This window comes from Theobroma cacao, chromosome 2 (assembly GCF_000208745.1).
Source record: "Theobroma cacao cultivar B97-61/B2 chromosome 2, Criollo_cocoa_genome_V2, whole genome shotgun sequence".
NCBI lineage: Eukaryota > Viridiplantae > Streptophyta > Magnoliopsida > Malvales > Malvaceae > Theobroma > Theobroma cacao.
The window spans coordinates 32961759-33033847 of NC_030851.1; the positions used below are offsets into that span (position 1 = coordinate 32961759).

The window sequence follows — 72089 nt, forward strand, 5'->3', positions numbered from 1 at the left end:
TTTGACAAAGCCCTTCAGTGATAAGCTTTTTAGTGCAATATGGTCCTTTCATTAAATATCTCGGATATGTCATAAAGCATGGCTTGGTGTCTACTTATAACATTTTATATTAGTTCTCATAATTCATAACTAACCTTATGAATTTAGGAAACTAGCTTTCCTTAAATTGATCATGCTTTGGCCAAAGACTTTATACAAGTTAATCAAGAATTGAGAACAAGTGAGATACATCCTATCATATCACTTGGGGTGATGAATCCGCTATTGACCATTCATTCACCATTGCATGCTTCATGGCATACTCAAAAACACCCTATTTAGGTATCTGGTCGCCTCCAGACCCATAGAGATGAAATCAAAGTATGTCATTTCTCATACAAGATGACTTGGTGTCTCAAGTCTGAGGACTAGTTGCATGACTATCACATGAGAACATATTTCATAGACACTTGAGTGAAATACCAAATAGAGTTCTCATAGCGGGTCATGTTTACTGAACTTGTTCTTTAGCAAGCACCTACATGTTATCCTCAAGTATCCCATATACTTCAATTTATGAGATCGATTACTTATTTCTCAAATAAGGAGGCTTAACATGTACCAGTCTTTGAGCATTGTCAATGCTCTGTCTTGACAATACAATGACCAAGAACAATTTTAAGAACATGACTTTAATGCATAGTGATCTCATAATTGTAACAACTTTACAATTCACTTACGAGGCCTTTATGTTTCGTGGGCTTCATCCAATTAGTACTTAATAACTCCTTATTATTGCACTAACATAAAGGAAAACTTTTATCACATATAGTTATGCGACTAAGTATGCATTAAATAACAATATATATTCCTTGACGAATCCAATTGGCTCAAGGGCATATACCAACAATCTTCCACTTGCACTTGAGTCAATTGCTAACGTATCCATTATCAAACTCTTTCGGTTAGCAATTATGTCTTTGCTAGGACAACTCAAATTGCAATATTTGAGAATATGTTAATTTATATATTTGACAATCTCCATTGTCATTATTGAAATACTAATTTAGATCACAACGAGACCTTGATTCTATTATTATGGTTCTTGTTGTTACTTTAACAACTCTGAATCATTCATTGGTTCATTAAACCAATGATCCTAACATCTCTTATTTTGTAGCCTAAACCAAAGGTTTGTATCCGATTATAGATATAATCATGCAGTTATCTCTTGTTTTGGAATCAGTCCAATACAACTGCTCAATCATGCCTCTTGTCACTTTTAACATTTAGGATTCTCTCTATGTTAAACTCCTTTAACATGTCATCCTAAAGTCTTTTGTTGAGTCCCCTTTTAGGCTTTGACTCTTTAGTTCCATTTTGTTTTTCTTAGACTGAAAAATGTATCTTATACACTTTTAATGAATACTTATCTTACTCCAACTAACCTTATCACGTGCATAAAATATGTTTATCTTATTCAATGTATTCAACTATTTTGAATTTATTACATTGACTAAAGATTATTATCCAATCATCCATGTTGGATTATTTAGGAGACTCATCTTATATGAGTAGTGCATCAATATGCATCCCACTAATGGTTTGTATTTAATGGATTCATCTCATGAATTATGCATCCTTATGCATCCCATTAAATCATTCTTTGTGCATAGATCTTTGTTATTAGATTTCATAATTTTATGACCTTTGACCTTTAAAGTATCATTAGCTCCCACTATTTCTATCACGTATAGAAATCTTATCAAGTAAACTTACTTACTTTCTTTTGGAATGTTAAATCCATAGTATAGATACATATTATAAGTTGTTCATCATTGATTATGGGATGAAATCCTATCAAAGGTTAGTTCATGCAATTAACTAGGGTTAGAATGCTTTGTGATTCATCTCTTATAAATTCAATATGATAATCAATTGTTATTTAGTTCTAAGCAATCTTAATTTAGATATTTTATCTCAATAAGAATGCTCCTTAACTAAATGTGTTCATAATCTTATTTGAATTCATTGAGTTATGACTCAATTTTATCTAAGCCAACTCATTTATTTCCTTTTTGATTCATAATTAAAAGAAAAATAATCTCACAATGATCTTATCATCATGACTTAGTATTGATTATCATATATGCAAGGTTATACTTAAGGATAAATAATTTAGAACAATTTCAAAATAAACTGAGATGCAATGTAAATTTATAAATATATACATAAGCTAAGCATCTCATGCTAGCAAAATATAAATCTATGTTTCCTAAACATAAAAGAAAATATTTAGCCATAGGCCCAAAACCAAAACATCTCATCTTGGCAATCATGTCATGAAAACATTCAATGTTCTAAATTTATTTATTGTTTCACAATCTAATCTAGGTCGATGAGCTTGATCACCATCAATTAAGGTTGTCCCCTTCATGATCATTGCTCCTTGCCATTAGTTCCTTCAATATGTCATACATAGTAAAACCATTAAAAAGAGTAAGGTATTATACACCAAATAGTAAAAAATAAATCATCATATGATTCATACTTGATGTGGAAGCTTTTTTTTGTTTCTTCCCTTTGATGGATTCAAGATAATCCTTGCAATTGTGCTTCCAATGCCCTAGTTTGTTGCAAAAATGTCATTTGTCATTGTCCTTGTCCTTCTTCACTCATCGAGTAGGTTTCATACCTTTCGAAGTTGATGCCTTTTCATCCTTGTCTTTCTTAAAGAATTTTCTTTTCTTATTTTAATTTTTCTTAGAAGAGACAAGATGAACTGAAGGCTTCTCCTTCGCAATGGTGTTCTCAACCTGTGTGAGCATATTCATTAAGCCTGAAAAGGTTACCTCAATCTTGTTCATGTTGAAGTTCAACACAAACTATGAATAGCTCTTTGGTAATGAAGAAAGTACAAGGCCTATGCTCAAATCATGATCCATAACCCAACTCAACTACTCAAGTCGAGTGATATATCATATCATCTTAACCACATAAGGCTTTCTTGGGCTTCCCTCAGACATTTTACACCTAAACAATTCCCTTGAAATGTCGAATCTCTCTGTGTGACTTTCCTTATCAAACATTTCTCTAAGGTTTAGGATAATATCTAGAGCCTTTATAGCTTCATGTTGCTTTTTAAGATCTAGAGCAATACTAGCCAACATCACACATGTGGCTTGATCGAGATCATCCACATAAACTGTATAAGCCTCATTTTCCTCATTTGTAGCATCATCGCTAGGTTTCTCGAGAACAGGACCATTTAAGACATAAGCCTTTTTCTCTTGTTTCAAGAGAATCTTGATATTGCGAAACCTGTCAATGAAATTTGGGCTTGTCAACTTGTTTACATCAAGTATGCTTCTAAGTGACAAACTATTCACCATGATAGATTTATATCCTATATAAACCACCATATATGATTATTAGTCATTAATGCAAATTATATAATCATAAAGACAAGGTTTTAAAATCTTATATGATTATTCTCAACATTTTATCAAAATAATAGCCCTATTTTACTATTTAGAGAAATTTAACCTTTAAATTTCTTATTGAGCTAGGTTTCATCCCACCATGACCTTGAGCGACTCAACAAGCCATATTGAAACTAATTAGGTAGGTAACTTAGCTTACCAATTGTATCTTCTACAAATCCTAGATCAATTAGGTAACAACTCCTTGTCTAAATGTATCGTATAAATTTTCTCTAACTATTCTTATAATATTATGCGGTCATGTGTGTCACATCTGAACAACATGGTACTAGTTGAGTAAGACCCACCAATGACTCAAACGTATTCGTGTAAAAGTTTGGCCTTGAGTGACTCAACAAGCCTCCAATTAAAAGAGCAACCTGGTTATCTTGTTATATGGTGGAAGAAAACTTTTTGACTCAATATTTTAATGAGGGATTTTATTTATTAATTCATTAATTAAGGTCTCATTGATTTGGCATTGTTAGCATGCATAGAATTTATTGCATTTCACATATATCATATATATATATATACTGAAAAATAAATCTATCCCATGTCAACTACTAAGATGATTATGAACTTTACTAATTTTAATTTCCTCGAGCAAAAAAGGAAATTAGTTGGTCAAATTCTTAGGGGATTTACACAAACATCTTCTTTAAGCTTTGCTTGTAATCTCCTTGAACCTCCATGGCGCATTTGGATTTCCATTTTCAAGTTATAATAATTTTTTCTATCTAATCCTAGTTTTACACTTTGATGTAACTAATTACATTCCATAATCAAGACACCTCGAATTACATTCGAGGGGAGTTAGGTGAGAAAAGAATTTTACAACCAAGAGAAAATAGAGATAAGGCAAGGTGCGTATACCCTATTTTAAAATAAATATAACGAGAAATAAATTTAACCATCCATGACTTAATCTTCTAAGGTCTAAGTCCATAATTATCCCATACTTTATAATCATAATCAAAAGCATAGAAATAAATGCAAGCTCAACATCACTTGGTGATCTTATGTGTTATTTGAGAAAAACATCAATTAATTCACTTAAAGGGATAAACTCAAATTACTTGGTATTTTTTTATTTCAATTTAGTGTTTAAGAAATTCCCATTTTCAAAACACTTAAAATAAACCTTTTACTTTTTTATTTCTTATTAGAAATTTACTAAACTAAAATTTTCCTTTTTAAGATTTTCCATTTTAATTCTTTCCATAATTAAAACTCCTTTTAATCTTGGAAACCTCTTTATTTTAAGTAAACTTCCTAAATATATCTAAGATAACATTTTAATTTCTAACATTTAGAACATGGATTACTTTCCTAAACTGTATGTTGTTCAAGTTACCTAAATGGTGACTTAACAAATTTTGAAAATGTTTAGTCAAACCAAAATTTGAAGGAAAGTTCAATGCTATCACATAACTTTAGGAATTTTTTTTAAAGTAGGAAACAATTTCCAATTCTTTATGAATCACCTAAAATTAAAATTCTATCATTAATTTTAGGAATTACTTTTAAAGTAGGAAATAATTTCCTATTTTTTATGAATCACCCAAAATTAAAATATATGGAATTTAAGTGCTCTTAAAACTCCATAAATCATGAGTCAAACACATGAAAAAGCTGCTAGAAATTTTTAGCAAGTGTTTTTAACAATTAAATACAAAATTCATAAAGAATTAAGCCACCAAAACCGATCATAGCTGCCCAAAATTTTCTGCATTGAATCTTTGTTGTTTTGGAACTCGAAAACATGATTTTTATAAACCTTTTTCATATTAAATCAAGTTTGGCCAAAACAAGCAGTAATTTAATTTGATAAAACTAATTTTTAACAATTAAAAACTGCTCATAATACTCACCTAATGTTAGTAAAAAAATAATCAATACATTAGTTCTCTAAACACCTCAAAACTATTCGGTTTTAACTTGACTTCACAAGCCTTTTAATCCATTTATTAATTCTTCAACTAAACATGATTTTAAACGTTTTAAAATATGTTTTACTGGATTGATTACATGTTTTCCAGATTTGAATTAAAACATAAAAGCAAATTTTAAAAAAAGCTTTCAAAACTGATATATACCAAATCAACACATAAATCAATCCTATTGATTATCACCAAGAATCAAACATGCAAATTACATGAAAACATCAAACAAAGGCTCTGATACCACCGCTGAGATTCGACCACCTGCTAAACATGAAAATAATCAAGAAATTTAAAATATAACGCAACAAAATAATAAACTAGCATTTAATCAGAGAAACAGCTGAATCCTATAGGATCAATGGTTTTGTTTTTCATGCAATTTTTTAATTTGATTATGAACATTCATAAGTGTAAGAGTTACATACCTTGCTCTAGATATTGTAATTAAGAGCCAATTAAATCAAAATCTTTGCTTCTTCACCTTTAAGATTTGTCAAATCTTTAGCCACCGAAGTGTTTGGCCTCTAACAATAATCCACACAGTGACCAAATAAGACCTTCTTAAAGGTAGGATTTTTTTACTTGTGCTAGCAAGTTTTGTTTTTGAAATAAAAAGACAAAAAATTCTTGCCGAATCTTATTTTTGTCAAACAAAGAAAACTATTTTTCTTTTCTTATCTTAAAAACGACTGAGAAGTGGTTGGAAGCTTAGAGTTTTAATTTGCTAACATAACATATTTATATAGCCAAACTAAGTTGTAACCCTAAATACAATGGTTCTATTTTAATTTAATTAAGTCTTTGTGAACTTAATTAATTTCCCACTTTAATTTGGTCTATTCTAATTAAGTCCAATTTAATTGATTATTCTTATTTAATCTCAATCACGTCACTTAATGTGTGTGACCCATTAGGCTTTTAACATATTAGCAATAAATATAAATCCTAATCAAATATCAATTTGATAATTGATTTATATTCATATATCATGAACGGTATTTAGCAATACATTATGACCACTCAAATGTTAGAGAGTCAATTAAAGAATTTGACAAAACCCTTCAGTGATAAGCTTCTCATTTCTCAGTGCAATATGGTCCTTTCATCAAATATCTTGGATATGTTATAAAGCATGGCTCGGTGTGTACTTATAACATTCCATATTAGTTCTCATAATTCATAACTAACCTTATAAATTTAGGAAACTAACTTTCCTCAAATTCATCATGCTTTGGCCAAAGACTTTATACAAGTTAATCAATAATTGAAAACAAGTGAGATACATCCCCTCATATCATTTGGGGTGATGAATCTGCTCTTGACCACTCATCCACCTTCGCATGCTTCATGGCATACCCAAAAACATCTTGTTTAGGCATCTGGTCGCCTCCAGACCCGTAAAGATGAAATCAAAGTATGTCATTCCCCATATAAGATGATTTGGTGTTTCAAGTCTAAGGACTAGTTGCATAACTATCACATGAGAACATATTTCGTAGACACTTGAGTGAAATACAAAATGGAGTTCTCATAGCAGGTCATATTCAGTGAACTTGTTCTTTAACAAGCACCTACATGTTATCTTCAAGTATCTCATATATTTCAATCTATGAGACAAATTGTTTACTTCTCAAATAAGGAGGCTTAACATGTACAAGTCTTTGAGCATTATCAATTCCCTATCTTGACAACACAATGACTAGGAACAATATTAGGAACATGGCTTTAATGCATAGTGATCTAATAGTTGTAACAAATTTACAATTCTCTTATAAGGCTTTTATGTTCCATGGGCTTCATCTAATTAGAACTTAATAACTCCTTATTATTGCACTAACATGAAGGAAAACCTCTATCACATATAGTTATGTAATTAAGTATGCATTAAATGACAATATATATTCCTTAACCAATCCAATTGGCTCAAGGCCATATACCAATAGATCCTTGGAATGTGCTCTTTACAATAGCACTTGTTGATCTTTGGAGGTGCTATTTATAATAGCACACAATTTGTTGATCTTTGAAGGGTGCTCGTTACAATAACACTTATTGATCTTTAGGGGTGCTTTTTATAATAGTACATAATTTGTTGATTCTTGGAAGGTACTCTTTATAATAGCACTTGTTGATCCTTAGGGTTGCCCTTTATAATAGCACACAATTTGTTGATCTTAGGAGGGTACTCTTTACAGCAACACTTATTGATCCTTAAGTGTGCTTTTTATAATAACACACAATTTAGAATCACCATGGCGTACTTCAAGGACTACAAAAATCAACTTGTCATTCTTTCCAAGAATGAAGATATGAAGAATGGGCTATCTCTTCCCACAATGAAACTGTTGATTCACCCTCGTTGAAGAACTAGTTCAAGAATATTTTGGACAAGTTTACAAATTTATTGACCTTGAATCATCCTTCAGTAGTACATCAAAAAATCAGACTAAGAAGCTTTAAGAACTTGCAATTTGTTTAAAAAATGAAGAGTCATTTAAGATCAAATTTGTTGGGGATACTAATGATTTCCAAACTGAGTTGACAAATCTTGGAAAGGAATGGAATGCTTTATGTCACAAGAAGGACGAGACTAATCTTCTCTTAAAATAAATAAGGAATAGGTGCAAAAGAGGGAAGCTAATATTTCCAAAATTAATGAAGAAATAGCTTTCATCAAGTTTTCTCTTATTTTTAGTGAAAACAAAATTAATTCCTTAAGATTGCTGCAGAGCATGTTGGAATCTTCTCGAGAAGAGCTAAAGAATTTCAAGTAGACGCCTCGATTTTATTACATCCTTTTTCATATAGCTATTGCTTTTCACTTTTTTTATGTTTTAGGATTTAAACATTAAAAATTTTCTTTCACATTGTAATCCATTTCAAATTAGCAATAAAAATATATCATTCTTATTGCTTTTCTTTACTTGTGAAGAAATTTAAAAGATTATCCTATGAAACCTTTAAGATAGTTTGTGTTTCAAACAAAAAATTTCTTGGTCACCAATTGGTCTTCAAAACAATTCAACTTGGGATTGCAATTTATTTCACTTGCAATTTAATCAATTGAATCACAAAACTTAGAGAGAAGTACAAACTTGATTTATTTTCGATCTTCTATCTTAGTAGCTTTATCTTTGTAAAGAATTGAGCCATGCATAATGCAAGATACTTTTTTTTTTGGTATGATTGAGCTCGGTAATTAGGCCAAACTACCTACGTATCTCTTAATATTAAAAAAGATCAAGTGATAACATAGTTAATTTTTTTTTACTTTAACTTTTGCTTAAGTCATCCTGTTACCTAAGTAATCTTTTTAAAGATTTTCAACTTAGCAGGCATTTTTTTTCCTTAACTTTTACATAAGTCGTTTTGTTAAGGATTTTCAACTTAGCAAGTTTTTTTTTTAGGCAGTTTAACCTTTTGTCGATGAGCATCTAACCTTCAAGCATAGTAGTGTTACGAGAATTTCCCATTGATTGGGCCAACTCTTACTTCGTCTTGATCAACAATCTTGTATGTGCCATTAGTGTAGACTACTTAAACAACATCTAGTCCATCTCATTTTGAGAGGAACTTATTACCCATATGATGTGTAGTGTTTGTGGGTCTTCTTAGTGCAAGAATTAAGTCCTACACTTGGAATGATCGTGGTTTAACTTTCTTGTTGAAAGCTTTGGATAATTAAGCTTGATAACATTTTAAGCATTGTTGTGCTTCCAACCTTTTCTCATCCAATGCTTTAAGTTTTCAAGAGGTAGGCGGGCATTATCTTCATTTGAAAGACCTTTTTGAATGGCAATTCTCAATGATGGAATTTAATGTTTTAGTGGGAGAACAACTCCTACACCATTAACAAGCGAGTATAGAGTAGCTTGAGTAGGTGTATGAAATGTTGTATGACAATTCCATAGAGCTTCCTCTATTTTCTTTGGCTAATCTTTCTTTGCACAATTAGCAATTTTTTTGAGAAAATGGCGTAAAATTTTGTTGATAACTTCTGCTAAACCATTTGCTGGTGTATGATACATGGAAGAATTATGTTGCTTGAAGTTAAACTGTGCACGTAACTTCACAATCGTAAATTGTTTACCATTATTCGTTATGATGTATCATGGCACACCATAACGATAAATGATGTTTGTTCTAATAAAGGTAGCAACAATTTCTTTCTTCATTTCTCAATAAGATGTTGCCTCTACCACCTTGAAAAGTAATATATGGCGACAAGTATGTACATATGCCTTGTTGAACTTTTAGGTAATGGTTTAACCAAGTTGAGTCCCCAAGCATCAAATAGCCACGATGTAATAGCTGGGTGAAGTGGTTCAAGGGGCTGATGAATGAAATTAGCATAAAATTGACATGCTTGACATCTTTCAGCATAGTCCATGTTATCCTTCACCATTGTTGGCCAATAGTACCTTATTCTTTTGATCTAGATGTGTAACTTGGCGTCAAATTTATGTGCCCCATAAATTCTTGAGTGAGCTTTTGGCAAGGCTTTATATGTTTCTTCATCTCCTAAACAACGAAAAAAGATTCCTTCAAAAGAACGTCGATAAAGTGTGCGCTTGAAATAAATAAATTGATCTCAATGTTCTATTTTTGTTGTATGCCTTAGATCATTAGGAAGCTTTCCATGCTTTAAGTAGTCAATTAATGGTTGTTTCCAATTTTCTTTTCCCACTTCAAGGACTGGTATGACATTAGATGCTACCTCGACTTTTTCACCTAAAGAGATTAGTGGCAAAACCCATCACTTGCAAAGAGGAACTTTTAATTCTGTACTTGGCAATGCAATTGTGGACATCAAATTAGCCAAAGAATCCACTTGCCTATTTTTTTTCTAGGCACATGTTCTGGGCTAGGTTTGTCAAACCATTTCAAAAACTTCTTAACATAGTTGACATATGGCAAGAGCTTAGGCTTTTTAACTTCATAAAGTGGAAGGAGTTAGTTTACAACCAACTTAGAATCCTCAAACACTTTAAGTTGGTGATTTGCATGTCCACCGCCATCTCTAATCCTATGATCAAGGCTTGGTTTTTTACCACATTATTGAAGCAATTTTTAATGAGAAGGAACACATAAGGCAATACCCCTCATTCTGGGGTGATAAAGATGTCTCCTACACCTACCCCATCTTGTCGAGCTACTCCATCAAAGTATAACTTCCAAGGCTTGGGAATTTGGATGAAAAGAACATCTTCTTCAAAGAGACTTTCAGAGAATTCCCAATCATTTGGAATTGGATGATCTGCAAGAAAAACTGCTAGTGTTTGTCCTTTGATGGCCTTTTGAGGGATATATATGATATCGAATCTTGTAACAAAAAAGCCCATTTTTCCAATCTCTCACTAAGCATCGATTTTGACATGAGATATTTGAGAGGATTTGCACGTGAAATTAAGTGAATAGATTGAGCTTGCAAATAATGTTTTAATTTCTTAATTGCAAACATCAATGCCAAACATGTCTTCTCAATGGGAGACTAATTTAATTCTGCACCATTAAGAGTTCTACTAAGGTGGCAAAGCTCATTTTCCTTTCCTTCATCATTTTGTTGTGCCAAAAGTTCTCCTAGAAAGTGTTATTGTGTCATAATATAAAGGATCAATGGGCGTCTTGGTGTGAGAGCCTTTAAAATTGGAAGCCTTACTATACAAGACTTTATGTTTTGAAAAGCATTACTACATGATTCATCCTAAATAAAAAGCGTATCTTTCTTCATCAAATGACTAAATGGTTGACATCTACTAGCCAAATTGGATATGAAGCGTCAAATATAAGCTAATATTCCTTGTAAACTTTTACGTTCTTGGAGATTGCTTGGTTCAGGGATCTTCATGATTGCATCTATTTTTGATTGATCAATTTCAATCTCACGATGTTTCATTATGAATTCCAAAAATTTACCAAAAAATACTTCAAAGGCATAGTAAAGGATTCATCTTTAGTTGATATTGATGTGATCTCTCAAATACTTGGTGAAGATTTTCAAGATGATTAACTCTCCTTTTCGATTTAACCACCAAATCATTGATATAACATTCGACATTCTTGTGGAATATATCGTCAATTATCTTCTGCATCGCTCTTTGATAAGTGGTGCATGTATTCTTTAACCCAAAAGGCATAACTATGTAACAATATATTCTTTTAGGAGTTCGAAATGCAGTGAGCTCTTCGTCCTTTGGCTCCATACAAATTCGATTATAACTAAAGGAGCCATCCATAAAATATAAAGCCTCATGGCCAGTTGTTGTATCCACCATTATTTTTGTCAAAGGGAGAGAAAAATCATCCTTTGGGCAAGCATTGTTCAAATCTCGAAAATCCACGTAAACTCAAATTTGGCCATTTTTCTTTCTAACCGGAACAATATTTGAGATCCAAGTAAGGTACATGAGTTCTTGTATAAAGCCAACCTCAATGAGTTTATTGACCTCAGCCTTAATTTGAGTGATCAAGTTAGGATGAAGATATCGTTGAGCTTGTTTAGTGAGTCGAACACCTTTCTTTACTACTAGAAAATGTACAACAACTTTAGGGTCCAATCTTGGCATTTTTTTGTAAATCTATGCAAAGACGTCTTGATAACTTGTTCAAAGGTCAAAATAAGAATTTTCTTCTTTAAAAGTTAACCTAGCACTTATGAAGGTTGTACGAGGATCTTTAGTAGTGCTTATGTTAACTTCTTTTAGTTCTTCAATTATAAGTCAATTCCATTCCTGTAATGATAGGGGAGCTTCTTAGACATCTTTGTCTTCAGATTTTTCGTAACTTTCTATTATAGACAAGTGATTGCATGTGAAAATTTTCGTTTCTTCGTGCTCTTCCTCTTTGAATATAAGGCTTGTTTAGTCACAACCATAGTGTGCCTTTTAGCCTTTAATGTTTCATCATTTGTTACAATCCATTATCTTTTTTTTTTTCATTAGTGAAAGGATGATGCTATGAAAATTCTTTAATTGTTGTGTCATGAAGCTCCTTTTGTTCTTCATTTGTGAAGGTTTTCTTCCTACCCTTGAACGCGTAGGCTTTCTTGATGTCACTTTTGTGTGATCTTTCTTGATATGATTAAACACTGAACATCAATTTGAAGGCATGCTCAATTGATCAAAAATTGAAGTTTGAGTTATGGTTGTGCCCAAGCAATTGAAAATTGAAAGTCTAGATGACTCAATTGGAGTTTCTTCCTCATTGTCAACTTCAACAGCTATTATATATCTTGGAGCTTTTTTATGGATTTTGAACTTTAAGGGTGTGTAAATCATAACCTTGATTTTATAGCTTTGACAACATTTGTCTTTTTATACCAAATCTATAACTTTTGAACGGATCTTTTGGAGTTTTTTTAGTTGGTTCATTAGGCTCATGTACCAATTTGGAAATGTCTTCGTGCTTGTAGTCAGCATTTATTAGAAGCTTATAGGCATTAAGGTCAAAACCATTAGCTCTTTGAGATGGAAGATCATCATGCTCAACCAATGGTCTTTTCGTTGCCCTTACAAATCCCTTTAATGGAGATTTAGTAATTTTTGACTCTTCCAAGCTAGTAAGTGGTGAAGTCAAATTTTTTAAGGCTCCAATAATATCGTCATCTTTTTTTGTAGAGGAAAACGATTTCTTTCCTTTCTCATTTGACGATTTTCCTTCATCCTTTCACTGATCGTTTTTAGGTTATATCTCTTCAACGAAGGTACTTTCCAAGTAGAACTTAACATTAGCCAAATGTGCCTCTATTGTAATAAATGGTTTAATATCTGTGGTGTCTGTCTTCACTTGACTATTTTTACAATATTTGAAGCATTGATGAAGTGGTGACGAAAATACACCATTTTGATGTATCCAAGAGCACCCTTAACAACATGTTGTATGTTGTGTTAGCATCAATCACATGAAACAATGGATTGGATTCCATTTCATTAATGAAAAGTTAAAGTTTAACTTTTCCTACAATTCTTTGCCTTTCAAAATTGAAACCTTGGATCATCAAACGACTCTTCGATAATTCATCCAAAGGTATTCCAAGCTCTTTCATTATTTTTAGTGGGAGTAAGTTAACGGCAGATCTATCATCTATTTGGATTCGATTAGTTTTCTATTCATGACTATATCTTTGAACAAAAAGAAGTTGATTGTGAGGGGTAGACCCCAACAATAAGTCTTCATCAGAAAATGTAATTTCGACACCATAAAAGGAATTAGAATCAAATGTAAATTTTTCTTCATTCTCAACATTTTCATCAATTTGGAAACATGATGTGGGAATTGAATTGTCATTCTTGAATTGAACTGGCATGAACTTAGTCAACATGATTAGTTGTCTAAGCTTTCACATAATTAGTTTCTAACACTTGTTTACTTTCCTTGAGATTGTCTTTTGCATCACTTTCTTGGATGGTTGTTTCACCATTTGGAACTTCTTGGTGTTTGCTTGTTCTTAGGAGGATTCTTTCCTTTTCCTCTTCCATAAGTAACTAAAATCCATCTTTTATTGTCTGGATTCTCAACTGTAGAGCCATAAATGTTGCGCCCATTATATTGAGGATTTGGTGCATCGTCCATGTTTGGAGTTGACATTATGTAGTCGAAAGATCCAAATTTTATATTTGTGTTCTACATTAAGTGAAGAAAACATGCTAGTTGCTGATGCCACATTTGCTACCATTGTTTTTTCTTCAAACTTGATTTTTCCATCCTTGTATAACCCCATGATTTTATGTTTTAGGACAAAATGTTTTTCTATAGGGTGACTAATCAAGCGATGGTACTTGCAGTAGTTAGGGTCATTTACTCGATCAGCTTCTTCAAGTCGTTCATCTCTAGCAACTGAATGAGCTTAGCTTTTAGAAGTTCTTCCAACATTTTTGCTATATCTGAGTCATGGAAAGGATACTTCTTCTCATGCCTTTCTTTTAAAGACACTTTCCTTTAACCTTGTGGTTGACCAAGCTTCATTTCTTAGGTCTTCTTTGACTTGGTGGTCACCTTGATGGTTTGGTATTCACAGTAATAGACTGTTTTCCTTCTCCCTTATTTGTCAAAGTTTTGCCCTTTTTACTGACATCTTGTTTGTCCTTCCTTGGTTCTTGCACTGTAGGTTCTTGATTTCCAATTTGTGACATGCTTAATTTTATGTCATGGGCACGCGTAGTTAATTCTTCAAAAATTTTAAGCTTAATGCCTTGAAAAATGCAGCATAATCCCCAATTCATCCTCTAGATGCACATGTCAAGGGTTGAAGACTCGGACAATCGCTATTTGCATTTAAGATTGAGATTTCTCCACTTGTGGATATAATCAATAACATGCTTATCTTTCCATTAGCGTGAACTTGTGAGTTCAATCATGCTCACAACACATTGAGTGCTATAGAAGCAATTAAGGAACTCACGTTCTAGTTGCTCCTAATTGTCAATCATCCTAGGTTCTAAGTTCGTGTACCAATAAAAGGTGTTGCCTTTTAGACAGTGAACAAACTGTTTCACCATAAGATAGCCATAGGTGCCAACTTTGTTGCAAGTTTCCACAAAATGTGCCATATGCTGATGAGGATTTTCTTTACCATCAAATTGATTTTGGTGGTTGGTAATTAAGTGGCATCCTCATGCAATCAATCTTCTGAGAGTATGGCTTGGCATAAGTGTATGACAGTTGGGAGACACTTTCCACTTGTTCCTTGATGGCTTCCTTGATGAATTTCTTTAATTAGTTGGTGGTGACTACTTCATTGGATTTTTATTGGAGATTATTTTCCACTTCCGCAATGGATTTCTCCTTATTATCTTGAAGATTTTGGCATTGATTTTGGCCAAGATCAACTAGTGCCTTTCTAGAAACGTTGCTAATTTTTGTCATCATTGAGGCAATTTGTTTACCTTTTTCTCTGATACTTGTCATCAGAGATTCCAAATTCTTTGCAAAAAATGCAACTTGTTATTCTAGAGATGTTGTTCCAATTGTCATGACAACCGTTGCTCCAGAATTCGCTTTTGATGAAGAACTTTGGCAAGGGGATGATGGAACAAAGCTACTGCTGGAATAGCCATCATGTTTGTTGAATGGGAGTTGATTTGTACTTGATCCCTTATAGGAAACAAGTTGCATATGAAGGACTTGTTCAAAACTTGGGGAAAAAGTATCATATAGAGGATTTTGGTTGATGATTGGGAAAGTGTGCTCGTACAATTTAGTAAGAGCTTCCATTTTTCTCCGAGTACCATATGGATGCGTTGGAACATCTGTGCTTGATGATGAAGTTGGAAAGACTATAGGATTAGCTCGAGTAGGCTTGACAGAGGGTTTGCTAGCGAGATTCTTCTTGAGACCTATTTGTGACTTGAAAATTCGTTTGAAGAAAGTAGATGAGAGGTAGAGATGGTCCTACCAAGCATGTCAGAAATTTGTACATAGAAATTTCTCCTCAAAATTTCTTGACTTGAAAATTTTGAGATAAATATTACATATTTGATGTGAGTTATAATCTCTAGAACTCTATTGATTAGTTTTTTCACTTTATCTTTAAGAGTCACAAACTTGGACTTGTTTTTGATCTCGAACTTTGCTTGATATCTTCGCTTCAAGTGTCTTGACAACTTGATTTTGATCACGAACTATACTTGATATCTTGATCACAAACTTTGCTTGATATCTTAATCGCAAATTTCACTTGATATCTTGATCACGAACTTCACTTAATAACTTGATCACAAACTTTGCTTGATATCTTGATCACAAACTTCACTTTATATCTTCACTTTAGAAATCTTCTACTCTTCTTGATCTCTAAAATGCTTTAAATCTTTGAATGCCTCTAAATGATGCAGATGGCTTGGGGGAGCCCCCTATTTATAGTGTTAGATGACAGACCTTGATAAGAATATGGTTTCTTTGAAGTATTTCTAAATTATTTTAATTTAATTAGAGATAAATCATGATGAAACATTGAAAGTTTTTTGACTAGTTGGACTTTGAGTTTTTGAATTTTGATTGGCCAAATTTAAGTTTTATCTCTAAATTTATTTTGAGAAAAATTAAACAATCAAATTTGATTTTTATCTCTAAATTATCATAATTATTAGAGATAAATTAAATGACCAATAATTAAATTTTGATTGGTCAAAAATATGAATATTATCTCTAAATCACCTTGATTTATTTAAAGATAAATTGAATGACCAATAATTAAATTTTAATTGGTCCAATTTAAATATTAACTTCAAATTATTTCAAGAGATAAATATATATGACACATAAGTGAATTGGTTCAACTATGTGTCTTTGAATAATTCAACCAATAAATATTTATAATTAATTACATGGTTATTATGTCATCAAGTTCATGTAGCGGCACGTAATTGGATGATAATTTTTTTTATTTTATAAGGTAAAATAATGAAATCATTATATGCTATACCGTTTTTTACCAAATAATGTGACAATAATTCATCAATTAATCCATCATTTAATGTTTGACACTTTAAACTAACCATTAATATTTTTTTTCCCATAACTTTTTCAACAAATGATAATGGAGACTATAGATTTATTAAAACATAATAGTATTATGTTTTTTTTTTTCTTTTCATTGATAGGATTTTAGATTTTAATATATAATTTTAGCATTAATATAATTTGTTATATTTAGACTCGCAGCAACGTGCGAACAAAATATCCTTGTGTTTATAATGATGACATCAATTCTCTTCAAGAATTAAAGGTCAACTGATAAGCTCAATTTCCTACAGTTTTTTCTTCAAAATGAAACAAAAAATTAAACATCATTTAATACTTTCTTCTCCACAAGATGAATTTCCAATGATATTATTTATCTATTCTAATTATTTATTTTATTATTTCATAAGACTGAAAAAAAGAGAAAAATTTTTAAAAAAAGTTTTACTTATGATGTATAATTGTAAAAGCTGAATTTAATTATAATAACAGGAAAAATTTATTTTTTAATTTTTTAATCATAATTAATAAGGATAATTTTCAAATTATATAAAAAGTGCAAGAGTAAATAAAAGATATTTTAAAACATAATTTAAAATTATTAATGATAAATAGTCTAATAGTTTATGTTATATTTATAGTATTTTCATTAAATTAATAATTTAAAAAGAAAATTCTATTCAATTTATTTTTAGGTCAATTTGAGTTGTTTGAGTTTCACGTCAAGTGTAAGTCATTTCTGATTTGAATTGTTTCGAATTTGAATTGTTAATTTTTTTTTTTCAAATTGAGTTAGATCCTGTTAAGATGAGTCAAACAATTATTTGGATTCGAATTAACTTTGTCACTTCTAAATTGTTTGATTCTTTAAAAAAAAAGAAAATAACAAAGAAAATGTTTATCTATGAGGTGAGTTTGTACTCACTTGGGCCGGCCATGTTCCAAACCTGAGGGCTGAGTTATTTCTTTTGTAGCAGGCTTTAGTCAAGTAAAGAATAGAGCTATAACATACTAACAGTTAATGGCAAATTTTTTTTTTCTTGTTTATAGGGAAACAATGGAAGACATGGATGGAACTAATCAATTTTTACTAAGAGAACAAAATCAAAGAATAAAGGTTAAAAATTTTTAAAACTAATATTTTGAATTTAATTAATAATTAAATATTTATAATAGATAATAATTTTATATGACATGTAAATCAAAAGAAAGAAAAAAAGAAAAAACTGCACTTGAACATTTAGTTCATTGGTTGGTGCATTATCTCCTGTCTAAAGAGCAGAATTCGAATCTCCCATCTTCCAATTATAAAAAAAAAAGAAAAATCTATAATAGTCTTTGAAAAAATTGTACTTAATAAATGTTTCTTATATTTAAATTCATCAATTATTAACTCTGTAATGAAAAGACTAGTAATATCTTTTTCAATATAAACAACTAAATTATCTAAAAAAAACTCATCATCTATTTTATTTTGAAATCTTCTTTTCACAATTTTCATTGTTAAAAAGGTTATTTCTATAGTTGATATAGAAATCAGAAGAGTTAAAATAACACAAATTAATATATCAATCAAGATTAATAAAAAAATGATAAATTAATGAAATTTTAAGCAACAGTTAACAGTACAACACTATAGGTATATTTGATAATTATATAATAATTTTTTAATTTTTAAAAACTAAAATCATATAAAATAAAATCTATATAACAAAATAAGAAAGAACATGACAAGTAGAAGAAGAACTTGGTTGATGGTTCGAAGAAATTTAAAAAAAAATATAAAAATGTAGAACATATGAATAAATAGAATATAAATATAAAAACAAATAATAATAATAAGATTAAAAAAATTTTACTTTATTTTTAATTTCACATAATTTTGATAAATGGTTCTTGTCTTTTTTTATTCAAGTTAATCAGTTCATAAATATTTATTAAAAAATAAAGTGTATTTTGATAGTGGGTTATAGAGAGAGAGTAAAATAAAAAAAAAGTACAAAAGAGAAGAGAAGCATCAAAAGAAAGAGAGAGAAAAAGGTGTGGACAAAATTAAAAGTGGGAATAAAGTTGAGTGTGATTTATGTAGTTATTTTATTATTTTTATTTATATTAATTATTAAATAAAAAAATATTTTGAAAAGATATTAAAAATATATAATAAATAATTTTAAAACTTTTGAGATTCACATCCCCCCGTAATTAAGCTATCATCCGCCCCAGCGGGAGGAAGACAAGTAATTACAGTAGCAGTATTGCTTTTTTGTTTTTTTGAGTAACATTGTACATAGGATATTTATTTAGTACTATTCTCCTGTCATTATCAGCTTAAGAAGACAGACTGAAATGAGTTTGCCTATATGTCTATCTCTATACAGCTTTCAACGTCCTTTTTCATTGCTGACGCAGTTGTCTGTTTCGATCCTTTAAGGCTTTGAAGTGAATTGACCATGGATCCCCTCACTCAATAATCTTTGTTAACAACCATTCTACACTACCAGTGAAGACAACTGATATATTGGGTTTGACTGGTAGCTATTACGACATCATGAGTTTGACCTTTGACAAGTAAATTGACTACAGAACCAATAAGCTCAAAACCATCTAATCGCCGACATCAATATTATTTTTCACCATACATATACAAGACGACAGACAAAGGTAATGCTTCCTCCTAAAGCCATAGATCTTGTATATCAGTTCCGTTTTAGTAACGGGCATTCATGTAAGTAATATAACGTTTGGAAGCTACGGCTGCTGCCTTCTCCTCCAGCCAAATGTTAATTATTGCAAGGGATTTGGATGCGCACAGACGAATGAATGTAGTAATATACATGATAACCAAACAAGAATAAATAAGTTTGGAAGCTACATATTCTTTAGTAGTGTAGGTCGTGATTGCGTATTTAAAAAAAAAAAAAGAAATGGTGGCATAAAATTGGTTTTGATGACAAAATTTAGAAGTTTCAAAAACCTTTGACCATGAAAATCCACTTGTGTTATATTTATATATATAAAGGCAGAAAAAGAAAGAAAAAAGTTTCGAAATAAGATCTTTGCTACAATGTTTCAAAATAAAATCTTTACTACTTCACTCGAATCTGTGTTCTATATTTTCTTTAATTGAGGTTATTTATGTTTATATACAACATTTAGCCTTTAATTAATTACCAAACATATTTAAAAAAATAACATGCTCATCGTCCCGTTTCTTTTCCTTACCTTCCCGAGGCTGATGTTGTGTTGAGGTTTAGCTAGGGTTACTGCCTCCGAAGTCAGAACTGCAGCTATTATATATATTAACTTAATTTTTTTGTTGAATGAACTTCCCTTTCAAACAGTTGACTGTGAGCGGAACTCCCTGTAAAGGAAGGTTACCGTTGAGAAATATGGGATTAGAAATTTTTTTTATATTATTTATTTTACTTGTATTTTAAGTAAGTCATGTATATACATATGTATATATATATGTATATATGTATATATATACATATATATATATATATACATATATATATACATATATACATATATATATACATATGTATATATATATATGTATGTCTTCATCTTATTAATGAAGAGTAAAGGTTTTTCTGACTTTATTCTTTTGAGTCATTTTGTTTTTCATGATACCAGAGCAAGTTACGAAATCTTTTTTTTTTTAAATGGTAGGTGATGATGCAAATAATGACAAAGGCAAGAGTATTGAAAATTGGTGGTGACTATGAGCGTTAATCAAAGCAAAGTCATCAATGCTACTTCTCCATACTACTTGCATTCGTCTGATAATCCAGACTTGATTTTTATGACACACCTTATTAGTGAAAGTGGAGATAATTGTTTCACGTGGAGGCGTAGCTTTATAAATGAGATCTATTACAAAAACAAAGCAAGTTTTGTGGATGGAACGATACAAAAACCAGATGTTGATTCTCTGGATTTACAGTCATGGATACAATGCAATGCAGTGGTTCTTTCATGGCTTACAAATGCACTTGCTAAGGAGCTTCAAGGTAGTGCTGCTCATGTGAAACTACATGAGAAATATGGATATATTTGGAAGAAAGATTTTACTCAAGGAATTGTGTCGAGAGTCTACAAGTTGAAGCTCACCATAGCTCTTTTACAACAAGAGAAATCCTCAATCTCGTGTTATTGCGGTAAATTAAAAACCATTTGGGGAGAGTTACAGGGTTTCAATTTGGTCCCGTCATGCAAATGTGGATGTACCTATGGTGCTACAAAAAGGATGCAATTTATGCGTGAGGGAGAAAAGGTTTTTGATTTTTTGATGGGACTTGATGAAGTATATTCAACTGTGCGGTCACAAATATTAAGTGTTGACCTATTGCCAAATCTTGGAAGAGCTTACGCCATTGCAGCACAAGAAGAGAAGCAACGTTTGGTCGTTGTAACTTGTGCACCCATCATTGAAGTTACTACCCTGTTGACTAAAAAAATTAATTTGCGACAAAAAAAAAATGATGATGGGAGTCGTAGCCAATTTCCATCTTGGATCCATTGTAGGAAGACAAACCATAGCAAAGAATATTGTTTCAAGGTGATTGGTTATCCAAATTGGCACAAATCTAGAAAGAGGAGTCGCAAACAAACTAATAGTGATCAATCGCATTCACGAGAAAATTAATGGGACGACAACATAGCGACAAGCATGTCTTCAAGAACTGCATGTGGTGCCATTATGGATGGAGTTGGATCGCCTATCCCATGTTTGACTTCTGCACATCATCAACAGCTATTAGCTTTACTAGATAGTCATGGATCATCAACAAGGAACCTATCTGCAAGCATGGTAGCCTTCAATTTTTTCGGTAAGAGAATTAATGAATGGGTTGTAGATACAGGAGCCACAAATCATATAACTCACAATATAGACTCTTTATCAAATGTGGTATCTTGACCTGATATACCACTAGCACAAATTCTTAATGGTGAAATAATAGAGGTTCATGCTTTGGGCCAAGTTGCTTCTAGAGAAAGATTAATCCTTGAGCGAGTTCTTGAGGTTTCTAATTCTTGTTTCAATTTATTGTCTGTTAGTAAATTGACACATGATTTACATTGTACGGTAACTTTTTCACTATTTTTTTGTGATTTAGGACTTATCCTCAAGGAAGCTGATTGGAGTGGGTAGAGAGTGGAATGGTCTTTATTACTTGGAGACGATGAGAGGGGAGAGGGCATTGATAGCTAGCGATTCGGTTAATGCAAGTTTATGGCATTGACGCTTAGGGCATTTATCAGTAAATCGCATTCCTTTGGTTCCTAATTTATCCATTTCTTTTGATTGCAAGAAGACTTTATTTTGTGATGCTTGTTGTAAGGCAAAACAAACATGATTATCTTTTCCCATCAATACAAATATGACTATGCATGGCTTCAACTTAGTACACTGTTATATTTGAGGCCCATACAAAACAAAATCATTTTCTTGATCTCACTATTTTCTAACCATAGTGGATGATTTCAATCAAGCAACATGGGTCTTCCTAATGAAATACAAGTCAGAAACCAGAATGTATCTCCAGTAATTTTTTAATTGGGTTTACACACAATTTAACTTACAAGTTAAAATTCTATGGACAGACAATGGCTTAGAATTTACTCATGATGATTTAATGACTCATTACTTTGATCATGGCATGGAACGTCAATTTAGCTGTACAGATACACTACAATAAAATGAAGTTATTAAGTGAAAGCATAGGCATCTTAGACAAGTTGCACGAGTATTACAATTTCAAGCTCATCTTCATATTTCACTTTAAGGTGAATGTGTTCTTACTGCTGTATACTTGATCAATCGCATGTCACTTACTGTTTTACAAAATAAAACTCCATATAAGGTTTTACTTGGAAAAAGTCCCATATATGATCATTTGAGAAGCTTTGGATGTCATTGTTATGGGCATATGAATAGCAAGCCACGTGTCACGACCCGAAACTCCCATCGAGCCCGTGACAACCGTCGTAAAGTCTCGTAAGACATTCTTTACCCCGAATGCTGATCGAAACCTCGCAAAGCTTTTGTATCAGTTTTCTTACCTCCATCTGTGAGCGACAGTAACTAAAATCGTGTTTTGAAACGATATGGACCATTTTTCTATCCAAAAACAATGAAAATTTATTTATGCCTCACAGGGGTATTTTAGTTATTTTTTTCTTTTCTTTTTCGAAAATTTTGAAATCCGTAAAAAATGTAATATGTAAGTGGAAACACATATTTCATGATTTAAATTAAATTTTTAAGTCTAAAACATTCGTTTAAAGTAAAATTATAGCTATTTGAATATAATTAAAATATTAAATAAAATATTTTATTTTCTTAAAACACAATATTTTCAAAGTCTTCCTAAAATAACTTTTGTAGCGTAAGAGTAAGATAAATTTATTCATATAGGAATAAAGATAATTAAAGTATGAAATTTTGTTTACAGTGATACGTGGGCCCCAACTGATCAAGAAGGTGTAGGGCTACGAACCTTTACTTTCTAGGATGCAACTCCGAGATTAATTCTCGTCTTAATCAATTATCAACAAACTGTCATGAGCTTGAAAAATGGATAGGAAGATGGGTGAGATTACATAATCCCAGTGAGTAAACAATTACCATCAAAAGCAGCTAAAGTTGAGTAAACGAAGACAATATAAAAACGTTATATCTTAATAATGTTCATAACGCAAAATTCGTTTCAATCTATACCAAACAATTTCTTTTCTTCAAAATTTCTCAGCTTATGAATTTCTTAAACTTGGCCTTTACCAGAATCATTCTCGCGAGTACCTTCGTCAAGGTATCCCACTGAGACCGCCAAGGCTGTTAAATGTCCCATACCCGTAAACATGTTTTCACATCTGACACACAACCGTTCCTTGGCGTTGCCTGAGTCTCACTCTCACGTGGTGGCCCGAACACGAGGTGCACTCAAATCTTACCTCGGGAGATACTTCATCCAACATCTCTCTTCGGAGGTAGGTATATAATTGGGTTACCGTGCCCCTTTCATAGGCAGTCCACGGAAACTCCCACCACTGTAGTGACCGTTTAATAAACCATCAGACCCATAGAATTTTCAGTAGCATAATATGGCGATTAAAATTTAATCTAGTCTACCAAGATCAATCCAAAACTGTCCATATATTTCATGCCAATCCCAAAAATTTAGCCATCATGCTACCATAGTATCATAAGCCACAATTTCAATAATATATAAAATCATAAATTCAACACAGTCTCCATATACTCAAATTTTTCAAAACAATATTTGATTTCAAAACCAGTATAAATATAATTTTTATTAAAAAAAATATTTTAATTGGAAAACATAAGATTTTATAATTTAAACTCACCATTCAATAAAAGCATCAAACAAGTATAATTACTCTAGATATTTAAGACGATAAATTATCCACTCACTGTATTAGGAGTAGAAATACTCCTATTTTCAGTCCATGGGTACAGTCTTTTACCCGTATCCAATGGCTCACCACCTAGCCATAATCCATGACACATATTCCAATTAAATTGTGTCTAACAGTCATAAGCTATTTCAGGCTCGGTATATATATATACATGATATGAAATGAAAAAATGCACTGGTAGCCATCTAGACCAGGTATTGGCCTAAGTCGATTTTTCATCCGATAAATTGGCCAATGCGTCCAATTTCACTCCAACTTGCTCCATTTCTTTTCTAATCCCTCAATTCGCCAAAAAGTATTATTTCTTAATCAAATCACCTAGAATAACGTCCCATTCTTCCTCATTATTCACTTAGAGAATTCGGCTATTGATGGGCACCAAACCTTTGGTGGTTTTCTTCACTTGTTTTCATGTTATACATCATTAATCACCTAAAAACACTAACATACCTAAAAATCAAACCAATCCAAGATCATTCTCTCTCCATACCTATTTTGACCAGCCATGAATTCACCACGAAAGCATGCTTTTCAACCATGGAAATTAAGAGAAAATGCATAGGAAAAATAGTTCATAAACTAAAATAAAGAAATTTCACCTTTTTCCACTTGATTTTCTTGAAAATCCACACTTTTCTCTTGAATTTCTTTCCACCTAGGGTTTGTTCTTCTTCTCCCCTTTGTTTTCTTGCCAGAGCCGACCCTTATGAGAGAGAAATGGTGGTGTGGGCTGATTTTTATAGTTAAATAATATAATAATTTAAACTTACCACATGGCATTCCATGATTGGTCTATTTTTTTAAAATTCTTATCTTTTAAGCTTTAAATCTCCACCACACATTATTCAAGGGTCAAAAATGATAATGGGTGAAGACCTTGTGCTGGAAAAATGATCTAGGGGTGCAAAATTACCGTTTTGCCCCCAAGGTGGTAAAATTACCATTTCACCCATATACTTCAATTTATACCGGAATTAAAATTTTTCACTTCTAAACCTCAAATCATACTCCAATAATCAAATCATGCTCTAATAAGTCAAATGGGGCCAAAAAAATCTTTTCTAAAAATTTTCATTTTATCCCCATGTAGCAAATGACCATTTTGTCCCTAGATAGTGAAAATCTGGTTTGACTCCAAATTGATCATCGAACTCCAAATTACCATTTTGGGTCATCCTTGGACTGTGAAACTCTTAATTTCACCTTAAAATTCCTATTTGAACTAGTTCGAGGCTTAATCGACTTAATGGTACCATTAGGGGCAATATCGTCTTTTAACAATTTCTCAAACTTCCTAAATATGCAAACATTCTATTGAGCATGTAAATGACATCGTAATTATTTTATAGAATAGGGTTAACACCACGTGACAAGTTTGCTCCATGTGCTAAACCAGGTGCTTTTGTTGAGTATTTTAGTGGGCAAAAAGGCTACAAAATTTATGATTCTGAAAGTAAGAAGATTTATGTTTTGCAGGATGCTTATTTTTTGGAAGACATTTTTCCATTTGCAGATTCCTCAGCAGCAAAATCTGTACAGGTAATTGATTTGGGTCGAACTGCTAAATTGGATAATCCATTCAACCATGTAGTGCCCAATGTCACTGAACTTAGGCTTAGCGAGTCATCTATAAGCATCAACCTAATTACAAGCACAATTGGGCCTGTGTCTCAAAACAACAGACTTGCAATAGACGAACCCACGTAGCCAGTTGTTGCACATGAGTCTACTACGATTGGGTCCACCTCATTCACCAATCTGCATGAGTCCTTTTCACTTGCTAGTTCTAGGTTTAAGTCAATTAAATCCGATTTGTCAGCCATAACAGCTTTATCATCTAACCCACTTAGTTCTAACTTTGTCAATGAGTTTGAAAACATTGTTTCAGAAACTTGTCTTATTTTAAGCAAACAACAACGGCAAGTTTCGCACTCCTTATCTTGTTATGATTATATTTTACCTCCTTTCTCACTCCCTTAAGTATTACGTCGCTCTCATCTCCTTTTTTAGCCTACTCAATGGAACATCTTCTTTCACAATTTATTTCTTACTCTAAATTTTCTCCTAGTCACATTACCTTCTTAGCAGCCATCTCATCCACCGATGAGACAAAATCATTTTTTCAAACAGTCAAACATGCGCATTGGAAGGAAGCCATGGCGAAGGAAATTTCCTCTTTAGAGGTAAATCATACTTGGACTTTACAACTCCTACCCCTTGGTAAATGGGCTATTGATTGAAACTGGGTTTACAAAGTCAAATATCAACTTGATGAAAGTATTGAGCGCTATAAGGCACGACTTGTTGCTAAAGGTTACATATAAATTGAAGGTATTGACTTTCATGAGACATTTGCTCTCGTTGCCAAATTAGTCATCGTACATTGTTTGTTGGCACTTGCTTCAATTAGGCATTAGGAATTGCATTAATTGGATGTGAATAATGCCTTTTTACAAGTGACTTGGAGGAAAAAGTCTACATGAAGATCCCAAAAAGGTTTGCTAAAAAAGGTGAGCAACGAGTTTGTCGATTACGAAAATCTAATATAAACTCCATCAAGCATCTTGCAATTGGTATCACAAGTTTATCATTTCTCTTATTGCCATTGGTTTTCACTAATCAAAGGTGGATCACTCTTTGCTCACTTTCTCTCGTATGAAAGGATCTTTTATTGTAGTTCTCATATATGTTGATGATGTCATCATCATGGGAACATATTCTAACTGTATTTCTAAGTTGAAACTTTATTTGGATGCAAAACTTCACATCAAAAATCTTTGCAAACTTAAGTATTTTCTTATAATTGAAGTGACATGTTCTCTAGCAGATATTGCACTAAGCCAACGTAAGTATGTACTTGATATCTTAGTTGAGAATGGTCTCATAGGCTACAAGCCGACTAACTTTCCCATAGAGCAATAGCACACGTTTTCACTCGACTCTGATTAAATTTGCGCTGATATAGAGCACTATTGTTGCCTAGTAGATCGTTTACTTTATCTCACCATCACCTGTCCAGATATCAACTATGCAGTGCATATTCTTAGCCAGTTTATGCATGCCCCATGATAACCACATCTTGATGTTGCTCATAAGGAGTTGCTTTATCTAAAAAAAACCCCAAGACAAGGTATTTTGCTTCCTTCAAATGGTTCATTGTCTTTACGAGTATATTGTGACGCAGATTAGGTAAGATGTCCGACGACACATAGATCCACTATTGGCTATATTATCTTTCTTGGGTCTTCTCCCATCTCATGGCGATCTAAGAAACAAACGGTGGTTTCTCGTTCTTTCGCTGAGGCTGAATATTGAGCTGTGGCCACGACCATTAGTGAGATCATTTGGCTGATACGACTCTTATGAGATTTTGGAGTGACACACACTACACCGATTCCCTTGTTTTATGACAATCAAGCTGTTATTCACATTGTAGCCAATCTAGTCTTCCACGAACGAACAAAGCATATAGAAATGGATTGCCATTTCATCCGGCTACACATTTAGTCCCAAACTATTGTTACCCGTACTATTTCGTCACAAAACCAATTGGCTGATATATTCACTAAAGCACTTGGGTACGATCGATGTCATAAACTATTGGTCAAGTTGGGCATTTCTACTCTTCATGCTCCAACTTGAAGGGGAGTATTGGAGGATTTTTTGTTTGTGGGATTTATTCTTTTATATAATCTTTCTTGTTAACATTTTTCTTTACTTGCACTCCAAGAAAGTTTAAGATTAAAAAACTTCTTTTTATATTATTTACTTTACTTGTACTCTAAGCAAGCCATGTATATATATATATGTGTGTGTGTGTGTGTGTGTGTGTGTGTGTGTCTTCATCTTATTAACGAAAAACAAACGTTTTTCTAACTCCATCCTTTCGAGTCATTTTGTTTTTCAGAACGCTTGAGAACTTCTTAGGGAATGAAGGTTGCCGTTACGTTTTAGGAAATGGAGAGAACATCTTATTTTAACATGATGTTTGATGGAAGAGAATCCTTTACGGCATGTTTGGTTAGCCATTGCCCTTCTATTGCTAAAATAATTTTTTCCTTTGTTTGATTTATTTTCGGGGGAAGGTATAGTCATTCCAAAAAAATGACTATTCCTCAAAGCTTTATAAAATCCTGGAATGATTATTATCATCCTCATGGTATTAATTATTCCACACCTATAGAAATAGAGTCCAAAGCATTTTAAATTAAAACGACCTTACTTACTTCCAATCAAGGAAATATAAAAAAAGAGTTATTTTACTTTATATATATATTTAAAAATTCTATTTTACGATGATTTAATTTGATTAATGCATAAGATTAATTAATGTTCGTTAAAATCAAGCAAGTGTGAAAAAAGATCGATTTCGTGATGCAAGACTGAATTCAACAAATACTTGGGCACTAATTACACATTTGATTGGGGTTCCTGTTTCATAAGCAGCTTTGGCAAGCGGAATCAATGAAGAGTTGCTACTAGCATCACCCATCATACATAATTATCCAAATATAATTAGAAAAAGAGAAATTATCATGACAGAAGAAGAATGTTCTTCCTAATTAGTTCATGCTACAAGACTTAAATGGTTTGTAGCCTTTTTCTTTGTTGCAATTTTATCTTTCTTGTGTACGTGCTCGGCTTTAAAGTGTGGGCCATATATATTAAATTTTGTGAGGTCCACGGCAGAATTCATGATTATGATGATGTAGAAAAGTTCCCTCACTCTTTAAAGTAAAAATGTTGCATTTCGACTTTCCTGTGTAAATGTGGAAAATGAGCCTGCATATAAAATTATAAACGGCAACGTGTCATGATCAAATTTCAAATATAGATTGATATATATCCCAAGTCAAGTTTAGACCAAACACTCTAGTTTTTACGAGGAGAACATGAATATATAATCTTAACATCCGTCCATAAATTTGGGATGGCCGGCATATTTAGGCAGGGGACATAAACCAAATTGCCAATTGAATCTGTTAAAGGGTTACTATATTATATGTATTAATAATAACTACTTAAGTAAACTCTACTTTGCAATCCCCGTAGAAATTGGGAACAAAAAGTCTTGAATAAATTGACACTTAATTTTGTTTCTTTTTCGAAAGATTTCTGTTCAATCATATACAACTATCTTCCATCTAACTTTCATAGATAGCTTCACTACCACCACTAACCCTCTTCCCTTCTTAAAATTAAAAAAAAAAAATGAAATTTGTAAGATTTTTTCTTTGTTGATGATAAGGAGAAAATAGATGAGAGAAATAGCTGTGTTAAGAAAGTGCCATGTTTGACAAATCATAATCACTAATATATTACCCCTAAAGAGTTTTACAAAACTTTACATATACCATAGATGATTTTATTGTTTATTAAGTTCATTAATTTTGGACCCTGGATCTTGTAATGAACACATTGTTAACTCCTTCATGCGCTCTCCACCTATCAAGCCTTTCTCCTGTCAAGAAACATAGCTGCTTGCCTTAATTATTTTATACTAGTTTCGATCCTGGCTTCTTTGTCTCCCATGGAGGACGTTAAGCAACCGCTTCTACTTTCCCCTCGGGAAGTCGACGAGGACAACCACCTCCAACCGCAGTTACTTTCTAAAGCCTCAAACGCCTCCTTCTCCTCCACCACCTTTACCCCCGCCGCCCATGACGTCCCTCCGATCAACGGCGTTCGCGACTTCTCTAGAGAATTCTTGACTGAGTCCAAGAAGCTCTGGTTCCTTGCCGGCCCCGCCATCTTCACCTCCATCTGCCAGTACTCCCTTGGCGCCATCACTCAAGTCTTTTCTGGCCGGGTTGGCACTCTGGCTCTCGCCGCCGTGTCCGTCGAGAATTCTGTCATCGCCGGTTTCTCCTTCGGTGCCATGGTACCGTACATATTATAGTTAGTTACCATTTTAACTGTCAAGTACTAAAAGATATATGTTCGAGTAACTTCATAGAGTTTTTATATGATACACCCTCAATAAATCGTAACTTGCTTTTCTCGCTACAATAACTGTCACTTCATTTTTAACAGTTTCTGATTAGTTCCTAATACTAACATTAAGATGTGATTAATTGTCAAAAAGCTTGGCATGGGGAGCGCACTAGAAACATTATGTGGCCAAGCATTTGGAGCAGGGCAGCTTGACATGCTAGGGATATACATGCAAAGATCATGGGTCATCCTCAATTCAACGGCTTTGATCCTAAGCTTGCTATACATATTCGCGGCCCCAATTTTGAATTTAATAGGGCAGACGGCAAGCATATCCAAGGCTGCCGGAATATTCTCAATATGGATGATACCACAACTGTTTGCTTACGCCGTTAATTTCCCCATGGCAAAGTTCTTACAGGCGCAGAGCAAGATAATGGTGATGGCGGTGATAGCCGGTGTGGCCTTGGTGCTGCACACCTTATTTAGCTGGCTCTTGATGTTAAAGCTTGGGTTGGGTCTAGTGGGCGCAGCCATTGTACTAAACGCATCATGGATATTCATAGATGTGGCTCAGTTCTTGTACATCATCAGCGGAACTTGCGGCCGCGCCTGGACCGGCTTCTCCTGGAAGGCTTTTCAACATTTATGGGGATTCGTGCGATTGTCACTAGCATCAGCAATAATGCTCTGGTAAGTACAGTAACACTAATTAAATTTTCCCGCGCTGTGAGCTTTATTTTCGTGTCAAAGTTCAAGCAGGATTTGTCTCTTCAAGATTTTGTTTTGAACAAAAACAACAAAATAAAGCTTCTCTTTAGTTTTCTACTCCACGAGTAACATGGAGTTCACCTGTTGTTGGATTGATGTGCACCGAATTTAATAAATTCATAAAATTTGAAGGCTTAATAATTATATATATATTATATATAATATGTTTTATATATATTAAGAAGAATTGATCATAAACTGAATTAATAATATACTTAAAAGATATTAGTTTATTATATATACATATATAAATCATATTCATAACAATTTAATATTAACTATATATATATATTTATTTAATTATAAATCTGTAATAATATGAAATTATAAGTTATATATTTTAAAATATATAACTTTTATGTTAATATTATAATAATAAATATCTTACATATTAATATGTTATAATTATTACACCTTAGTAATGTTTCGTAATATAAAATTTTATGAATATATATATAATTGTATAAATATATATATACTTATATTTAATTTATATATAAGTAATACTATAACTTATAATAAATTTTATTTATATAATTACACTTAATAACTTTATTAGTTATCAGTTTAGTTTTTATAACCTATTGTTTATGATTAGTTATTATTTATATAAATTTTGATACAAAATATTATAACATATAAATTGTATCATTAATTTTCTCTATATATAATAAAGTAATATTATATATACATATATTTAATTTATATATAACCATTACTATTACTTATAATAGATTTTATTTATATAATTATATTTAATAACTTTATTAGTTATCACCTTAGATTTTATAACATATTATTTATAATTAATTATTATTTATATAAACTTTGATATAAAACATTATAACATTATAGTTTTATTTTGTAGATGTTAATTTTATTTTCCTTGACCTTTTGTTATATTGAATCTTGAATGTTAATTTAATGGTTTATATAAAAAGACATAATTATGTGAGTGAAGGAATAAATATTTGTTTTTTTTGTTTAGATTATTTGTATATTTTTTAATTATGGATGAAGTTTATAAGTTTTAACATTGTAATTTGTAAAAAAAAAAANCTACCTATTGATCACCACAAGAAATAGGAACAAGAAAATCGATATATATTTGCTCCAATAAAGAAATTAATTTCAGAGATCAAATTCTTTTGTCCACTATATATATATATATATATATATATATATTTATTTATTTATTTATTAATGTTTGTCAAACTATCTAGAAGGATTTTATGTAATTGCAATGAAGACACATGATTGCAGTGGGTTTCCAACAAGGTATCATATTTCGGCACTATTATGTAAATTTACTTCTTTACCTTACATTTCTGGTACTCACTTTTGCAGCATGAACATATTGGGATGGACGGTCATGGTTGCTTTGGGAATGAATGCAGCTATAAGGTACTTAATTCACTGGGATATTATTGAATCTGTATAAGTTCATACTGATACATTAATGTTGAAAAATTATCTTTAATTGGTTAAGCAGAAACTCTCTAATTGGTTAAGACGTATCGTCAACTGATTAAAGCTTAAAGTGGTGGAAAACAGAAACTCTTTAATCGGTTAAGCAATACTATTAACCAGTTAAAACTTTGTTGGGAAAAAGAAACTATGTTTGAAGAGAGTAGCTAACATGGGGCAAAATAACATCGTTTTATATTTTTTTTATTTCTTTAAAGTGTGAAACGCTTGTCTAACATGTTGCTTAGCAAGTGCTTTAGTCTTTTTACCTTGTATGCATTTAGTTTTTTGTTATGTTTTTTTGAAAGGCAGTTTTTCATCGTTTTGGTTGTTTTGTAAGGCTATTAAGCCATTTTCTCCTTTTTTTTTTCTTTTTCCAAGTTGTTAGTGAGCATAAATACCCATGCTTTGTTTTTCTGTGCTCAACTGGTTTTTACAATCCCAACGCTACATCTAAACTTAGGAATATTTCCCATATATGTAGGAGTTATATTTATTGAAAAGTGGAATGAAATATGTGTGAGTTCATTCTTAGAAAATCAACATCTTATTTTGCTCTATTTTACCTTTTTCTTCTCTGAAAATTTTCTCTAAGTTCTTTTCCTATAATATCTCTCAAAATCTCTGTATGGTATCAGAGCATTAGCTTCCTAAGAGACATCTAGTTTGACTCTTATATTGAATCTTCTTCAAAGTAGTGTTTGATCTTAGCATTAATGGCAATAATAGGATTTAGCACTTAAGCTTCTCCAATTTTCTCAAGTACAAATTATCAATTTTGGACAGCGAAGATGAAAGCCTATTTGAAGGCTTTTGATCTATAGGAGGTAGTAGAAGTAGGTGGGGATCTTTCTTTGCAAAGACATGCTAATCCCACATTGGCTTAAATGAAACAACACAGTGAGAAAATATTAAAACTACAAGGCATTGTCATGCTTGCACTCTACTACTTCATAAACCATTTTTGCTAAGATTATAAACTATGATAACCCTAAACAAGTATGGGATAGTTTGAAGGAAGTGTGCGAACTAGGCAAATACAAGCACTAAATCTTTCAAGGTAGTTTGAAATCTTGAAGATGAAAGAAGAAAAGAGTATCTAGGACTACACAGATAAAGTTATGAAGTTGGTGAATCAACTAAGGCTCTTGGAAGAGGAAATGAGTGAAAGAAGAGTTGTTAATAAGATTCTAGTAAGTCTACTAGAGAGATTTAAAAGACCTAACTAGGATTTTTGTGAATGAATTGATTATTGCACTACTTGCTCAAAAGCAGAGGACAACCCTCAAGTGTAAATATCCTATGGAAAATGCTTTAGTTGCAAAGACCAAAGGGTTAAGGGTCAAGGATGAAGGCTTAAAGAAGCTCGTTGGGAAGGGTAGTAGATTTGATGATGGTAAGTAGAAGGAAAAATATCCCTCATGTTTTCATTGTAAAAAGAATAATCATTCTCCAAATTACTGTTGGCATAGGCCACACGTGAAGTGTAAGGTTTGTAACTAGTTAGGCCATGTGAAGAAAGTGTGTAAAGTTAAGAAATTAGAAGATGAAGGAAAAGCTGATGTAACTGAAAAAGCTACTGAAGATGAAGAAGTGCTATTTATGGCTAAGATTGATGTTAAATCAGCAGTTGACAAAACCTGGTTGATTGATAGTGGGTGCTTTAACCATCTTACGAGTTTTGAAAGCTTGTTCAGTGAACGTAATAGAAGTTTTAAGCTAGAGTCAAGATTGGAAATGGTGTTTCTCTAAAAATACTTAGTATTGGGACAGTAGTTGTTAATACTTCTACTGGTGTTAAAAATATATACGGTTTTCATTATGTTCCTAAGGTTGCTCAAAGCTTACTTAGTGTAGGGACGTTAGCTAAGAATCATTATGCTTTGTTGTTTAAAGATGAGTGGTGGACCATATATGAGCCCACTAGTATTAAGTTGTTTACAATTACATGAAAAATAACTGTTACCCATTGGATATGATGTATTTTGATAATACAGTTTTCTATAATGATCATGATACTTCTGATCTTTGGTACAAAAAAACAGATCATGTAAACTATGGCTCACTGGTTAAGATGGCCTCTAGTGACTTAATCAAAGGCTTACTAGACATAAAGAAACTTGAGAAGTTGTGCACACTATGCAAGTTTGAAAAACAAATTGCAGAAAGTATTGAAGGAGTGATTTTAGCAAATAGAGATCAATTGCAAGGAAATAATGATGATTCAACACATATTGAAGATTAAAGTCAAGTAATTAGACACATAAAGACTCTTAAAGATATCTATAACAAATGTAATGTAGCTGTGGTAGATCTAATAAGTTTTACTAAAGCTAAGTATGATGCACATTGGAGAGCTACAATGGATGTAGAGTATTAGGCGGAATTAAAGGATCAGATGATGAAAATTTTTTAGTTGACTGATCTTGGATTGATGACATACTTTCTTGGAACGAAAGTTTAACAAAGTTCAAATCAGACTGTTGTACATCAACCAAAATATGCAAAAGATTTGTTAAAGGGGTTTGAAATGGAGTTCTGCAAACCTATACATACTCCATTAACAATTGGTGAAAAGTTTAGGAAGAATGATGTAACAGTTGAGGCAAATTGTCCTATTTACAAGAACATTACTAGTTTTCTATTATATTTGTCTACAACAAGGCCAAATATAAAGTTTTTAACTACTTTGCTTTCAAGGTTCATGCAATCTACTATTGAGATGCACTTTAAGGCTGTTAAAAGGGCAATGAGGTACATTAAGGGCACTATGAATTATGGTCTCAAATATTGCAAGGCAAAGAGTAGGGATCTTCGTAGATATACTAACAGTGATTGGGTAGGATCATTTGAGGATTCTAAAAGTACTGACGGTTTTTGCTTCTCATTTGGCTATGGAGTTTTCTCATAGAACTTCAAAAAACAAGAAATAGTTGTCCAATCATTAGTAGAGGCTGAATATATAGCTACTGTTGCTGGTGCAAGTCACATTAAATGGATAAGGAAGTTTCTGGCTGACTTGGGATTCACACAGATGAAAGATGAGCAACTTACTGATATCTTCACTAAAGGGCTGAGTAAAGATAGATTAGAGGCACTAAGGTCTAATCTGGGTGTTTACCAAGCTAAAGATTATGAGGGTGTGTTAAACAATAATTTTTAGCTAGTTAGGCAGAAACTCTTTAACTAGTTAAGAGGTATCATTAACTATTTAAAGCTTGAAGTGGTGGAAAATAGAAACTCTTTAATCAGTTAAGCAATATTGTTAACTAGTTAAAGCTTCATTGGAAAAAAGAATCTGTGTTTGAAGAAAGCAATTGACAAGTGACAAAATGACGTCGTTTTATATTTCGTTTATTTCTTTAAAATGTGAAACAGTTGTCTAGCATGTCGTTTAGCAAATGCTTTATTGTCTCTACCTTATACGCATTTAGTTTTTCTGATTTTGTTGTTTTGTGAGGTTGTTAAGCCATTTTCTCCTTTTTTTGTCTATTTCCAAGTTGTTACTGAGCATAGATACCCATGCTTTGTTTCTCTATACTCAGTTGGTTTTTACAATCCTAATACTACATCTAAGTCTAGGAATGTTTTCTATATCTATAGGAGGTATATATATTGAAAAGTGAAATGAAATATGTGATGAGTTTGGCTATGGATGGCATGCTCAAAATACACAATGGAAAGAAAATTGAAACTTTAGAATTAAATAGCCAAAACATGCTTCCACTCATGGATTACCATGGTGATATTTAACACATAAAAGAACAAAGTTAATTATTATTTGGAAAGTTACCTTACCAAGTAATTTCGTAATCACAATGGTACTTCTTGAAGCAATCCGATGAACACCACAAGGAGCAAAACCCTAGCCAATCAAGTGCTTGGCCTCCAACGATAGTACACATAATTGCACATGAGCCTTCAACAAAGGAGAGAGTTTTTAACTATAATTTGTGCTAGAAAAGAAGACAACAATTGTCCTTTTCTTCTTTTTCACAATCTTCGTCGAACCTTTCTTGAAAATTACTTCAAAAGTAATTTTCTCTTTCACACAAAAGGAGTGGCGGCAAGGAGAGAAAACGATTTTTTTCTTCTTTTTTTTTTGACAAAACCTAGGTTTTCTTTAATTGTGAAAACTCTCATATGAAAAATAGTTAAAAGGTGACTTATATAGTTAGGTTAAAATAACTTCAAGTTTGCAATTAAGCCCTTAATATTATAACACATTATAATATTAGGCCTATTACTTAATTAAACTCTTTTAATTAAGTCCTTGAAAATTAAAATCCAAATAAATTTCATTTATATTTTGCAATCAAAGCCTTATAATTAAAACTATTTATAGTTATGCCTAAAACTTAATTAAACTTTTTTAATTAAGTTTATAGAAGTTAATTACCTAGCATGTGATTCAAGTTTAACTTAAATCATCACTCCTCCACTTTAATTCAAATGCAATCATTATGTGTGACCCATTAGGTTCGTAAATGTTAGTAATGGAATTGATTAATGACTTAATTGATTAATATAAATTTCAATCAATTAATTAACAATAAATTTCATAGACCAAGATTGGTATCTAGCAATGTATCATGACCACTTAATTGTTATGAGAGTCAAAGGGTTCTTTGACAACCTTTTAATGTATAGTCTATCAATATAATTCATTTCTTCATCATATATCCTGGAGATGATAAGAGTTTGGTATAGTATTTACTCTTATTGACCTTTATATTTGTTCATACAATTATAGCATTAGCTTTATAGAGACTTATGAAACCTTTTCATAATCTCCATGTTACCTTGGTTAAGGACTTCAATAAGCTAATGTTAATGAAAAACTAATAGGATATTTTCTCTAAATCACTTGAAGTGATGATTCATATCTTGACCACTCATTTGCCTTCACATGCTTCATATTATACCTAAAAACATCTTGTGTTGGCATCTTTAGTTAAAAACCCAAAAACATTTTGAGATTATGCTTTGATGCATAAGGATCTCATAACTGCAACCCATTACAGCTTCCTTGCAAAGCATATTAATCTCATGAGCTTCATCCAATTAGACTTATAACTTATTATAATTTATATTTTATTGATGAAAAAAAACCTCTAATCGTTCAACATGAATGATATTGTTACATAATTAAAATCAAACCTTAACTAATCCCAATTGATTGCAGGGCTCGTCCCAACAATATGTGTGAGCTCATTTCCAGAATATCAACTACTTCCTTTTCTCTGTTTTACTTTTTTCTTTTCTGAAAATTTTCTCTGAGTTTTTTCGTGCAATATCTCTCAAAATCTTTACAAATAGACAAGGAAGGAAGATGATGCCACACATTTTTATAATCTCATATTTAATTTTAAAAATGTGCACAGTGTGAGAGTTTCCAATGAATTGGGAGCAGGACATCCAAGAACAGCTAAATTTTCATTGGTGGTCGCCGTCATCTCTTCATTTCTAATTGGTCTAGCCCTCTCGCTTATACTGATAATCTTTAAGAATAAATATCCGTACCTATTTTCAAATGATACACAAGTTCAAGATCTCGTTAAGGAGCTCACTCCACTCTTGGCTCTTTGCATAGTCATCAACAATGTTCAACCTGTCCTTTCAGGTGACTTTTAACCCATTTTCTTGAAATATTAATTGAATATTTTCTTTTATTTGTATGAAAAAATTGACTGCGTTAAATTGCTTTTTCTCTAGGGATGGCCATTGGAGCTGGATGGCAAGCAGCTGTTGCCTATGTTAACATTGCATGTTACTATATCTTTGGAGTTCCTTTGGGTCTCACATTAGGTTATGCGCTTGACATGGGCGTCAAGGTATGTATTTCCTTTTATAGTCAGAAATATACTTGGCAAAACCTCTCTCTATTCTGCCATTCACTATTATCTCGCATGGTATATGAGGATATGAAAGAGGGTTTCTTCCCCTTTAAAGATATTTGCCTAGTAGTATTTTACAATTTGAGGCATGCATTAAAACTTGCCTGTTAAGCTCATCAAAATGGATGGTCGTGGCAAAGGGCACCATCACTAGCTATACATGAACCGTCAGACCAAATAAAGTGGCAATCATGTCGTTCAACTAACAGTCCCATGCTTGTTTTTTTCCTTTTTTCCTCAGGGAATTTGGTATGGGATGCTATCAGGGACGGTCGCACAGACTTGTGTCCTATTTGCAATGATTTACAAAACCAACTGGAACAAAGAGGTAAAATTAAAAAAAAATAATGATAAATAATCATTTCTGCTTGAGCTCTAACATAACAAAATTAGAAGCATTAATTTACTTCTCCATTTTAAATGCTGTACCTAACTTGGATTATTTATAAATTGCAGGCTTCAATTGCTGAGGAGAGGATAAAGATATGGGGAGGTAATAGTGACTCCGAACAGACCAATGTGGAAAATAATGCATAAACATGATTACACAAGAATAATTGAAGTGAAACGTTGGCCTTATGTGATGCGATATATATTGATTGAAGATGAAGTTGAAGTTCATTTCATCAATTTTATGATCTCTCTCCCACAAATATACTGTTCTAGCAACAGTGCTTCCCCCCACTTTTTTCTTTTGTTGACCTTCACCCTTTAGTGAGCCTGGTTTCTATTGGCATTCTTTGGGCCTTCGTGTCTTTTTCCTTTTTCCCTTTTGATATTTTTGGATTTTTTTTCTAATGTTATAATTTTTTAACCTCATCTTATGTTTCTCTTTTTGGGCCAAACCTCATCTCATGTTAAGCAATCCCTTATCACTTTTTTTAATTTAAAAAAGATTCCTTAATGCACTTCTTTTATCATCATTTTCTTTTAACAATAGCAATAAACTTTCACATTGATACCATATTTCAAATTAATCATTTAATTGGTCAAAATAATTATTAAATTTTCATTGAAAAATATTAATTATTCTACTACTTTTGAATCAACTATTGAGAAAAAAATTTGTATGAACTAACCTAAAAGATGGTTAATTAATTCAATTTTCACACTCAAACCCGACTTTGTTTTTCACTAACTCTGTTTCCTTTTATAATATTTGGGATTTCTCAATTTTTTTTTCTATCAAGCTTTTCAATTCATTATTAAAAATCAAGCTTTTTTCGTTGAAAAATGTTAAAATTCTGTTGAAAATATCTTTTTCTGACTGATTTCCAATGAAATATTCTATTGAAAATTCCGTCGGTAAAAGTATAATAGGAAATACTTTCCGTTGAAAATCCTTTAGAAATTTTCGACGACAAATTTCGTGGGAAAAAAATATATAATCCATTGGCTGTATCGTATTAGTTCCGTTAGAAATTTTCAACGAAATTTTTTGTTGAAAAAGCATTTCTCACGAAATTCCATTAAAAATTTTCTATAGAAATTTTTCTTAGTAATGCATTTCCAAAAGATAATATGATCTTAATTCCATATAACTTTTTAATTTACCATAATGAAAAAGGATGATCATTTTCATAAAAAAATTTTCGCCATCAATTCGTGCTTTCATATATTTTATAGATATAGATAATTTTATGTTACCCTAATCTTCAAACTGTATATAATTGTTTTTTCAATATAACACATTTAATCTTTGAGATAAAATAATGAAATCACTATATGGTCTACCATTTTTCACTAAATAATGTAACAATAATTTATGAATTAATCCATCATCTAATGTTTGACACTTAAAAGTAAACATTAATAATTTTTTTCCATAACTTTTTTAACAAAAGATAATGAAGAATATAGATTTATTAAAACATAATAGTATTATGTTTTTTTTTTTTCATTGATAGGATTTTATATTTTAATATATAATTTTAACATTAATATAATTTGTTATATTTAGACTCGCAGCAACGTGCGAATAAAATATCGTTGTATTTATAATGATGACATGAATTCTCTTCAAGAATTAAAGGTCAACTGACAAGCTCTATTTCCTACATTTTTTTCTTCAAAATGAAACAAAAAAATTAAACGTCTTTTAATTCTTTCTTCTCCACAAGATGAATTCCCCAAGTTATTATTTAACTATTCTAATTATTTATTTTATTATTTCATAAGACTGAAAAAAAAAGAAATTTTAAAAAAATGCTTTATTTATGATGTATTATTGTAGAAGCTGAATTTAATTATAATAACAGAAAAAATTTATATATTAATTGTTAATCATAATTACTAAGGATAATTATCAAAATTATATAAAAATGCAAGAGTAAATAAAAGATATTTTAAAACATAATTTAAAATTATTAATGATAAATAGTCTAATAGTTTATGTTATATTTTTAGTATTTTAATTAAATTAATATTTCAAAAATCAAATTATAAATTTATGTTTATGTCATTTTGATTTATTTGAGTATCATGTCAAGTGTAAGTCATTTCTGATTTGGATCATTTCGAATTTGAATTGTTAATCTCTTTTTTCAAATTGAGTTGGATCATGTTAGGATAAGTTAAACAAATATTTGGATTCAGATTAACTTTGTCACTTCTAAATTGTTTGATTTTTCAAATAGGATGCCTAAGGCTTCCATGGCTAAGAAGCAAAAACTAGTTGAGAATTTCTCCTTGAATGAGAAAAATTTATCCCATTTAAACTCAAGAACTCGTGAACGTAAAAATGAGGTGCAACTTATAATCTATTTATAGGTTATTGCCAATAGACTGCTTGACAAATTTAATGATGATGCCAAGGTTACAAAGTCTCATTTTCTAGCTGTGAATGTTCCAATTGAGATTGTTGTTCTTAAAAAACAAGTTGAAATGAATCAAAATGGCTCACACTTGAAGTGTGGCGGCAGACTGATAAGATCAAAAGATACTGTCTCTCGAAAACTAAGGGGGAGGAATCAAGAATCTACTCCAGAAGAGCTTGGTGTTGAGCTTGCTCCAAGAGAACCTCTTACCCCTGAAAAGGCACAAACCCATGAAAAGACCACCGACCTTGGGAATACTAAGATTTCCATTACATATTGTAATGGGATTTGGGATCGGAATTAGATAATCATCGATGATGTTTTTGCACTCACAGTTGCTCATGAGATTATAAACGATGATTATGAATCGCGATTTATTATCAAATGTCATCAAAGGCAAGATTGGCCCAAGTGGGAGGAAGCAATCTAGGCTGAATTGGCTTCCTTAGCCAAATGAGAGGTTTTTGGGCCTGTAGCTTAAACCCTCAACAATGTAAAGCTTGTTGGATACAACACTACTAAAAAATTAAGTTTTACCGACGAAAAAAATCTGTCAGTAATTTTAATTACCGATGAAATAATTGACGAATTTTTTCATCGATAATTAATCAGAAATACTATTGTCGGTATTAAGCTTTCATCGGTATTTTAAAATTTCGTCTGTAACATCACTGATTAAAATTTTCGTTGATATTTTTGTTGGTAAAAATCTAATCCGTTGGTCAAAAAATTCATCGATGATGTAAAGAATCCATTGGTAAAGTCATTGGTTGAAAGTTTTGCTGTTGGTAAATTTGTCAGTAATGTACCGATGGATCTCGTGATTGCTAAAATCGTCAATAATTTACCGATAGATGTACCTACGGAATTCCTGATGGAATTAGCAACTAAAATTTTTTCATGTTTTGCCGATAATGAAGCAAATTCTGTCAATAGTAAAAAGTAAGATATGTCGGTATTAAAAGAATTCTGTCAATAATTTTGTCAATAATAATTAACTTTCTGTAATTTTTATTATTTTGTGTTTCCTGTATTGAATAATAATAATAATATTAATATATTTAAAGTAATTATTTGGTTTGAAAAATTACTGCAAATGTATTATATAATGGAAAAAACATACCAAATATTTTGAAAATTAAAAAGAAATGTTATCTCAAAATCAATGAAAAACATTAATATAAGGAATCTATAGTACAAAAAAAAGGAATTACAATTGTCGATCGGTCAAATCATTGGAAGGTGAGATTGTTGTTATGATTGAGGATGCAACTGCTGTGATGATGAAAACTCGCTGGCTAGATCTGAAAGCTTCTCAAGGATAACCTTCATGAACTTTATATCATGCATGTCAGTCTTCAACTCCTTCACATCCCTCTTCATTTCTTGATAGCCCTTAGGTTCAGATGATGAAACTCATACAGCAATAATAGAAGGCATCAGACCACAAATAGACTTAGATGTTGAAGCTGCAGCAAATAGAGTAGCAAGTTGCATCCTAGTGCTAAACTCATATATGTGGATCTGAATGGTTTGTGGCCCTCCAATTGCCTCAGATCATGCTACTAGATCAAACTTTGGTTGGGATGATGGATCATCTTCGTATTTTGCAATATAGTAAATACACATATATATATTAATGAAATTATGAAGTAATATATACACATATTCAATAATATAATTAAAATAAACTGACTAATTTCTATTATTTACACTAACTGTCTTCGACTTGTTGTTGACAAACTCTCTAATACCTTTCTCTCACTTGTGAGTGTGCTCGAAAACCTCAGAGAATGTCACTGTTCTTTGCAGTATCTCTAACTACAATCACAATACGAAGAAAAAAAATGAATCATCACCAATAGGCATGTTTCCGTAATCTTCAACAACACAATGACAACATATTTTAAAATCATAAAACAATGACAACACATAACACACTCAAAATAAAAACAAACATATCATCAAAACATATGCATGGCTTTGCTTTGTAGTTGTCAATAACATAACGGCAATATGAAAATGCTCACATTATTGACTTTATGAGTTAAGAACACATACCTTTTGTTGGCTCCATTAGTTTTTGATGATAATAAAACATTCCCATTCATTTGTGTCTAATATCTCTACTTGAGTGTGCAGGAAAAAAATTGTATGCAAATAATTAATAAATCATTCAAATGCACATATCAAAGAGTAAAGGAATAAGGAAGTCACAATTGATCAACAAGAAAGAAGCCCTTTAGTCTATTAATGAGGAGTTAGTCAACTAAAATTCAAATCAAAAGTTGGTGGGCTGAAGAGTATTGAAAGACAAAACCAACTTAGTCAACCAAGAAATAAGTTAGTCGACTAAGTGCACACTGCCAGAAACTAGGATCAGAAGATAGTGACGACTTAGTCTACTAAGATATCGGTTAGTCGACTAAGAGCATTCTGCTAGAAAATTTGAATCTGGGCACTAGAAGACAGATTAACGGCTAGAACCAACTCTCAACTGTTTTCAACGGCCAGAAACTGTCAAACTGCCATGAGAGTTGTTTCTCCAAGTATAAAAGGGACTTTCAATGGTTAGAAAAGAGATGTCCAAGTAATTGAAGGCTTCCAAGAACCAAAAAGAGCTTAAAAACCAAAAACTACTCTTTGCTCATTGACTGCACTCAACTCCTATCTTTGTAATTGTGATATGCACTTCACTTTGTACCACTTAGATCAACCGTGTGATCATAGGTATACTCTTATCATTTCTCTTCTTGTATTCTTAGAGTGAGCGAGTCACTCTAAGGGATTGATTCAAGCTAAGATTGCTTGATTGGGTATAGGTTTTAATGTAGCCTTGAAAAGTTAGGTGTTAGGTTTTAGTTGATCCTGGTAAAAACTATTGTAAAAGGTTTTGGCTGAGCCTGGTAAAAGTCATTGTAAAACTTGGTGAAAGCTTGTGAATTTCACATTTTATAGTGGATTGTTTGAAAAATTCTTGGTTGAAAAATAAAGGTAATGGATGTAGGTCTTAGACCGAACCACTCTAAATTCTTGCACATTATCTACTCTGTTTTTATTTTCATTGCTTTTCAAATTAGTTCCTCATCTTGTCAAGAGCCAAAAAGTTTTATTCACCCCCCTCTAGCACATTTATTTGGATCAACAAGTGGTATCAGAGCCTAACCCCTATTATTAAGGTCTAAAACCCTTGGGAGATCCAAATGGCTCTTTAAAAATCCATAGTTGCTAAAGGACAATTAACAAACAGACTACCTCTATTTGATGGCTCAAATTACCCTTATTGGAGTACTACGATGTCAATATACATTAGGGTAATAGATTATGAAATGTGGGATGCCATAACTGATGGACCTTTCATCCCCTCGACCATAAATGTTGTGACCAATGAAATGAGGAGAGCACAAATCAACTCTAAGGCCATGCACACTCTCATTTGTGCACTTGATTATAGAGAATACGATAAAGTATTCATGTGCAAAAGAGCCAAAGAAATTTGGCAAAAATTAGAAGAGTTATATGGAGAAACAAAGATGCAAAAGGAATTGGAAGACAAATCTTGTGAGAATCAATGCTCAACGAGCAACATGGCAAATGTAGATAAGGAATCAAGGGAAGATGAATCCTCAAATCAAATTGACTTATTCTTGATGGCCAAAGATGATGAATCTAAGGTATCTTCCTCTCCTTGTGATGTTTTAATTGATGAGCTTCAAGAAGAATATGAATGTTTCTGTGATGAGTTTGAAAAACTTGCATCAAAATATAAAGCTTTAAAAAGAAAGACTGCATCTCTTGAGATTGATTTAGAAAAGATAAAATGTGATTTCAACTCCATTTTTGAACAAAGAAATTTGCTTCAAACTAAATTAGAACATTAAAAAAACAGATTTTGAAGTTATGAAATTGGAGCTAGACAATAGAACTGAAGCTTTACAAAAAGCAATTAATGAAAATACTGCACTTAAGAGTTTAAGAAAAGAATCATCAAGAAAGAGCACAAATTTCAAAAGAAATGCTAATAATTTCTCTCCTAGATGTTATGTTTGTGATAAACTTGGTCATTTATCTTATAACTACTATAGAAGAAGAAACACACAGAAAACAAAAATGATTTGAGTTCCAAAAGGATCATATGTTGCAACTAACCTTCAAGGACCCATCAAGGTATGGGTACTATTAAGAAAAATTGAGAATTTGTTTTGTAGGTTGAGCTGGACTTAAAAGATACATGTTCAAGAGCTCAACTAAAGAAGAAGCAGCCTTGGTATATGGACAGTGGTTGCTCAAGGCACATGATAGGAGATGAAACGCTATTTGCTCAATTGGACAAAAGAAAGGGAGGTATCGTATCCTTTGGTGATGATTCAAAAAGTAGAATCCATGGCATCGGAACGGTTGGTAAGAACTCCCAAACTCAAATTAGTCATGTGTTGTTGGTTAAAGGATTGAAACATAATTTATTGAGAATTAGCCAAATATGTGACAAAGGTTTTAAGGTATGTTTTGACTCAACTAAATGTGAAGTGATAGATATAAGCACTAACAAAGTCTCATTTATAAGAAAAAGAATAAAGAATATGTATGTTGTATTTCTTGAGAACCTTGAAATGGATTATGAAACATGTCTTGTAGCAAAAGTTGAAAATGATGGTCAGCTATGGCATAGGAGACTTGGACATGTAAGCATGCATTCTATGTCAAAATTAATTAAGAAGAATCTAGCTATAGGATTGCCAAAGCTTAAACTTGAGGATGATCAAATTTGTGATGCATGTCAATTAGGTAAACAAACTAAAACATCTTTTAAAACCAAGAAAGTTGTCTCTCCATCTAGACTTCTTGAATTGCTGCACATTGATCTATTTGGTCCAATAAGTACAACTAGTCTAAGAGGAAAATCTTATGGCTTTGTAATGGTTGATGACCACTCTAGGTACATTTGGGTATATTTTCTTACTAATAAGAATGATGCTCTACTAGCATTTATAAGTCATTGTAGAAAGGTTGAAATGAAAAAGGACTAGTAATAGTTAGTATTAGGAGTGATCATGGAGGTGAGTTTGAAATAGATGAATTTGAGAATTTTTGTAATGAAAAGGGGCTAGATCATAATTTTTCTGCTCCTAGAACACCCTAGCAAAATGGAGTTGTGGAGAGGAAAAACCGAACCTTGAAGGAAATGGCTCGAACTATGTTATGTGAAAATAATCTACCTAAATACTTTTGGGCAGAAGCTGTTAATACAATAGCTTATATCCTTAATAGAGTGTCTATAAGAGCCATGATATCAAAGACTCTATACGAACTATACAAAAGTAGGAAACCAAATATTTCTTACCTTACGAGCTTTGGCTGTAAGTGTTTTGTATTGAACAATGGTAAACAGCTTTTAGGAAAGTTTGATGCAAAGAGTGATGAGGTTATATTTTTAGGATATGCATTAAACTCAAAATCCTATAGAGTATTCAACAAAAGATCTTTAACGGTTGAAGAATCCATCCATGTAGTTTTTTATGAATTCAATACCTTATAAAAGGAAATTTCTAATAATGAAAATGATATGGATGATCTAGAAAAATAAATGGAAGAGATGAGTTTAGATGATAAGAAAAACGATGAAGAAAATTCCCTAAGAAGAGAAACAGAACCTCCACCCACAGAAACCCTACAAAGAACTGAAAATCAGCATAATGACCTTCTAAGGAGTTGGACATATGTAAAAGACCACCCACAAAAACTAATCATAAGTGATATTTCACAAGGTGTTCAAATTAGGAGAGCAACAAGAGAGACTTGTGAGTTTTCAGCTTTCATATCTCAAATTGAGCCTAAAACATTTGAAGAAGCACAAAAAGAGGAATGCTAGACACTAGCCATGCAAGAGGAACTTGATCAATTCAAAAGAAATCATGTGTTATCATTAGTCTCTAGGCCTATAAACCACCCCATTGTTGGAACAAAATGGGTGTTTAGAAATAAGGTAGATGAGAAAGGGAATGTAATTAGAAATAAAGCTAGGTTGGTAGCCCAAGGATATAATCAAGACGAAGGAATAGACTATGATGAAACCTTTGCACCAGTTGCTAGGATAGATGCTATAAGATTACTGCTTGCATTTACTTACTTTATGAACTTTAAGTTATTTCAAATGGATGTAAAGAGATAATTCTTAAATGGTTTCATCCAAGAAGAAGTTTATGTTAAGCAACCCCCCAGTTTTGAAGACTTTGAAAAACTAGATCATGTTTTCAAACTTCACAAAGCCTTGTATAGATTGAAAGAAGCTCCTAGAGCTTTTATATGAGAGGCTTTCAAAATTTCTAGTTGAAAAAGGTTATGTTAGAGGTAGTATTGACACAACATTGTTTATCAAAAGATACTTAAATGATTTAATTGTTATTCAAATTTATATGGATGACATTGTGTTCGGTGCAACTAATGAGGCTTTATGCAAGAACTTTGCTAAAGAAATGCAGGGTGAATTTGAGATGAGCATGATGGGTGAGCTGAAGTATTTTCTAGGGCTTCAAATCAAACAAAGTGAGAAAGGAATCTTCATTAATCAAGAAAGATACACTCAAGACATGCTCAAAAGGTTTGATATGCTAAAGCTAAAATCAATTTGTACACCAATAAGTCCATCCACCAGACTTGATTTAGATGAAAAAGGAAAAGATGCTGATCAAAAGCTTTATAGAGGTATGATCGGATCACTTTTTTATTTAACAGCCAACAGGCTTGATATACAATTCAGTGTGTGTTTGTGTGCTCGTTTTCAATCTCAACCCAAAGAATCACACATGACTGTTGTTAAAAGAATTTTTAGATACCTCATAGACAAACAAACTTTAGGCATATGGTACCCTAAAGAATCATCCTTTAGCTTAGTTGGATTTTCGGATGCTGATTTTGCTGACAGCAAAACAGATAGAAAGAACACTAGTGAAACCTGCCAGTTTCTAGCTAGTATGCTTATGTCATGGTCAAGCAAAAAGCAGAATTTAGTAGCTCTCTCTACAGCTGAAGCCGAATATGTATCTCTAGGTAGCTGCTGTGCTCAAATCTTGTGGATTAGACAATAACTAAAAGATTATGGAATGTCAATGAATAACATACAAATATATTGTGACAATACAAGTGCAATCAACATTTCAAAAAATCTTGTGCAGCATTATAGGACTAAGCATGTTGAGATTAGGCACCATTTTGTTAGAGATCACATAGTGAAAGGTGACATTAAAATTGAGTTTGTAAATACTTTACATCAATTAGCTGACATCTTCACAAAACCTTTAAATGAGGATAGATTTTGTGAGATTAGAAGAAATTTAGGAATGGTTAGTATGCAGGAACTTTAGGAAAAATTTTGAAATTTTCTCAAAAAGACAGTAGGCACTTAGTCGACTAAAAGAGATACTTAGTCAACTAAGAATGTTCTGTCACTTTAAATAATAAGATTCAGTTAAGATAGAAAGAAAAAGAATAAAATAGTAAATAGGAGTAGTATACTAGGTGAAGAAAATGGATAGAAAATACTATCTGATGAAAAATAAAATATGTGGCAAAATTTGAATTTTGAATAGGAGAAAAATTAACAATATTTAGAAGGGAAATAGACGATTTTTGGAGAAATTAAACTGCCCATTAACTCATTTCTTCTACATTTTCTCTCATCTGAAATTGACCCACCCAAAACTGAAACCCTTTCCACTTAGATTCTCAAAACCCTCAATCAGAATTCTCTCAAATCCAAAATGACAAAAACCTCTTTGGCCAAAGAGATTGCTGAGAAGAAGAAAGGAAAACAGCCACTGGAAGAAGGCATGCAAGCATAAATATAGAAAAAGAAACAGAAAATTGGGTCTGCATCGATGAGTGAAAAATCTGGAAAATCGCAGAAGGAAAAGGAACAAAAAACAGAGAAGAAGAAAGAGAAGGGAAAATCATCTAAGAAAGGTAACACCTCATCTTCTAAGTTTAGGAACAAAGCACATGAAGATAGATGCAAGAAATTAGAGAATGCCCCCATTACTTGTGGAAAATGCATTGACTGGGATAGTTTCAGTGAAATTCTAGAAATTCAAACAAGCTTATCTGATTATTTTGAGGATTTAAAACTGAAAGAGTTTAGCATCTTTAAGAATCGATCCGATAGTGCTAACTTGGTAAAAGAATTCTATTCAGGTATAGCAATTGACAAGAATGAACTAGGGGAGCCTTATGATTATCTTGATGATGGCTTGAATGTGTTTTTAAATGGAAAGAAATTTACTGTAACTGCTGCTGATCTAGGGAGTCTACTTAAAATCGAATGTGAGGAAGGAGAGTTTGAGTTTCCTAAAAATTATGACCCATGCTCCTTGTGGGAAATAATTACAGTGAGGAAGGAAAAATACTCTTCAAAAAGTAATGCTGGCTTGATTACCAATCTTCAAATTAGGATTTTGCATTAATTTATAGCAGCAAACATTCATGGCAGAAGTGGAAGTTTTAGCTACATTAGCCTTCAGGACTTATGGCTAATGGAGCATGCATTCAATGGTACTCTCATAAATCTAGGTCGATTTATGGTTGAAAGAATGAGAAGAGCCTGTACAGGGGACAAGATAAATCTGCCATATGGAAATATCATTACTGCATTGGTACAAAAGAAAGGAATTTGGACCAAAAGGTATGAAATGGACCTGGTAAAGAGTAGAGACCAGGCTATCTATTTAGGTAGTCTATCAAAGATGGGTTACAAGTTAGATGGAGAAATTTTTGTTAAATCACCCAAGGTCTCTGCAATACCAGCACAGACAGAGGCAACACCCTCACCATTTTTCAATGAAATGATTTTTAATCTGTTGATGAGAATGGATGGGAAGCTTACAGAGCAATCTTCACAAATTGTGAAAATGGAAGAAAGACTTGCAGAGATTGAAAATATGATAAAGGAAAAAGGGAAATCCATTACTGAGCCTGCAATTGAAGACACTTCAGCAACTCCAAACCCAGCACTAGTAGGGGAGGCTACTAAAGGCTCTGCCTTCCCAGCTGAAAGTTCTAGAGGCCCTGCTCCTCAAGATAAAGATGTTGAACCAATGATTGACCCTGAAGTTGAGCTTAAAAAAGAAAAAGGATCAAATAAGGGAACTATAGTTTTTGGATTTCTTGATGGCACTTCTCCACCTATTCAAGATCCACAACCAGAACCTCAACCTTCTCCTTCACATTTTGAAGAGGTTTCAATCATGGGTCTTTTTCATCAAATGGTCCATGAGGAGCAAGCTAAGAAAGAAGCAGCTCAAGCAAAAACACAGCAAGCCACATCTGCACTAACACACACAATAGAGAAGTAGATTGGGAAAGAAAAAGAGAAAACTACTGCAGCTCCATAGGCCAAATCGAAACCACCTAGTAAAGGCATCAAGAGAATGGCAACCAAAACCAAGTTCCTTAAAAGAAGAAAATTCTCCAGAATTGTTGGAAAGGCTAGAACAACAACCATCTTTTCTTCTCAAGAACCCTTGGAAGTTCCTAACAAATCCTCACCTGAATAATCTCCATAAAAATCACCACCAAAACCCTCACCCGAACCTCTAAATGTTTTCTATGGTACTGATGAATCCACTCTTTCAGCCTCTTCAGAAGATTGACCCCCCCCTCGGATTTGATGATGCCAAAAAGAGGGAGAAGTGGAAAGCTAAGGGAAAGATGAAATAAATTTAAAAAAATTGTTAGGGTAGAAGTACCAAAAATCTAGGAGAAATTTAGGGCGTTGAATCTGACTAGGTTGTCTATGGTAGATGGTCTATGGTAGTGTGAGACCCCAACCTCTATAGGCTTGTAACTAAGCATAGATGTAATAATACGAGCTAGGAGTAATTTCGTCATTTTCTCTAATAAGCTTCCAGAAGAAAGTTTTATGATATTTTAAGGTCAAAATGGGTATAAGACTGCATAAATGATGTGTGCTAGTGAAAACACGAAGAAAACTAGAAGTTTCAACAATTTTCATAACAGGGGCGAAATGATCATTTTTCACATCGAGTTTAAATTTTAAGTTTTTATGAACCCGAACATGTCTAGACCATTATGGACCTTGTCCCAGTGTTAAAAGAGCAAAAAAATTGCATAAAAGTTTGGATGAGAATAAGTAAATTGGTGGAGGGGCATTTTTGTAATTTTAAGGGAAAGGATAAGATTGGCTATAAATATCTTGAAATTTTCAGCACCTTCTTGAATTTCAGTAGCTGGTTTTCTTCTTCCCTTCTCCTCTCTCACGTTTCTTCAATTTCTCCATGGGAGTTTTCTTCAAGCTTCCATAACTTTCTCTCTCTAGCTCCAATTTTCATGCTTTTGGTGTACTCTTCCATAAACCCTTATGCTCTTTCATCCTCTCACTTTAAAACCCTTCAAAAATCTGGTTTTCATACTTTCTCTCATTAGTTGGACGTTTTAAAGAGAAAAAAAGAGAATTACACCATTTATTTAGAAGCTATTGAGAGAGAATTTGACTACAAATGAGCCCTAGGGTAAGTGATGAATTAAGCTTGGTTTTTAGCTGCAGAAAATGGTTAGTAATTGGGATTTATGAGCTGTTTATTGTTGAGTATGTTCATTACTTTTAGTGATTAAGATAGTGAACATAGATGGCCATTTAATATGGCAATTGAAAACTAGCTAAAAGATAGCTTTTAGGGTTCATAGTGTGTAAAATTGACCTATTGCTTATGCTAATGTGATCCTAGGTTCTAAGGAAGCCCTATTATCTCATTTGGACAATTAGAGGAATTAGAGTCATCTAAAGGCTCTATAATCAATTGGTGAGTGGACTGCCTATCAAAATTGTTTTGAGAATATGACTGTTTTGAACAAAGTGTTTGAATGATTTTATACAACTTTTCTCAAAAATGAATGCCTTGGGAACAAGCTCTTGTGAAATGGTTTATGTTATGATATGTGGTTATTATGGATTTCTATGTGGCTGCATTATGTTGATATACATATATGCTTGAATATAATATTGTGTAATTATATTGACTCAGCTATGTGCGAGTAAGGAGTGTGCATAAGCTGAGGATGACCCGGTTATGTGCAAGTAGGGAGTGCGCATAATCCGGTGATGACCCAACCATGTGCAAGTAGGGAGTGCGCATGAGCTTGTGGTGATGATGATGGGATGGTGTGCATGATGGTGATGGGTATATGTATATGTATACATACATAAATATGTGTGTTATAATACATTTTTGAGTTATGTATATGGATGTAATGTATGTGAAATTCGGTATGTTAAACTTTGGGAAGTTGTTATGTATTTCTTATTGGTTTTGAACATTTCAAGCAGGGTGGTTTTCTTTGGGAGAAAGGGAAATTTTCGTTTGGTGCCTTCTATTTCGCTGCAGTGAAAATCATTTTCGCTACAGCGAGAAATTCTCGGGTTTGAGAACCTTCATCAGAACTGGTTCTCACTGCAGCGAGAATGTATTTTACAGCAATGAGATAGTCACTGTAGCTTCTTGCTGCAGCGAAAAGGAATCTCGCTGCAGCGAAAAACTCTTTGTTTCATCAACTGAATTTCGCCGCAGTGAGAAAGAATTTCACTGTATCGAGAAACCTTCTGTTTCTGGGTTACAATTTCGCTACAGCGAGATTCAATCTCGCTGTAGCGAAAAACCTTCTATTTTGGTCTCCTATCTTGTCCAATTGCTGCCCTATCTTTCACTACTTTGCTACCATATCGGAGCATGGACTTCCAACATTAAGGATTAGATGAGTTAAATTTAAAATGGGGAGGTTTAGTGAGAACCCCTCGGCCAGTTGAGAAACCCTCGTTCGACTAATAACTAAATCCCAACGTCGTTGCAATGAAAATTCATTCTCGCTGCAGCGAGAATGCCTTTCCGCTACAGCGAAGATTCGTTGTCGTATTTGACTTGCTTGTGTAATATTGAAGCTTTCAATCTTCAAATGGTTCGTTATGTATGGGTTCATGATTTCAAAGGATTAATCATTTAAGAGCTTGATGAGGGGTTTTTAATAAGAATAGAAACAAATTGCATTGTTTTGAAAAAGAATGCATCATGATTTCATTAAAGATTCCTTATGGTATGCTTGTTCCCTTTTTTTTTCACTCACTGGGTTTATACTCACCATTTTTAACTTCATGTTTTCAGATCATGAGGCAGTAGGTAACTAGGACGAGGTGTCCTTGTAGACTTATATCCATCTTTTGGTAGGTGTCTCGGTATTTAGTAGCTTTACATTCGTTCGAGTCCCTCCGCTGGAAGTCAAGTTTTCTTTTTTTGAGATGTATAGACAAACTTGATGTAAATTATTAAGATACATGTTGTAGGCAATGTACACTTAATTGATATGCCAGCATGACTTGGCGAATGTTTAATTTTATTATGATTTTAAGTTGTGAAATAGGACTTAGTAGTTTATAATGGAATAATGAACATGTTAGATTAATAGGCTTGCTTGGGCTTAATGGACTATGTCTATTGGGCCCTTGCGCCGGTCATGGCCTGAAATTTGGGTCGTGACAGGTAGTTTGCTGAAAATTGGATACTGATCATTATGCTGAGACACTGTTTATTTATTTTGTTCTTTTGTTGATGACTGATGCTGAAAGTGTGTTGAGAACTTATTCTGATAATGTACTGAAAACTTATTCTCATGATATTTTGGTTTGATTGTGAATGAATGCAATGCTGATAAGCTAATGATTGAATATTTAAAGCTGTTATTGAGTTTCTGCTGATGCTTTGGTGCTGACTTTGAATTGTTATGCTGACAATTAACTGTTGATATGATATTATAAGTGAAATTTGGATGAAAATAAATATGAATGCTGAAATTTTATGGGATATAGCTTTGGAATGAATTAAGTCTGGAAACAATATGATAGACAACAAGCTAAAATAGTAATAATGTTCTATCACCCTGTCACTTACTGCTTATTATTCCATAAGCCTGTATAAATATATTTTGTCATCAATTTGAACCCTCATATGTCATTTTCTGTATGAAAATAATAAAAACATGCTGAAATGAATAATAAAACTATGCACACACTCAGGAGGAGCACACACTTGGGGGAGAAAAACCTCTATTTTGTGCAAAACTAAAAAAGAATAAAAAGACACTGTGCTATTAATCAACGAATGTTTTGTCATCATCAAAAAGGGGGAGATTATTGGCTCAATTAGTTTTTGATGATAATAAAACATTCCCATTCATTTGTGTCTAATATCTCTACTTGAGTGTGCAGGAAAAAAAATTGTATGCAAATAATTAGTAAATCATTCAAATGCACATATCAAAAAGCAAAGGAATAAGGAAGTCACAATTGATCAACAAGACAGAAGCCCTTTAATAGATTAATGAGGAGTTAGTAAGCTAAAATTCAAATCAGAAGTTGGTGGGCTGAAGAGTATTGAAAGACAGAACCAACTTAGTCGACCAAAAAATAAGTTAGTCGACTAAGTGCACATTGCCAGAAATTGGGATCAAAAGACAAAGACGACTTAGTCAACTAAGATATCGGTTAGTCGACTAAGAGCATTCTGCCAGAAAATTTGAATCTGGGCACTAGAAGACAGATTAACGGCTAGAACCAACTCTCAACTGTTTTCAATGGCCAGAAATTGTCAAAGTGCCATGAGAGTTGTTTCTCTAAGTATAAAAGGGACTTCTAACGGTTAGAAAAGAGATGTCCAAGAAATTGAAGGCTTCCAAGAACCAAAAAAAGCTTAAAAACCAGAAAATACCCTCTACTTATTGACTGCACTCAACTCCTATCTTTGTAACTGTGATCTGCACTTTACTTTGTACCACTTAGATCAACCGTGTGATCATAGGTACACTCTTATCACTTCTCTTCTTGTATTCTTAGAGTGAGCGAGTCACTCTAAGGGATTGATTCAAGCTAAGATTGCATGATTGGGTATAGGTTCTAACTTAGCCTTGAAAAGTTAGGTGTTGGGTTTTAGTTAATCCCGATAAAAATTATTGTGAAAGGTTTTAGCTGAGCTTGGTAAAAGCCATTGTAAAGCTTGGTGAAAGCTTGTGAATTTCACCTTTTATAGTGGATTGATTTGAAAAATCCTTGGTTGAATAATCAAAGTAGTGGATATAGGTCTTGGACTGAACTACTCTAAATTTCTGCACATTATCTACTCTGTTTTTATTTTCATTGCTTGCCAAATTAGTTCCTCATCTTTCCAAGAGCCAAAAAGTACTATTCATCCCCCCTCTAGCTCATTTATTTGGGACCAACACCATTTCCTTCTTATGTAAAGCAAAAAGTAAAGAACCCTTTGTGTACTTTGGTATGCTACCATCCTTCTCTGTCAAGTGGTTTTGCTGGGCCTTCGTGGATAAATGTTGCCACTAGGGTATGGCCCATACATTACTAACTTGTCGGACCCAAACCTCTGTAGTGATCCAAGGGTTCGCCTTCCCCTTAGTCAATAGGATGTCACGATGAGTGTTCGCGTCCCTCTGGCCTTTTCATGTTTGTCTGCTAACAAATATTTTAATCAGTCTTTCCAAATCGTTTCCCATATGTTGCAGACCATGGAAGCATCAATATCAGTTCATGTAAAAGACTCCTAATTAACAATAAAAATTTATATCAATATTGTTAAAGGAAACCTAGATAAATAAACCATAACAATATGATACCTCAAATTTACACCACATGGCAACTTTCACAACAGTAAGAATCAACCTCCATGTAGGCCAAGGCCCACTAAAGTGACTCTTGATTATTTTCGTGATGGTTGGAGTCACTCCAGTCTTCGCAAAAGTACTACAAAATCAATACATTTTTGTTAAAACACATTAATGAAATAAGTTAATAACTGTAAATTACCTATCTCAGATAAAATGCAAAAGGATCCATTGGTCCGAATTGGTAGGAGTGGGCAAGCCTACACAAGGCCCTCGGCCCCTAGACTGCGATACAGGATTTGACGCACTGCAGCTATAGTCAAAGTTGGTGGCATTTCCTCTGGATCGAATGGAGTAGCTGCATGTGTGGACATTGGAGTGGATATCGATGGTATCGATGACTAAGGTGGCATTGGAGGTTGCACAGCCGGTGGTGAAGACTGAGGATGTGTAATTGGAGGTTACATAGCTGAATTACCTATGCCACTTGACTATGCTCGAGGGCCAACAATAGTTTTGTATTTAACCATAACTATGCAAAAATCTATCATCACATTATTGACTAACCATTATTATGAACTGACAATAAGTGTAATGCATTATCATTAATATTAAGTACTATCAATAAATGTAATTCCATGATCATAAGAACGATGTTGATAATGGTTGATGTTGAAACAAAATGACATATATAAATAAATCAGCATAAAAAGTACATCATGTCATCATCTTTACATCAGTTAAATATAGAGAAAAAAAACATAGACCATTAATCATCATCTGAACACACAAACTGATTTTCATCATTCTCATCTTCAGGATCATCGATTTCATTATCATCTTCTTTTTCTGCATCTTCCTCTATATCTTCGTCTTCTCCTTTAACTCCTTCATCGTCATCATCTTTTTCATTATGTTTGACCTCAACAAACGTATTAACCTCTTCATATTCACCACTAACAAGAATTGTATTGTTGTCAAGGTCGTTTGAAGGATCATCAAATTGTGTATTGATATTGTCTTCGTTTCTTGATACAGCACTTCATTATTCGGGATATCAAATTGACTTCGAGGCTTCGTTTTAAACACTACCCACCAATCACTTCGATCTCTTTTGTTTGATGGGTATGAACTGTAGTAAACTTGAGTAGCTTGTTCCATAAAAACAAAAAGCTTATTACTAGCAAGAATTGAGTTGTGTCTAATTTTGACCAAGCCATGAACATGATCAACTCTAAGACCTTTTTTGAAATCAAACCAATAACATTTGAACATAATTGCTCAATTTTTTACACCAAAGTATTCTAACTCAATGATATCAACCAATAGACCATAAAAGTCATGATCGTAATCATTATAGCAACTTCCTTTAATACAGACACCATTATTCATTGTGGGACAATTTTCTTCATATTCCAATGTATGGAACTTGTATCCATTTAGATAGTAACCTTTGTAACACATTGCCATACGACCAGGATCGTGTGACATGTCGACCAGACAAGAATTAATTTGATACACATGATGGGCCACCTACAAGAAAGTGACATGCCATATAATTATTTCAATTGTTATTTTAACACTTACAATTAGATTGATTGATGATAACTTACATATTGTTAAACCAATTTCGGAAAGTTGTAGCTATGATTTTCTCCAATTCCTTATCGAAAATACCATAACGTTCTTTTTTCACCATATCATAGAACACCCTAAACATAGGAGGAACATATAGTGAATTAATACTATCAAGTTTTCATAATTTTCTAAACTTGTAATTGACTTAAACTTACTCAATGTATGGTAATATCTTTTCGCAATTCATAAGTACATATAGTTTTGCAACATAAAACTCATCCCCTTTTAGGTATTGTCGTTTCTCAAATGAACCTAAGGTTAGTTGGGATGGGTAAAAATCAAAAGACGACTGGATGCATCAAAGTCCCCACCATCATCGTTTCGTGGGACTCAATTCATTTTTGTTAGGATTATAGGTTCGAAGTTCATCGAGCAAAACATTGATATTTCCTCGATGAGATATGCTTCACAAATGGATCCTTCCGTAAATGTTCAATTATGAATTTTTTTTTCAGATGCAAGAACCTGAAGATCAACGTGATTGTTAGATTCTCATAGTAACCATAAAATAATAAGTAAATTACATGTGTGGCTCCCAATACCTCTCATAAGGATACATCAATCGTTAATGGATCGATCTTCCCACCTAAGCTTTATTGGTTTCCACAATTTTTCCTTCCCATGTATGGATATGATAGAAATGCAATTCGGTTGTATAGATATCATGAAAGAAATGTGAGATCTCAACAATTGCACTCCAAAGAGCGTGAAGAACAATATTGCATAATGTAATTACGAGCAAATGTTGTATGAAAACGTGACAATCATGACTTTTCATCCTATAAAATTACACTCTTGCTCATTCAAACAATTCACCTAAACACATACAACTTTTTTTTACTCCTTAGTTAAAGTGTAAGAGGCTCTCGATTTATATAGTTTACAATTATGCATAATTAAATTCAATTTCGGTCGCTTACATCACACCTCCAAATTGTATAGAGCCATTATATTGTCTTTCGTCTTCCCTTGAATATCCATCGTTGCGTTGAATATATTATCAAAGACATTACACTCAAAATGCATCACATTTAAGTTGTGACAAATGAGATTTGTGCTCCAATATGGTAACTCCCAAAAAATGCTTTTCTTTATCCATTTATGGGTTTGCCCAAAACTGGGTAGCTTATGGTCACCAACCTTTACTCCACATGTGATATTAAGAATTGCATCCAATTGTTCCATAATCTCAACATTGGATAAACGAGGAATTTGAGGATCCCTTTCAACACGTTTTTTAAATTTATCTCTTTGGCGACAAAATGGATGATCCATTGGCAAGAATTGTTAATGACAATCAAAGAACCAAGGCTTCTTCCCATGTTCCATGCAATACGGATATGATAAACGTCCATGAGTTCTCCACCCAGACAACGTACCATATGTAGAGAAGTCATTAAAGGTCCATAAAGAGTGTTGCTCGTAGAATAAAATTTTGTTTCGTAAAGGCATCGTATGTGACAACACCTTCATCCCACAGAACTTTTAACTCATTTTTCAAAGATTGCAGGAAAACATCTATATTTTGTCCAGGACTTCTACTCCCTAGGATGACCATATTTAAAAAGATGTATGGTTGCTTTATGCACATACACTGATGTAAGTGATCAACAGTGAGCATTATCAACCACACAAAGTATGGTTTAGGCGTCGCACCAAATGGACTGAACCATAAAAACATAATTTGAGTATGATGTTGCAAGGCTCTATCGTAAAAGACGGATGGGTTTAATTAAAGTGTTGCCAAGCCTCACCATCACCAAGATGTCTAAGCACTCCATCATTGAATTGGTGTATAGCATTCCATGTTATGTGTTTTACGATTTTTCTAGACATATAAAGTCTTGTAATCCAAGCATGAGTGGAAAGTATTGCAAAATCTTATAAGGAATTTTCTTCCTTCCTAGTGTCGATTTTGCACATGCAAGTACATGTATTGAACAAGTAATATAGTGATTAAGTAGAGTATCGTTTCCACGAAGATTTGTTCATAAATTTTTACTAAGCACTAAAATTTATGACAAACTATCTTATTTAAGTAATTAAAATTTTCAGAAAATTAATTTAAAGAAAATTAAAACAAGCATTAAATTAACTAACAGAAATTAAAATTACTTGGAAAAGGCAATAAATTAAAACCTAAGATTATGGACTCATTCAACACTTCATCTAATACCAGCTTTTCTTATTATTTATATTTATGGGTGGTTTTACTAACCTAGAATCTAAAGCTATGTACAAGTCTTTGTCGAGATGTTTGCACAAATGCCTAACTTAATTGGGTTACTATATGTCTATAGGAATCAATTAAATAAAGTCTATTAAGTTAGTGTTCTAATTTAGCTATGTATGGCAATTAGCATATGTCTACCCAAATCGCGAGTCAGATCATCTAAGTGACGTGAACATATACTATTAAAACCTTAGACCAATCTAAAATCTCACTGTCGAGTCTCAATTAGATTCACAAATCAATTAATTGTTGGCCAAGCAATCAAAAGCATTAAGAACATATTTGAATAAGCAAAATTATACCCATTCATAGTAAATAAAAGAGAAACAAATATTCAAATTACATGTTTGTCAATTAAAATTCGACTACGCAAGTATACGTATCGAACAGATAGTATATAAGTAAGCAGAGTATCAGTCCCACAAAGAATTGATCTAAAACTTTACTAAGTACTAAAATTAGAATAATTCTGAACAATCAAATTTAAATAAACTAAATTAATTAACTAAAACTAATTAACCAAAATTTATACTATAAAGAAAAATCAAAGCAACAAGATAATTGGATAAAAATCAAATCAAACAAACCTAGGATTACAATATCCCTCACACTTCAATCAAATCTTACCTCTCATCTTTAACTTATTTCAATGGATTGAATTGCTAACTTAGAGTCCTAAATTATTTATAAGGGTCTCTAGACTCATCTAATAAAAATATTTATTTTAACCAAAACACTATATCCTTATGTGAATTGAAATTAAAATAGATTCATTAAGTTCAGGCTTTAATCTGGCTACATATGGCCTATAAGTATATCCCTATCCTATACGTAAATTAATAAATATGATCATATGTTATCCCAATTTTAGTTTACACTAAACTCCTTTTCCCAAGTTTGTTTAAGTTCCTAAATCAATTTATTGGTGGCCAAGCAGTTAAAAGCATTAAGAACAAATTGGAATAAACAATTCAAATCTCATTGAAGATAAATAAGAAAGAGATTAAAAATTTAGATTACATGTGAGTTTAATTGTAATCCTAGAAAAAGAAAATTAGCTACTCATGATTGCAAAAACAAATAACAATATAGTAATTTCAACCATTGAGAGTAACAAGAAAAATAAAAGCCAAGGAAGAAAACAAAACAAATATTCACCGTCTTGCTCTCCAAGTTTCAGCCTCAACTTCTAGCGTCTTGAATCTCCAAAAGTTCTCCTACCTAATGTTCTTAAAAATATCCTATTTATACTAATAAACTTAACCTATAGTTCCCTAAGTTTACCTATGATTTAATTGGGCTTAAAAGTGTAATGAAAGGCCCAAAAATTCAATTGTCAGCCTCTAAAAATTTCCATTTCCCTAATAGTAAGTCTAACCATTTCCGATGTGATTTTCTCTATCTTCAAGGTAGAACTGGGTAAACTAATCTTCATGAAAGTTGTAGCTCTATCTCTAAGCTTTCCAATGGTCAAGAATCAAATCATTTGGAGTTCTGTAGTGCGAGCTATGGCCAAAACACTAAAGCATATGCTAATAGACTTCTGGGTCTTTCAACACCTTACTTTCCAAAATTAAGCCCAATTCCTTTAGTTTCTACGAAAAATATAAAAACTAATAAATAACAATCAAATTAAAAGAAATAACATAAAATTAAAATAACTTACTTAAAAATAAACTAATTATAAAAACAACTAAAAATAAGTAAATTATAATTAAAAATTGAGGACTTAGCTAATATTTAATAAGAAAATTGGACTAAAATAACTCTATAAAATTAAATTATCTATGTTGAAATCCACCACAATCTTAGAAAGATAATTTAGCTCATAATAACTAATAAAAATAATATCCAAATAAATTTAGCCATGAATTCAGAATAAGAAAATAAGAATAGCACAAAAGAGAGAAAGAAATTAATGTTGAATCTTGATAAATCTCTAAACTCTCTCAATTGCTCTTGAATTCTTACTTGATTCGTAACTCCAATTCTCCAGAAAGCTACTCTCATCTCACTTTTTAAACCTCTGAAGAAGGTCTCTTAAATAGGCTCCAAGTAACCTAATTTCCAAAATTCTATCAAAGTTTTATTTTTGGAAACTCGGGGTATGGTTGCGGCCATGATTTCTTAATGCCGTGGTGCCAAGACAAACTTCGGTAGCACTGCAGTGCTACTTCTTCAGTACTGTAGCTCTATGCTCTCAAGTTTTTGTATGATGCTCTCAAGATTCTTAGTGCCGCGGCCATGGTTCTTTAGCGCGGTGATGCTCATGCCATGCTGCCTTAAGTGCAGAAATGAATCTGTCTATCAAATTCGAACGTGATTTTCACCTTTCTCTGGTCCAAACTGGAAAAAGTAGTAAACATGAAATTTTATCCCTGTCTCTTAACTTTCTAATGGCTTAAGAATCGAGTCAATTGGACTTCTGCATTAAATGACATACTCCAAATACCGCATCATGTTCAGTTCAAGCATACTACTGCAGTGCTCTGACATAGATAAATATTTTGACCACAATCCAATCAGAACTAGAAAAAATGGTAAACATAAAAGTTGAATCCCCCCTCTTATCATTCTAGTGGTCCAAGAATCTCTTCATTCAAAGTTCTATAAAGAGAGATATGCTCAAAAAACTGAAACATATACAAATGAAACCATCACCATACTTACACGGAATTTCATCAAATGAGCTTGTTTCATAAAATTTTCTACAAAAGCAATAAGAGAAACTAGTAATAACTACTCTTAAATTAATTTAAAACAAAATAACATAAAACTTAAATAAAATAACTTAAATTAACTACTCAATTTGTAATCAAACTTAAATTAGAAAAACACCTAAAATACTACAATCAAACCTAAAATCTCAAAAATCTATCTACTTAAGCCCTCAAAATGTGTCAAAATAACTTTATACAATAGAGTTATCACTTCTTACTTTTGATTTATTCGGTTTATACAAAGGATGACCACAACATGAACAATAAGACAACTTGGAAGATTTGTTATTAAACAACATGCAATTATTCATACATGAATGAATTTTTAGATAACTGAGCCCAAGTTCCTTCAGCTATGTTTTCATTTTATAGAAGTTCTCCAATAATGCATCATCTGATGGCAACATCTCCTTCACTAAATGCATCACACGATTAAAGCATGTCTAACTCATGTTAAACTCTGACTTCACGTTCAATGATTGGGACATAGCAAGTAGTTTTGTGTGCTTGGTGCATCCAAACCACAAAGTTGAGTCAGCATCATATAACAATGAAAAGAACATTACAACATTTGGATTTGGATCTTCATGAATATCCCTTTCATTTTCGCTCCCAACATTGGATTGAAAATTCGGACGTAAAGCATTTATAACCATTTCAGCATATGAATTTTCTACTTTAGCACCATACACCACTTCTTCGACATGGTCATGAACAAAATGTCCTGTTGATTGTTGGACATGGAATGATTCACCATGCGAATCGCATATTATGTATGACTGGTAAAACCTTTAAGAAATAGATGCTCCCAAACCATATTATTAATTAAGAACTTGCTATTCATGCACTAAGAGCAAGGGCATCTAATTTTATTCCCAATTACATATCTAGGTTGATGAAAGGTTCATGGAACGACTTACGATTACGACTAAGGGTCATGACTGATAAACTGAGACTAATAGGTTCACTAGAGCTTATTCATTAAGTAAAGTAATAATTATAGTGTTAGTCCCAAATAAATGTGCTAGAGGGGGGTGAATAACACAATTTGGCTCTTTCAAAAATTGGCTCTAAGTGGGAACAAATGAGAGTGAAAAGAAGGAATGAAAATAAGAACAAAAATAGAGTAGACAACACAACAGAATTTAGAGTGGTTAGGTCCAAGACCTATATCCACTACCTTGATTATTCAACCAAGGATTTTCCAAATCAATCCACTATAAAAGGTGAAATTCACAAGCTTTCACCAAGCTTTACAATGGCTTTTACAAGGCTTAGCCAAAACCTTTCACAATAGTTTTTACCAAGATCAACTAAAACCCAAACACCTAACTTTTCAAGGCTAAGTTCAAACCTATACCCAATCAAGCAATCTTAGCTTGAATCAATTCCTTAGAGTGACTCCCGCACTCGAAGAATACAAAGAGAGAAGTAATAAGATTGTACCTATGATCACACAATTGATCTTAGTGGTACAAATGAAGTGCAGCTCACAATTACAAAGATGAGAGCTGAGTGCAATAAATGAGCAGTAAGTATTTTCAGGTTTTTCTGCTCTTTTTGTGTTCTTGGAAGCCTTACAATCCATTTCTAGCTATTGGAACCCTATTTTATACTTGGAAAATCAACTCTAATGTGAGTTAGATAGTTTTTGACCGTTGGAAATAGTTTGGTAGAAATTCTGGCTGTTAATCTATCTTCTAATGCACAATTCAAAATTTCTGGTAGAATGCTCTTAGTTGACTAACTGATATCTTAGTCGACTAAGTCGTCTCTGTCTTCTGATCTCAGTTTCTAGCAATGTGCACTTAGTCGACTAACTTATTTCTTGATCGACTAAGTTGGTTCTGTTTCTCATTACTCTTCAGCCCACCAACTTCTAACTCAAACTTCGCTGACTAACTCTTCATTAATCGACTAAGGGGCTTCTGTCTTATTGATTAATTATGACTTCCTTATTCCTATGCTCTTTGATATGTGCATTTGAATGATTGATTAGTTATTTGCATACAATTTTTGTCCTGCACATTCAAGTAAAAATATTAGACACAAATGAATGAGAATGTTTTATTATCATCAAAACTAATAGAGCCAACATATAGCCCATGCTAGTGAATTTGAAAGTTGGGTTGATTGGTGAAGACCAACTATGAGTTTGCTAATTAAGTTAAGGTTGAGTTCTTGAATGAAATTTTATTTTTGGTATTAAAACCACAATGGTGAGCATTGCAATTATTAACGTGATTAACTCGAGGATTATAACTTCGAGTACTAAGGAAAGTATAACATGATATTCTTGTGGATGAGAATTGTTAGGGGATATATGTTTAATGAGCATGGAAAAGGTTGAAATAATAAGCCACAGGGTCAAGTGGCTATAGTGAGATGGTAGGTCCTAACGAGCTACGTACTATGAGATATCTGATGCTTACATAAAGTATAAGCATATGGAAGGTGTTAGGCATGTTATAGTATCACATGCACTATATGGAAGAAGATACACTATTAAGGGATTTACTTAGATATACTATGAAGGGAATTACCTTAACTGCTAAATTAACACCTAGAGGTTAGGTTTAAGATTTAGCATGCCTTGACATGAATGTTGGATATTATCTAGAAGGTCAAGCATGTAACTAAATGCCGATGGGATTAGTAGGTTGATTAATGAAGAAATATTAAGGTTGCTTCCATGGCACGCATTAAATCATAATGCTAAGGCTAATTTGTGAGTTAGTGAATGATAGCGTTTAGTAGTTTAAGTTGTGAAATGCAAAAGAATAATAATTATTTTAAGAATAAGGGTAAATTAATTAGATGCCTTGTTAAGGGCTTAAATATTTAATTGTAATTGATGCAATATAACCTAGATGTTGCAACTAATTGCCGATAACAAAGAAGTGGTTGATGTGGAATGTTGACCCTAACTTAAAGGCTAACTTGTGCACCCTTAAAAGGGTAAGTCACTAAGAGTTATGCGACATACAAAGAAGTTGCGAAATATTTAGTAAATTATCAAGAATTGATAGGAGGCGATGCCTTCAACTTTAAGAGCTATGCAAATTTGATGAAAGGATTTAATAATGGTAAGTCCGAATTAACTGCTGTTGTTCAATTTTGTACCACACAAGTATATGTATCATAAATATAATATAATGATGAATGGAGTGTCGATCCCACAGAGAATTGAATTAATTCTTACTATTAAATACTAAAATTACACACCTTAATTTTATCCAAACACTAAATTTTGAATTAAAAAGTAAAATAAAATCAAACTTAAAAACTAAAACTAATCTAAATTTATTTAGCAAAATTTTTTTTTTTTTGCTAAATTTGATTGACTTTTAGACCAAAGATTATGATGTCCCTTAATACTTCATCTAATTATTGTCTCTCTCTCCTAGCTTAGCTTAATGGATTAAGTTGCTAACTTAGAGTCCTAAATTATTTACAAGTCTCTGTCAAGTTTCTCATAAAAATATCTCTCCTAATTAATTTACTATATGTCTATGCAAATTAAATTAAAGACAATTCATTAAGTTCGTTTTTTAATTTTGGCTACGTATGGCTTATAGGTGTATATCTACACTATATGCAAATCAAACCACCTAATCAACTAAGTGTGTTCAATCATACGCTATTTTATTCAAGGTTTACCTAAATCTCCTTCGTCAAGGTTTAACCTAGGTTTCCAATTCAATCTAATTGGTGATCAGGCAATTAAAAGCATTAAGAACAAAATAAAATAAACAACTTAATTCCATCAAACATAAACAAAACAGAGATAAATAAATTAGACTACATATTGAGTTGAATCATAATCTTAGATAAATAACTTAGTTCCCTATTAAGTCACACATTAGCAAATTAAGTTTAAACATTCAAATCAAACTAAGAAAAATAAGAAAATAACAAAAAGATGATAGAATCCAAGAATTATAATCTTGATCTTCTAAATCTTCTTGAATCCCTCAAATTCTTTTCAGCTTCAATGACCTTGTGGCTTAATTCTTAGCTTTTAATCTAGCGTTTTGTTCTCTTTTTTAAAAAAATCCTCCAAAAGGTTGTTTTTATAAGGTTTTGAAGCTAGGCCAAGTTGGATGAAGAAAGAAGTCAATTCCAATCAAGATTTTCTCATCAGAATACGTGGGCTGCAGCCTACCTCCACCAAAGCTGTGGCCTTGACCAATTAATTAGTAGAAATCATAATTGCTCTTGGACTGCTGCAGTGCTTCAACTTCAACAAGATTTTTGACAAGTTTTTAGGCCAAACTGGGTGAAGTGATAAACAAGAAGGTTATAGTCTTTTATCTTATCTTTCCAATGGCTTATGAATCATATCATTTGGAGTTATGTAGAGAGATTTATAGTCGAAATACCAAGATATATGCAGTTAAAGTCTACACCTTAAAATTGCTCTCTTTCTTCCATTAAAATTCTTCTTTCATTAAACACCTATAAAAGTACAAATAATCAATAACAACCTATCTTAATCACATTAACACCAAATTAAGCATAAAGTTAACTAAGATTAGATTGACTTACCTAAATTAATTAAACTCACCTAAATTAATTAACTTAAATTTATTTAAATAAAACTTACTAATTTTTATGCATTACCTCAAGAACTAAGCTAAATTACTATCAAAATAAAATCCAAATAACTCTATGTCATAGAGTTATCACACTCCCAAACTTAATATTTTGCTAGTCCTTGAGCAAAATATAAAAAAGAAACTAGCTCACGAAAATCAAATTCAGATAGCGAAAACAAAATAAATATAGTTACTACTACTATTAAAGGTAAAATGTACCAACTTAGTGATTCCCCATAATTTCCTCAAAAGTATATCTATCAATCATTAACTTAAGGAAAAATATAAGCATTATTCAAATTTATGTTTCAATTTTAATGCAAGCACATTCTCAAATGGATTTCCATGCACGTGTATGAAATCTTTTACCAAGAATATTACGATATCCGGATGAGTTTATGCCAACACAAATTTTAAATTAGTGTTAAAATTCAATAGGTTTACAAATGTAGACTAATACAAAGTTAGGGATCAATAAGACTTTATAAAGCTTGTAATGCATGGATGGGGTTTAGGTAAGATAAAGGGTAATAATGTAGCTCAAATCACCCTAAGCACATAATTTTTCTAAGACCTATATATAGAGCTTTATTTTCCTTCTCTTAATACACTTTTTTCTTCACTTTCGAACTTTTCTTTCATTCAACACCTTTTTTTTTCTCTTTTTTCCTTTTTTTTTCTATTTCATAATTTTACTCCCCCAACTTATTTTCTTTGTATTATAAGTACTGGGGTGATTTTTAGTATTTTGAACTTTTTTTTTCTTTTTCCCATCAACATCACATTTCCACATTTTTCAACATTTAGCTCATTTTATATTTCCTAAAACAATATACATGCTTAAGAGTGAGGTTTGTAAAATTGAAAATTTTATTTTAAGGCTAAACTTATTATTACGTAGTTAAACAAAGAAAAGGAAAATTAGGCTCAAAAGGGTATACTAAAGATAAAAATTTAACAAGGTTGGCTTTTTAGGCTCAAACGGTCCCAAGATGGCTTAAATCATCTCCCTAACCAAATATTGCCTAAGATTTCGCCTTGAGAGAATCAAGCAAATTCTAGAATTCATGATGGCTTAAAGCAGGTTTTGGCTTGCTTTCACCCTTTTAATTTGTGTATATTTTAAAAGCGTGTTTTGATCATGATTTTATTTAATTTAAATTACTGGTACTGATTTATTATGTATAAATCTATCATAGTTGTTGAAACTGATATAGGGAAAGAGTAGGCTTTAATCCAGTGCAAACAGGTGCATTGGTCTAAGGCCACGTGGTGCTTTATGGATGGCAATAAAAACAAAAAAAATAAGGTTAATGGGAAAAGAAAATGCAACTAACAGGATTTGAACCAGCACTAACAAAGTCATTAAGATTTTAGAAAATATCCTTTTAACCACTACACCAAGGAAACATCCTTTTGATGGGAGTGTGGAAAATAACAAAGACCAAAAGGATTCAAACACAACCATAAAGGGCTTGATGTGGCAGCCACATGGCGTCAATGAATATATTTTTCTTAATTTCATTTTTTTCCCCACAAGCTTTTGTTTTTACAAAATGATCCTAAATTTTTTTATAATTAAAATTTCACCAAAAAATCAGAATATTGTTTGTGTTTTTGGCATGTTACTATTAAATTGACAAGCATTATAAATTAATATGTTGATTAACCACATTTTTTCTCTTATATGTTTTATATTAGAAATTATTTTTCTTTTAAAACATATATATGGTTTGAGTAAATTAAGCAAATGTCTGTTAATTCAATTATTTTATATATGTTGTAAAATGCTATGTGCCATATAAGTATATTTTGTATGATTTAGGTAAAATTTATAAAATGCATGATGTAATTATCTTACTTATTTTTTAGGTAAAATTTATGAAATGCATGATGTAATTATTTTTACTTATTTATTAGGTCAAATTATATGTAAAAAGACAGTACAATGATTGTATGTCTTTGTAGTTTTGTCAAAGAAAACTAGGTGTCAAGAAAGATCGTTTGTAACTCCTCTAGCCTTTCCTAAAAATTACTGCAAATGTAGGATGCTTTGTCGAGGAGACTATTATAGCCTTTTGTAGAAACACATGAAAATTTGATCTACTTAGTGCTATTTTTGTATGCATAGTATTTACATGGAAGTTATTGATCATCCAAAATAATAAATATGTATAAGCAAGCACAACATCCTTATTTTTGTGTAGATTGATGTAGTAAGTTCTTTATGATGTAATTTATTTTAGGTTTGTATTAATTGTTGAGGCTATATAAAGGGATGTAATTTTACGCTTACTTTACGCATAACATTATTTTGGATATGGGCACCTATAAATATCAATCGGGTTCTTTAGTAGAACTCATTATATTATGTGGTAAGTAGGAGTTGTTCCCATGCTTAAAGATAGTGGGAGTTGTTCCCATAATCCAAGGTTAAATTAAATTAGACATTTTAATTAATGCTTATATTATTGGTGATGATTATTAGCATGCATGTGAAATTTTTGAATTAGTAATATAGGTAAAAATTAAATATGTCTAATCTTAATTGATTAGAAAATTAGATATATGCCTAATTAAATCTTATGTAATGTAGTGATATAACTTCAAAACAAATTATTGTTGATTTGACCAAATGTGCCAAACTTGATGGCAAAAACTATGATATCTGGCATAAGAAGGTTCAGTATCTTCTTAATGAGCAAGAGTTATTCGATCATCTGACCAAAGAGATGAACCCACCTGAAGCTAGAAACACTGCCCAATGTTATCGTGACCAAGAGGCCTATGACACTTGGTATAACAAAGACTGCATTGCGCACTTTGCCATGTTAAGCTGCATGCACGATATCTCACTAGGGAGTTTGAAAACTTCCCAACTACCAAACAATTGTAAGAACAACTAAAACCCAAATATGGTGGAACCATAGCTATGAGGCTTCGTGCCTTGATACTTAAGTTCATTCAATATGTGATGGACTCCAATCATACTATGGCTGAACACTTAAGGGCTATGTCAGCCATGATAAGAAAAATGAAAGCAGCTGGCTATGATCTCACATATGAATAGCAGGTCTTAGCTATCATCAAGTCACTTTCTGAGTCTTCATAGGGACATGTTAAACTTGTATTAACACACAATGAAGGGATAAAGACTTTTGATGACATTTCCTACCATCTAGAGCTTAAAGTAGAACATAGAGAAACTATCCGCAGCATTGCCCTGATAGCTCAAGCTAGAAATCATAGAGGGTATGTTCCTCAACAAAAGAGACAACAAAAGAAGGGAAAGATTGGAAATCTAAAGCCCAAAAGTGTTAAAGTCACCAAATGCCAAAGAGGCAAGCGTGGTGGGAAAAAGGATAAGTCCAAGTTGAAATGCTTTAACTGTGGTAAGAAGGAACATTTTGCTCAATAATGCACTGAGCCTAAGAAGGTTTGTCCTATAAACCGTTTTAAAACTTATGTATGTTTTCATGTGTTTATAGCTCATTCTCTCCTTGGTGGGATTGTAGATACAGGAGTAACCAAGCACATAACTTGCAACCGTGCAAGAAATGTAAATTACCATCGTTTACCAACTGGTAAACACTTTGTTAGATGGGGAACAAAGAATAGGAAGAGGTCTTCAAAGTAGGAATTTACCAACTCACAATGCACAATGGGCGAAAATGGCTCCTACTTAATGTGCTTCATACTCCGTTTGTACGATGAAATCCATTTTCAGTTTTAGCATTGATGGGTTTAGGATTTAATTTTACCTTCGAGAAGTATATTTGTCTATTTTTCTTGAAAACATGATTTTCAGTCATGGTTATTTTAAAGACGATTTGATTATGTTAGATTTGGATTCTAATAATGATGTTGTTTTTGTTTCAAATTTTTCTTTCAATGTTATAAATAATTCTATGAAATGGCATGCTAGATTAAGACATATTGGGCAAAATAAAATGTCCAATTGGCTAGAGAAAAGCTATTGGGCTCACTCACCAAAGTTAAACTTCTTAAATGTGAACCATGTCTTGTTGGTAAGTCTAGCAGAAAGCTTTTTAGGAAGGTTAAAAGGGCCACCCATCTTTTAGAACTTGTTCATTCGAACATTTGCGGGCTTATGAATGTAAAGGCATGCAATGACACATCCTATTTCATTACATTCATAGATTATTACTCACGATATGGATCCATATTTCTATTGTCTTACCGTTCTGAAGCTTTGAATTGTTTCAAAGGCTTTCTAGCAAAGGTTGAGAATCAGAAAGAAAGGTAACTTAAAGCTTTACGCACTAATAAAGGTCGTGAATACCTATCTGATTAGTTCAAAGAATTATGTGAGGAAAAGGGAATACGTCGACAATTAACGATACCTAGAACTCTGTAACAAAACAGTGTTACAAAGAGAAGGAATCGTACCTTGTTAAACATTGTTAGGTCAATGATGGCACAAGCCAACCTTCCAATAAGTTTTTAGAGGGATTCCTTTTTGACCGCAGCATACATCCTTAATCATGTGTCCTCAAAATCTGTTTCCACAACTTGGAAGGCTTACGTCCTTAGGAATTTGTAAGGTACACACATCACTCATCTCATAAGTATGGGAAACTTGGCCTTAAAGCTAATAAGTGTGTTTTTATTAGATATTTAGAACATTCTAAGGACTACGTGACATCTGGAGAACACCCTGATGGAGGATTGATTGAGATGGAATCTCGTGATGTTGATTTTCTATAAGATGACTTCTCAAACAAAAGTGAGGTTAAAGAAAGCCTTTAGCTTTATGAGATGGAGGGGCCTCAAGAAAATGTATCCCAACATGAAGAAATGAATGCAAAAACACACCCTATCTAAAAGACTATTGAGGTCAGTGGGAGTACATCACTTAAGCTCTAACAAGATTCAGAGTTGCAAAGAAATAAACGTGGGCAAATACCCCATAAATGATTCGAGATAGAAATCTTTCTTAGGTATTCTTGTGGATGTTGATAAACCATCTTCATATGAGGAAGCTTTAAACTCAGCATCATCAGACAAACAACTT

General features: G+C 32.4%; 3 protein-coding genes across 3 annotated transcripts; 2 read left to right on the forward strand and 1 right to left on the reverse strand.

The window, feature by feature from the left end:
* LOC108660707 lies at positions 2958–3371 on the reverse strand. The gene has a single exon (XM_018114973.1). The coding sequence runs from the start codon at positions 3369–3371 to the stop codon at positions 2958–2960; it is 414 nt and encodes a 137-aa protein (XP_017970462.1).
* On the forward strand, positions 20595–22116 carry LOC108660708. Its single transcript, XM_018114974.1, has 2 exons — positions 20595–21281; positions 21991–22116. Exons 1-2 carry the CDS (start codon positions 20595–20597, stop codon positions 22114–22116), a joined length of 813 nt encoding a protein of 270 aa, XP_017970463.1.
* On the forward strand, positions 29546–39286 carry LOC18609548 (protein DETOXIFICATION 29). The gene is made up of 7 exons (XM_018114460.1): positions 29546–30194; positions 30399–30940; positions 32366–32422; positions 37870–38108; positions 38201–38319; positions 38624–38710; positions 38839–39286. The coding sequence occupies exons 1-7, from the start codon at positions 29844–29846 to the stop codon at positions 38917–38919; spliced, it is 1476 nt and encodes a 491-aa protein (XP_017969949.1). The 5' UTR covers positions 29546–29843; the 3' UTR covers positions 38920–39286.

Excerpts from the sequence above, each read along its gene's own strand:
- LOC108660707 (XM_018114973.1), bottom strand. The coding sequence starts at position 3,371 with ATGGTGAATAGTTTGTCACTTAGAAGCATACTTGATGTAAACAAGTTG.
- LOC108660708 (XM_018114974.1), top strand. The coding sequence starts at position 20,595 with ATGAGCGTTAATCAAAGCAAAGTCATCAATGCTACTTCTCCATACTAC. Across the intron at positions 21,282-21,990 it reads AGAAGCAACGTTTGGTCGTT|GACTTATCCTCAAGGAAGCT; the intron begins GTAACTTGTGCA and ends TTTGTGATTTAG.
- LOC18609548 (XM_018114460.1), top strand. The coding sequence starts at position 29,844 with ATGGAGGACGTTAAGCAACCGCTTCTACTTTCCCCTCGGGAAGTCGAC. Across the intron at positions 30,941-32,365 it reads GCATCAGCAATAATGCTCTG|CATGAACATATTGGGATGGA; the intron begins GTAAGTACAGTA and ends TCACTTTTGCAG. Across the intron at positions 38,711-38,838 it reads AAACCAACTGGAACAAAGAG|GCTTCAATTGCTGAGGAGAG; the intron begins GTAAAATTAAAA and ends TATAAATTGCAG.